The following is a 72089-nucleotide window of genomic DNA, read 5'->3' as shown; positions in this document are numbered from 1 at the left end:
CCGAAAGACATCTGGAATCTTCTCCAGATCCTGGGGGTCCACCGGGATATGTACCTCGAGGGGCGCAGTTTCCGAGGCCCCGAGCTCCGCCCCTGTGTCCCGGACAAAGGCCGGAGCTCGCGGAGGGGGTGGGGGCATGTTCTCCACTACAGCTCGAGGTGTAGTTTCCTCGGCCTGGGCAGCTGGGATCTGCTCTTTCCCTTTTGCAGGGGACTTGGTGGGGGTCCCAGCGGCTTTCTTCGCCACCCAGAGCTTCTTCATTTTGGGCCCAGAAGCCCCAGCTGAGGAGTTCCCTCCGGTGAACATAGCTCGCAGATTCTTTCCCCCGGGCTGAGACATCTCCTCTGGCAAAACAAAGACAACATTAATATATCAGTAAGCAGTCATGCAAAAACAAAAACAAGGGGGAAAAAGGCGAAGCTCAAGTATATATATATATATACTAATAGGAATCCTACCCCCCGAGCTAGAAGAGGAATCTATGGTCACGACCATCGGCCCCGGAGCTTCTGCGGGCGAATCTAAGACAATTACTTCTTGAGCTGGCGCGGGTTCTAGATCCGAGGCTGTCTCAGGACTAGACTCTTCTACGTATTGCCTAAGACCCGGAGCTACGACACCCTTTCGGAGTGATGGCCATGACCGAAGGTTAGTCCCATACTCCTCGAATAGGACCGACCTAAAGGCTAGGGTGTTGTCTACAGCTATGGTACCCCTAGGGCGACTACTTTCGTAATCCAACACAAGCTGGTCGACACAATGGAGCAGGGTTTCGTCAAAGTCTGGGTTACTTCGATGGCGTCGGACGAGCTGTTTGGTATTGAACCTAGCTAGCCGAGGGTCTATAATGGCCCTATCTAAGTTCCTAAACATATATGGGTTACCTTGGCTGGAGGGACCTGCAGCTGCTCCGGACCGGATCCTCTCCTCGTCCGTTCTTTGGGCGACCTCCAATGCCCGCTTCCTCGTCCTCACGAGGGGCACCTCGTCCTCCTCATCCTCATCCCCCGCGGCCTCCTCCACGGGGATAGGCCTCATCTCGCGAGCTAGGGGAGGCACCCGGGGCCTCCTCAAGTTCAGAGTCTGGCCTGGGGAGATCAGCTTGCAGGCCTGCATCGTCTCGTCTGTCACGAGCTGGCGATAGTCCTTTTCACTGGGGGGCAAGCCCGCCAGTGTCTCGTACTGGCTCCCGAGGATCACAGACTTTTCTGTCCTCGCGAAGATAGCTGCAAAATTATTCTAAGTCAGAAATGGATACAGGGGGGAGCTAACCGATACTTAACTTACGAGCTAAGGATGAAAGGTACTTACGAGGACGGTTGAAGTAGTGCAGGTCGCAGTTGCGAAACCCCTTTGACATAAAGAACTAGTCTTTGAAGTCATTGGGGTGGCTGGGCAGCTCGAAGAAAGCATCGGGCACCACCTCGAGCTCCTGCTACACGGCCGGCCCGAAGGCAGGGATTGGAGAGTCCGTCATCATCTCTTTTCCCTTGGATTGTTGGGAGGATGAGCTGCCAGCGATCCTCTTTGGAGCGTTCTTCTTGGGTGCCATCTGGTCGCCTAGCGAACAAAAGAAAAGATTTCAGAAAAGGTGACCTAAGCATAAGGAAGAATCAAAAGGAATGTTTCTTTGCACGAGCTGAGGTAATCTCAGCCCGTGGAGAGTGGGACCACGCGGTTCTATGAACACGCGCCTATGCTCCCAACAGAACCCCGATTACTCGGAATTCGTGTGTTAGGAGGGTCAGGATAGAATTTTTCCTTGGAAGGAAAGTTTCAGTAGGCAAGAGAGGCAAAACCGCCTGTGAAGCGTGTCCCCTAAGCTACCCGGTTTTGCACCCAAAATACTGGATATTTTAAACAGGCATACCAAAAATCCTACCCAGAAAATTTCCCCAGAAAATGCACCCTATAAACCGTGTTCCTAAATGGTTTTCTACTACAAGAGATACCCTAACCTAAAGGCTTTCTCCCTTCATACCCACAAAACCAACAAAACCTTGCATGCGGCTACAGTAAATATTTACCTAGGCTACAATGAGAAATAATCTCAAAACATGCACAGTCAGAAGACTTACAGAGTGTTCTGGTTGAGAAGAGGATGAAGGGGTCGTCTTGGTTGGGGCCTCGTCGGAGTAGTCGATTCCAAAGCTTCAAGGGAGCCCTTACACCTGAACTTCTTGAGTGCTGGGAATGGCGACCGGAAAGAAGAAGGTTTTTCTTTTGGAGACGAAGAAGAGAGAAGAAGAAAGAAAATTCTGAAAAATTTCAAATGAACGGGTGGCCCATGCGTAAGGTGGCCGCCCCTTTTATATACGTGAAAGGCCACATGAGGAGGGCCATTGGATTGCCCTGATGTGGGATCCAAGGCTCTCCACTCGAAAGATGAAACGACGGCTGAATATAGGCTAGGCCATTTAATGCGGTTCTCGGAAGACGTACCGTCACCAACCATGATGTTCCACATATTCAGGGCCTGCGTAAAGTGTGTGGAATATGAAGAGTTCATGGGGAAGCCTAAAAGCCCCTACTATGGCCCTACACGACGTCGTGTACCACGAGCAGGGGCTTGGGGGGCAAATGTACGTCCTGCTTTTCCAACGGGCTATTAGCGAGCTGAGATACGGCCTAAACTATAATCAGCCACGTGGATCCCCCATGTCCGGAGCTGTTGTCGTCAGGTCCTACCTCGTTAGCTCGGGGTATCCAAAGGTTCGCCAAGATTACTTAAGGACTGAGTCTGGACTCTGAAGGCCACAGGTCGAGGGAAGCATCAAGCTCGTGGTACGAGCTAGAGTTGGAGGCTATGACCTTTTATAAAGTCAACCATGCAAGGTAAACGTGCATATATCAGACATCACGTGTCTGATACATCCCTGACTTCTCGAACACACAGCATGAACGTGCGTATTCAGACACCCACGACTAGGTTGGGCCGTGCGGCCCATTATCCCCCTTACTTATTGATTAGACCACACTTCATGTGTCAGGTTTTAGGAATTAATCATGAATGTCACAGAGTTGACATGATAGGTAAGAAGGTCACGGGATGACCTTCTTACCAACTCCCAAGTGCCCTCTCCTATAAATATGGAGACCTTGGGAGTTGCAAAGGGTTGGATTCTATTATGTAAGGAAATACCCTGTAAAAGAATACCAAGCATATAACAATAATATTGACTGGTGGAGTAGAGGATTTTAACCTTTGAACCACCTAAAAAAACGTGATTGTGTCACCAGTCCATTTAAAAATATCATTCATCTATTTCGGTTCATAGTTAAGCACTAATCCCTTTCTCTTATTTTCTTAATTACCTGTTGGCGAAGAACCGCGTCAACAATCCTACTCTGACATAACAAGATCATTCGACCTTATCTACTTAGTCAATGTCTTGGACAAGACGCCACACCATTGTGTAAGTAGATCATATCGTAGATTACCAAATCAGTGAAAATCCTATGCATTGCTTTAATCTTAAGACTAATTCTTTTGAACATATGATTACAATTATAATCCACTGTGACCTAGTCACTATAGGTGTAACTATACATATGTTCAAAATTTTATAGATGTTTGTATAAATAAATAATCGTGTAATAAAACACATCAGCAATAAAACTAATAAACAAAAATGAAAATGTTAAATAAGAAATATGGTTTTACAAGTGCATTAAAATCCCAACATAAACATCCTCCTATAAATAGATTAGACCTTATAGTTTACACACAACACAATTTTTGACATATTGATATTGTGTTAAATTGTAAACTCAATTTTTTTGGAAAACTCAATGACCAAACTAACTGGTTTCGCAAAAGTAAATCAATAAAAATGATTTGTAGAAGTAGATTTCATTAACATCTGAACCACATTAAACTTTGTGTGCAGCTTCATTGATCATTTTTCTCTAATTTTGTCATAACCCTAGCTCTTTAGCACCCATAAATAATACTTACTTGTGTAGGCTATCTTTTTGCTAAATCATGTAAAAACCCTAGCTCTTTTACTTTTTTAGTATTGTTTTGCAAACAAAATATCACTATATTTCCATTACACTGTCGTAGGCATTAAAAACTTGTTAAAACTACAAGTCATATCGATGGTGATCCAAACAATCTACCATTGTGACTTGTCAGTTATATGTAAACTCAAGGACAATACTATTGGTCCCATCACACTTATTACTTTATGGTTCATGGAATTTCATTTAAAATAAATTTCTATGGTGCATTTGTTTTCAAATTCACTTTCAATTTTATAAAGAAGAAAACATGGTCAAAATTGTAGGCAAATAAAGGGAAAGTGGCCATTGCATATGCCACTGCAAAAATTGTATGGGGGTGTTTGGTATGATGTTTGAGTTTGTGGAAGTAAAGTTAGAGGAGATTTAGATTAAGAGAATGTGAAACTCAAGTATTTAAATGAGTTAAAATTACTCTCAAATTAAGTTAAAAAATGAGACTTACTTGGAAACACAAATCCCTGACCATTAAAACTAAATTTACCAAACATAAGTTATATTTGACATTCTCAATTCCACCAAACCAAAACCCCATACCAAACACCCCCTATATCTTATGAAAATATTTGTCACCGATAGAATCCTAGACTATTTTTTTTTAAAATTGGGTATGATAAGTTAAATTCAACAGGACAATATTTTAAAATTGGGTATAAAATTGGGAATTTTTCATAAATATGACTTTTTAGCCATTACTTTGCAAAAATATGAGAACTAAACTTTCCCTAATTTGTATGGAAAAATTTAATTAACAAAAACTCAATTTATGAGAAAACTAATAACATATAGGAACTCAAAATTAAACAAAAACACATCAGCAAAAGGAGGGATACTATGGTAATTAACATAACAAAAACCCCTCTGTTGAAACTTGAGTCCAAACCCCAACCACACAAAACCGTTCTTTGTGTGTATATATATGGGGGTAACTAGTTACCTTCCGTTCTTTGTGTGTATATTTCTGGGGGTAACTGGTTACCTTCATGTTTTGATGTGTGTGTATATTTCTGGCTCTTTATGGTAACTGGTTACCTATGTTACTAAAATCATAGTTACTTATTCTTCCCTTTTTAATGAAATGTTCTCCCTCTTTTTCATTCAATTTTTTTTTTCATATTTTATATGAGTAACTCGCCACACCTCTTGTGATAACTGATTACCCCTCTTATGAAAGAAAGTTACTCCTCTTAGGGTAACAGTCACTCCTCTTGGTACATGTTATTTAACTTAGATCTATGATTTTTTTTTTTTACATAATTGTCAAAGATCAATAAAGTAATTGATTACATTACCCAAGATTTGAAAAAAGAAACGTACAATCTGAAAAAAATGTTTATAATAAATAAAAATAATAATAAACACAATTCATATTACAAAAAAAAAATTGCAAAACAACCAAAGAAAAAATTAATATAAAAATAATATAAAAAACAAATAAGCTAAAAAAATCATAATCAAATTAAAAACATACCCTTACAAATTAATAAAATTTAATTAAGAGTAAAACTATGACATAAACCAACTTTTATACAAAAATATGAGAAAATAAATCCACAACAATGAAAATTCTTAAAAAAAGGCCATAGATGAACTTTTTTTGAAAAATAGTCATATTTTTGCACACTCTATTAAAAATTTCATATAAAATGTAATTTTTTCTATAAAATTTAATTATTTTTGTAATTAAAATGGGAATTAAGATGGCAAGTGTAATTTTTTTGGAAAAATTACACACATCACCGTATATCTCAAAATAATTTGAGATATATGGTGCATATCAAATATACGGGTTAACTTTTGATATAGGATGTTTTAAGATATGTATGTATCCATATAAATATGCATACGACATACTATAGTACATGAATATATACTTACCCATTTGTGAGTGAATATATAGCTAGTTATAGTCTACAAGGATTAAAATTAGACTCTTTAAATAATACTAAAAGACAAATAATCATTAAAATAATAATAAGTTGTTACAAATTAGTAATATTGTTCCAGGAATACTATTGGAATGATAAATAACTATTAAAATTATAAAACTAGTTTGGTACATTTTTATTATAATTATGTTAAGTAAATTTATAAATTATTTATGCAAATACTAGTTACACAAATATATTTTTATTTGTAAATTAGTTAGGTAAACTTTTGTTACAAAATCAATTTTTTTATACGAATTAATTTGTAAATGTTGTTTACAAATTTGTAAAAGTTGTTTACTCATTGTAATAGTTTTGTTACTACTTATCACAATTTTGCAACTCATTTTTTTACTTTTTAATGATTTTTAGTTACTGTCGGTAACAATTTTGTTATTGATTGTAATAGTTTTGTTACTATCTGTTACAATCTTGTAACTTATATTTTTACTTTGTAACTATAGCATTTGTTAAAAATTTAGTTGTTCTAACATCTAGCATTTTTTGTAAATTTTAGTTACAAAAATTGAATATTTTAGCTATAAAATTAACTATGTAAATCATTATTACAAACATGTTAACAAAATAAAAGACTGTGTTACCATATGGGCTTGGGTGCCGTATTTAACAATAGATATTCATTGGTTGGCATTATAATTGGGTGCTGTATATTTGTAATTAGTTTCACTTGCCGTATATTTAGACTTTTTTTTTGTTAACTTACCGTAGTATATGCAAATTTCTCTAATTTTTTTAAGAAAAAAATATCGTGGGCCTGAAAGGAGTAATTGGGTATGGGCCTAGCCCAAAACAAAATATTTTCAGTTAGAAGTCGAAACGAGGAATGGGTTTGATTACGACAGCATGGTATAAGTATGACCCAAATGAGAGAAGTGGCCCTTTTAGATTACGATGCGACTACGAAATCAAATGCCCATGAGTTGGTGGGTCACGTGCTATTGCATAGTTCAGGCCCCCCACTAACAAGCGCACGTTTAGTTAACTCCTTACGTAAAAATATTAAGCATACGCCGCTTCAGCGCACGTTAGTTTACTCTCAAGAGTAATTTAGCGTATGCCGCTCCGGCGCATTTTATCCTCACTCCCATCCAACCAAACCAACTCATATCCCTGTTTGAATGCCGTTCTTCCACGTAAAAACGCTCTATTAGACTGTTTTCCACTTTCTCTCTCTAACCCCTCGCTTGTGCAATTAGGGTTTCTCTGCTTCCTCCATTCTTAGACGGGTTTCACTCACTTTTCCTCTCGTCCTCTCTCTCTCTCTCTGATCTTTGAGCTTCAATGCCTGCTTTTCTCTTTCACACACAGTGCGAAATTGTTCAATTTCTTGGGCGATTTCGGCAAATCGCGGAACTGGTCTATTTAATTTGTACTCAATAGCACTGCTCTAGTTTCAATCGGGTGGTTCTTCGATGGCGCCGAGTCGACGAAAAGGCGTCAGTAAAGCAGCCGCTGCCGCCGCTGCTCGCCGGCAGTGGAAGGTCGGCGATCTTGTGCTTGCTAAAGTCAAGGGTTTCCCTGCTTGGCCGGCCACGGTATGTGCTTAGAGTGAAATATACATAATTTTGATTGTTTCTTTAAATTACGATGGTGAGCGGTTGAGTGATGAATTGGGGTTTTTAGTATTTCCCTTTTGGGTTGCTTATGTTTTTGTGTTGTTAGTTTCTTGTGTCTGGGGGTTTGATGTGGGTTTTGTTAGGAGTTAGTTTTGTAGATCTGGTTTGAAGCCTTTTTTTCTTTTGGGGACTATATTAGGGGTTCCTATGAATTTTGAGTATTTATGCTATTCCTTTTGTTTCGTCGGACTACCTTTTGTTCGCGATGAACACTCAATTTGACAACTGTTGTGCTTATCAACTTAGATTCTGGTGGCAGGTAAGTGAACCGGAGAAGTGGGGCTACCCTGCTGATTGGAAGAAAGTACTCGTTTACTTTTTCGGTACCCAACAGATGTAAGTATTCGCTGGCAGTAGTATCAGTTATTCGTATATTAATTATAAAATGGTATTGCTTTCTGGATTTTATGAAGTTGCATGATTGATATGTTTCTCCTTTACTTCTAAGTCAGGTTCAGGAATGGATGTTAGATACATAAATAATTTATTTTGATTTTATGTTATTTCTGTATGTAGTGTAGTTTGAGAAAGTGCATAAAAAGTAGGTGTTGTAAGTTTAATGATAAAAGACGGATCATGTTGTGTTTTTCTTTTTTGCAAGTATATGGTGGTGTATTTTATTTCCGTTAGATTACTATCCTTTTGTTGTAGTATGTACTTGATTATCAGTTATTGTTATTATTCTTTGTTTCCATCTTTCTTTTTTCTATAGAATTGGAACCTAGTTATTCAATTAATTTACATTTTACTTGACCTAGATATTTTTCTTGAGCAAGGCTGTCCCTGAAAGAAAGTGAATGGATTTCGAACGATGAATTAAAGTTTAGTAAATAAAATTTAAATGATATCTTTCCAAGTTTATTGCCTTTAACTTATAATTTCAGCGAGGACAATAAACTCACTTGCACAGAGGTGTGATTGATTTTACTGTGTGCACCAGTGATGTAAGTTTTATCTTATTTGAGTTATCATTCATTTTCTTGTTTTAAGATGTACAATCGTTTGTGTAGAGGAGATGAAAGTTTTACATTTTGGTTTCATTGTCAGATAATGTGTTGATGCATTGTTTAGATTTGATCTGTCAATTGTTGTTTTGTCGTGGTTGTGATTGTTGTTGTTTAGGAGCTGGCATATGGCAATTAATCCTACGTGATTTTTGTTTTGTTATTATTATTAGTGCTGGGAATAACAGAGAGAACAAAACATGACACTTATTTGTTAAATTTTTTTTTTTTCTTTTTTTCTTATTTTTGTAGTCATTCCTCGTGCTATTAGTGTGTTTTAAAGCTGGTAGTGTTGCTAGAAAATATGTATAATAGAAGTTTTGAATATGGAAAATAATTACACTCAGAGGCTCAGAACTGAATTACTAACTTGAAGAGGATTCTTTTTGAAGAGTGGGGAGAGGACAATTTAGATAGTTATTTTTTCTTGTTTTGTTTTTTATTATTTTATGTAGTTCTTTATTTAGTATGAAGAAAAAACAAAAAAAATTCTATTTCTTCTTCTCTTATTTTTGGTTTGGGTCAAGAAACAACTCATTTAATAGCCAATTCACAACTATTGAACACAAAATGAAAAGCTACGAGCTAATTTTTTTTCAGAGTAATCAGCCTTGCAGTGCCAACATTAAAGCAGCAAAAATTACAAATCTCTTTTTCTTAGCCATGAGTGAAGGCTCTCAATTTAATTGGAAGGGGGTCACTCATGGACACGTTGCCTCTGTCTCTTTTCAAAAAAAAAAAAAGAAAAATTACATATCATATTCTCTCAATAAATTATACCAATCCTCATATACACACTCAAACTCAATTTTCTTTTCGCTATCTTGAAAGATCATCATTTCTTTCCAACCACACAGCCCACAAAATTGCTAAAACTCTACTATTTCAAATTATCATTTATATTTTGTGAGAATTTATAATTCCTATCAAAGTCTTGAACAGTGAAATTGTAACAACTTCTTGGAGTACTCCATACCAAACCAAGCTCTGCCAAAATCTTGTGCCATAAAGATATGGTAAAATCACTATGAATAGAATGTGATCTGCCGACTCAGAATTTTTCTTACATAGAACACACCAAGTCAGAAAGAAAACTTGACTAGGATTCATTCTCTGCAAATTGTTTATAGTATTTATTTTGTTCAAGGCTGCCATCCAACTAAAGACTTTGACCTTAACAGGAGCGCACACTTTCCATCTAAACTTGTGTGGATCAAAATTCCTACATGGTTAATCAAACATCATTTTAGATAACATAATTTATACAAAACCGGACTGGAGTGTTTAACAACTACTCTCTTCTATCTTCTATCTTCTATGCGTGAACATTGGATATTCGTTCTTCTTGATTGCTTCTTGCTAATCCATATTGATTCAAATAACCCTATCTTTTAAAGAATATATTCCAACTAATTAGGAAAACTGATTTCCAACGGCCCATTTCCACACACCACACCCCTACAACTTGGGCTGCTTCTATTTCCAACTTTATGGAACTCACTATAACATGAAGATATGAACTTCCATGAACTTGCTAGTTTTATGTATAGTTCCGTGAACTTCCACGAAATTTCCGTAGGCCCTAGCAACAATGACTGGCTGGAAACACATTAGTATGCTTGTATTGGACTTTTATTCTTGACTAAAATGGTAAGTAAAATTGCTACAACTCTATATCATATTTTTTTAACTCTTGCTTGGAGATGATGTCTTCTTTTGTGGAGGAGTTTTTTTGCATATTGAGGGATTTTGAATTCGAAAATTTAGGTGTGGATTACGAGTAACTTTATTTATTTATTTTTGTTATAAATTGTGTCTTGATTCATATTTTAGACACTGCCTTTTGATGTTGGTGATTTTCAATATTTAAGTATTATGGTGAGAAGCCTTTGTTTACCTGGTGTATACCAAATTTTATCCATTGGTTGGTTGTAGGAGCAAGCTAAGACTAGTTATTTATTTATTTATTTATAATCATCTGAGTTCATGGTATTTATTTGTTTCTTTCATCCTACATCTGGTGTTTAAAGAGATGTTGATACATCATCTCAGAACTGTTGTATTGTCTTCTTTATTTTCTATAAAACCTTATCATCTTAGTTCGATTCTAGAGAAGAACATTTCTTTAGGTTAATATCAAAACATGTTTCTTTGTTGGTACTGTGTTGGAATTTATTAATGTGTACTGTAAAACTTCTCAGTGAAGTTTTACAATCAAGGTTATATTGAGTAGTTAGACATGGTTGCTCCTAATTTAGCTGCAGTTAGTTTTGTTTTGGGGAACCTAGGCAGTAATACGGGGAAGACCTACTATCAAACTTTTTAAAAATACGAAATAAAAACTTAAATTAATTATCAAGAAAGGAAATTACAATCAAGAGGACAATTCATCTTCAACTCAAGCATAAGTACAAACTAAAGCAAAGAGGAGGAACAAATAGAAATACACTGCCAGACAGTATTTTCCAGCATAGAGTACTTACAGAAAGGGGAAATACCTAAATACCTTTTCCACCATTGAAGCCCAAATAGAAGCTAGCAACTTAATTTTTCCCACAGCAAAGACACGTCCAACACCTCTTTTTCAAAATTACAGATACAGTTATTTCTTTTCAAGCAAATGATGTATACACTTCTCAGTCACTAGTTCACAAAATGAGTTTGGTAAATTTGTGGGATTTAAGAAAAGATTGAAGAAATCTTTGTTCATTTTCGATTTTTTGAAACAAAATTCTACATTGTTATGCAATAATCTTTATATCTCCTCTTGGTTGGGCATTCACTGTTATGCTTTGATTTTGCCTAGTTGGTTTTGATTTTAACTGACCTACTTGTTAAAAGTTATTTTTAAGTCCGGCAAGGAGTTATTTTTGAGTTATTTTAAAATGTATCTGTTATGTAGAGCATTCTGCAACCCTGCTGATGTGGAGGCATTTACCGAGGAGAAGAAACAAACTCTTTTGGTCAAACGTCATGGTAAGGGTGCTGATTTTGTTCGTGCAGTGCAGGAGATTATTGATAGTTATGAAAAGTTGAAGAATCAGGACCAATCTGATGATTTCAACTCTGAAGGAGTTACTCATATGAATGGTGGGAACTCGGTTGACTCATCAGCAATTCTTGGGTCAAAAGATCATCATGAAGCTCCTGAAGCAACTCTTGATTCGAGGTTTAATTCTTCATCTTGTATTGCTGATGGAAATGATCCAAGCCTTCCAGTTGAGGATACTTCTGCTACTGCACCTGTAGATGCTGTGTGTGAGAAAGAAGAACCTACCGATACTGCTACAGTTACAGAAACACCTTTGCGCACCATAAATTCTTCGAGGAAAAGATCTAAAGATTTATCTTTACAAAGTGGTGTTTTGCAGAGAGAACCTATAGTTAGAAGGTCCAGAACGTCATCAAGGCTGGAGTCCCGTAAGTTGCGTGGTTCTATTGTGCAATGTAATGATAATAGCAAAATTGCTGGGAACATATCAGCTTCTGTTGTTCGCGAAGGGTTGCTAAGAAGAAATAAACAAAGGAGAAAATCAGCTGATGCCTCTGAATGTGATGATGTTGATTTATCTACTTTTGTGTCAAGTGGTAGCATTGAAGATAATGGTTCTGAAATTGTCACAGTTGAGTCTGACACCTTTAGTTTCAATGAAGGCAGTACTATTGATTCTGGTTGTAAAATTGAACACTCAGGGACACTTGTTGGGTGCTTGGAGGGTGATGTTGAGTTAACCAAAGGGTTTGATCTCCAAATAAAGGCCGTTGTAGTAAAAAAGAAAAGGAAACCAAGCAGAAAACGGGTGAGTAATGATGCATTAGAACCTACCATTACAGTAGATAAGGAGGCTGGTGTACAAAGTACTAGTGAAAGCTCACACAGTGTTTGTGAGAAGATGAATGGAAGCTGTCCCAAGGAAGATGGAGACGAGCACTTGCCGCTGGTAAAACGAGCAAGGGTTCGGATGGGTGAACCATCTTCCTTGAAAGAGCCTAATAGCCTTTCAACCTCGGAGGAGAACACCCAGAAAGATGCTGTTGTCCAAATAGTAGGAGCAATTGGAAAATCTATGAATTGTGATGATCCCATTGAGAGGGACTCACTAATGACAAGTGCAGCATCTGTTGCATCACCTTCACATAATTGTTCTCAGTTTTGTGGAAGTAAGCCTCATACATGGAAAGCTAACAAAGACCAATCATTTGGCTGCTCGGTTGATGGTGAATCAGCTTTGCCGCCATCTAAACGCCTACACCGTGCTCTGGAAGCCATGTCTGCTAATGCTGCCGAGGAAGTTCAATCATGTAAGGATGCTTCAATGGACATGAATATCCTTCCTAATGGAAATTTTAATTCTTTGACGAGTACGTCTCCTGATATGACTATAGAAAGCAAAACAGTAAATGACATGGTACTGCCGAATGTGGACTCCATTGGTTGTAATGCTCAAGAGGTTGACGATTCCGGACTAGACACTACCTTTAACCCTAGCTCAGGCAAAAATACTGAATTATCTCTGGAAATGGACTTAAATAATCGAAGAGTTGAGAGTTCTGTTATTCAAAATAGTAAATCTGGCGAAGAAAGTTTTCTGAATTCTGGGAACCATGCTGATGGAAACAATACTTGTGATGGATCTGATGGTGGTGAGGCTGCTGCGACTCCAGTTCAAACTCAAAGTTCAAGGCTTTTGTTGTCTAGTCCTGACAGAAAGGAATCTGATGTCAGATCTGTTCAAGGATCAGAAGAGGAGCTGTTGCTTCCTGAGAAAAAATGTGATACCAAAAGTATTGAATCAATTGATTATAAATCAGAGAAGTCACAAAATGAATATGATGTTTGCGAACCTACTGCAATGAACATGGATCCCAATTCAGGTACTCATGACGGTATTGGTGAAATTTCACCTCAAAGTTGTGTTGGTGTACTACAATTAAATACAGAGAGCATCAGTGATGAGAATAACAGATCGACGGAGCCTCCACCTGATGACAACAGAGAAGAAAATGACATGTAAGCTTATGAATGTATAAATCCTGTTTCACAAGGCTTTGCTTTTCTGTTATTTTTCCAGTATTTATATATTTGAGGTTTAGTATATATTTTATGCATTTATGTTCCTTTTCACAAGTATTTAGCTTTTTCTCATTTCCTTTCTTTAAGTATTTAGCTTTTTTCGGTTAATTAATATTTTTTGTTTCCAGAATTATTAGCATTTCTATTTACCCTTCCTAGAAAGTATTTATTACTACTCTCTATTTTCCGTCTAGCTTTATGTGGTATATTTTATTTATCACAGATGTTTAATGTAATATCTAGTTTTTTTACTATCATGTGATAAAAATTCTTAACGTTTCTCTTTTCCTGTTTTATTTATCTCCATTCTAATCCAGCATTATGTCACAACAATTATTATTGAAACTCTTTCCTGCTTTTTTTAAATTAGGTCTGAGGTTGTAATGGATGCTTTACACGAACATAAGCCAAAAGACTCGAGCTCTTTGCCATTTCCAAACAATGATTTAGATGATGGCTTAGTCAACAATTTAAGTCCATCTCTAACAGATGGGGGTGATTCTCTTCCCCAGGCATCTCCACCCAATGCTCCATTTGGCCATGTATCCATATCAGATCATAGTAGTTTTCTTCAAAATAATAGCAGTTGTGGTCCTGATGTACATTTACACCATAAAATAACTTTGCATCCTCCAGTAGTTGACGGAGAAGAAAAATATGACTCGATGGTGACTCAGAGACCAAAATCTGTTGGAAAGCATGCTGAGTCAAATGCTGCTCTGTCATCCTTTGAGGCAATGCTTGGAACACTGACACGAACAAAGGAGAGCATCGGTCGAGCAACACGGGTAGCTATTGACTGTGCTAAACTTGGTGTCTCTTCCAAGGTACAAAAATGTTCTAGTCCTGCTGTTTTCTTTATGTTTAATTCAAGATATACCCAACAACAATGACCTTGTAGACATTGAGGGCTGATGTTTATAAATAGTAGAGGCTTATAACACATTTACCGTGACATTTCATGATGTCTGAATTTTATGAATCAGGTTGTTGACATTCTTGCACGTTGTTTGGAAACTGAGTCAAGCTTACATCGAAGGGTAGACTTGTTCTTCCTTGTGGATTCTATTGCACAGTGTTCCCGAGGCATGAAAGGTATTTTATTTGCTCTCTTGAATATTAGATTATGATTATCTTTACAAGATATAAAACTTATTTAGGTTAATTTGTATTGTGCATGGGATGTGAGAATAGGTGATGTTGGTGGCTTGTACCCTTCTGCATTTCAAGCAATGCTTCCACGTTTATTAGTAGCTGCTGCTCCCCCTGGAAATTCTGCGTATGAAAACCGAAGGCAGTGTCTTAAGGCAAGAGAAGGGTTCTTTTTTTTTTTGCCCCCTTTGACTACTGATTTAAGATATCAAATCGTCTTTTGCTTCATCCTTGGCTTTGGTCACATGTAGTGTACTTCAAAGTTATATGGTTTTAATTCTGGTCTAATTTCTGTCTTTGCTATAGGTTCTGAGGCTTTGGTTGGAAAGAAAGATTCTTCCTGAATCAGTAATTCGTCGCCATATGCGAGAACTGGATTATCATGGTCCTGGTTCTACATCAGGTCCATTCTCTAGGCGCTCAATGAGAACAGAGAGGTCTTTGGACGATCCTCTTAGAGAAATGGAGGGGATGCTTGTTGATGAATATGGAAGGTTTGTATTACTTGGATGTTATTGTGTCTGCATTGTTTTGTGTGATTGTAGATTGTGGTACACGTTTACGGATATTAATTTTTTTCTCTCTCTTTCTTGCATTGCTGCTGCAGCAATTCAAGCTTTCAGCTTCCAGGATTTTGTATGCCTAGCATGCTGAAAGATGAAGGCGAAGGAAGTGATTCTGATGGGGGAAGTTTTGAGGCTGTCACTCCTGAGCATAGCCCTGAAGCATGTGGTGACCATGAGACGACACCTGCCATGGAAAAGCATCGGCATATTCTGGAAGATGTTGATGGGGAACTTGAAATGGAGGATGTAGCTCCTTGTGAATCAGAATTAAATTCATCTTCCTGTGCTACTGGAGTAGTAGTTGCCCCACAGATTTCGCAAAACCAGTTTGAACAGCATTTTTCACTGACATTTGCACCTCCGCTACCTCAGGACGTGCCACCTTCATCTCCTCCACTTCCATCATCACCTCCTCCTCCTCCACCCCCACCCCCACCCCCTCCATCCATTGCCCCGCCATGTGTGGTGCCTGATCATTATGCAAATGGCATGGACTCAAAGCTCTACCATGATGTACATTTTTGTTCATTCATTTATTTTATTAATTTTCTATGCTTTATTATGAGTCAGGTTTTGATGTAATCAGAATGATGCTTAGTTACAAATTGCTGGTTTTAATTGCAGAATATCCAGGATACCATGGTCCAGTCAGTTACCCAGCAGTCAAGTGCACCAAGAATTAATCAACCAATATCTGATTCAGTGCACTATCATGCTTCCGACTGTAGAGATCCTCAGAGGCAAATAGCTGATTCTTTTCCTGGCCATAATTATCATAGCAAGGGCTACCCTTTACGACCACCTCATCCCCCACCATCAAATCAGTTTTCTTATGTTAGTGGTGAACAACACTTCAAGCCCCGGCGGGAGGCTACCCCACCACATTCTTACTCCAATAGATACCACTTTTCACAGAGTTGGGATCGTGAGAACTTTTACAATAATCATGAGAGAATAAAGCAAGCTCCGCATGAGCTTCATGACAACTGGAGGTTGCCTCCACATTCTTTTTCTGGTAAGCTTTCTATTACACTAACTGTAATACATGAGTTTTTTTGGACTTGGGCTTGTCTGTTACTGTATTTTATGTAGATATTTATATTTTGTTTTCTTTCTGGCCTTAGGTCCGCAATATCCTGGAAAAGGGAAATCTTATGGACCTGCTCCTTTTGTTGGTCCCCCATCTGAACCTAACCAAGGATGGAGATTTCCTCCACGGTCAATGAGCCATAGGCATTCCATGCCTTATAGACCACCTCGAGAAGGGCCGATTCCTGTTGCAGGTACATGTCCGTCTTTTATTTTTATAAAATGGAACTGATTAATTTCTATTTTCGTGGTTGGTTATTCTAGATTTAAATATTTATATTGTTGGTTTTAGGGGATTCCTTTTGTTGATTGAGATTGGATTGGGAATCTGATGTTGCTTTTTTATATTTTGTTATTGCATTTAACTAATTTCTACAAGATCTTACGGGCTCAAGCACATCTTCTGTGTTTCAGGTCCAAACTTTTGGCGGCCTAGATGAACGTGTACCAAATTACTATTGAGTTTCTGGTATGTTATGATCTTAAATTTCTACCAGGTTAAATATGGTGGTTTCTTTTGTTTGAATTTTCTCAATAATTGTATATTTTCCTGCAATTACTAGGTGTCACAAACGCATTTTTGATCTGGCTTCTGCTGCTTGTTAAGAGTAGTTGGTTATTTTATTTTTTATAATCCGAGCCATTGTCTTTTTATGCTACGGGGCACGGATGTTCAGTAAGATTAAGAGACTAAAGAGGGCTTGGCGAAGAAGACCGACTCTTTGACATGTCGGAGTTGTACATATGGATTTCTATCCTGCTTTTCAGCAAAAGCAAAGCGGGAAGCCGGTCGCTGTAGAGATGGTGGAGAGCTCTGATTAACTCTAGACTTCAGTGTATAATTTTTCTTTTTCTTTTCAATTTCCAATTGGAAAATTTTAATATAATTTATTTTGTTAGCCCTTCATAGGAATTTAATCAGCAAATTTATGTATATGGTGGAATTTGTTGGAACTTGTAGAGAATTTGACAATATTTAAGTGCATAATAGTGTTATCATATGTCAAAATTTACACAATTGCTCTTTGCTCTTGAGCTAATTTCAGATTGGATTAAGAATGGTTTTGACTGAGGAATGGTCCTAAAAAGAAGTGGAAATTACATTTTATATGGTTTTTTAAGAAAGTTTTAAAAAATATGGCTATTTTTTACGAGTATTATTTGATGGTTTTTGATCAATTTTATTCACTAGGTTTTTTCCTATATTTTTGTATTAACTTATTATTATTGTCATATTTTGATTACTAATGATATTTTATAAAAGTAGAAGGGTATTATTTTTAAGTATTTTAAATTGGGGTATTTAGTTAAAAAAAATCAGTGTCCAGTACACATTTTTTAAAACTTTTTAATTGATTTTATATGTTAAAACATTTACTTTTTGTTTTTATTTACTTTTTACAAAATCGATTGTTTCATTTCTTCGTTTCATTTATTTTTTGTCAAAAGCTTCATACCCATATGTGGTGATTTGGGGTTTTCTGCAACATTGGGGAAATTCGGCCACGGGCTGGAAGGTGGGCGACCATCGGAGTTGAGTGCAGGTGAATGGAGGTCGGTGAACGGAGGCAAGCTGTGGTCTTCATAGTCGTCGATCGGAGCTGACTTACTTCGGCATACAGAGTGCTATAGCTGCAGAGAACGGAGGTTTCGAGTGACGAATGACGGACTGCAATCAGATGTTTGTTTATTTGAATAGTGGGTTTGAATTTTTACAGTCAAGGGGGGAGAGAAGAACATTTCATGGATTTTGACAAATTCTAGTACTAGATTGTTATGGTTGTTGTGGTTGAGGTATAAGGCAACTACATTTTTTTTTTGGTAAATTTATTTAGTTTGTCAAGCAGAAATAATGTTGATCATACTTTAGTGATATATATAGTTGTGTTTCTTAAACTATCTACATTATTCGGGTAGTATAGTTTTATTGAATTTATACACATATTTTTTATTGAGTTAAAAACTCAGTGCTTCAAAATCTATAAAGCTAGAAGTTATATCATGTATGTTGTTTCAACGTTGTTTTTTTGTGTTTTGTATTTTTGTAGAAATGGTTCAAAAGGCAGGGGACGCTTGCCCTTCTAAGTCCACTGATGAGGGTGGACCGTCAGTAAAATTGCAACGTTCTCCTCGAATTCCTGGGGGAGGGTTGAAGCGCTGTGGACGTGTGATTATCGATGAGACTAACAATCAGGTATTTTAGTTTCTTATTTTCATGTTTTAATGTTTTTTTTTTCTTAGTAGGTTGTTTAGTTAACAAATTATTATATGCTTAGTAACTGGTTTCTATATTTTTGTTTATTGTGGATTATTTATATTTCTTTTGGTTCTAGGTAACTGGTTACTTTGACATTATTCATATTTTAAATGTGTTGTTTATTTGTTAAGGTAATCGATTCTAGGTAACTGGTTACTTTGATCTTAGTGTAGGATCTTGAAATTTAAATATAGATGCATGATTCCTATTATTTTTTCAAACACATAATAGAAACATAGAATAACATGATATACATATGAACATCAGATTCGTAAATTAACATAAACACAAAGATGTAGAAACTTACGAATACGCAGCGGAACTGGAACAACTCATTCCTTCAATCTCTCTAACCCTTGATTCATTTCTGTAGTAGAGTATTATCAAAAGATTGAACTAGATCAGCAACATAGTCTTCCTCAACAAGCCTTTAATCAACCTAGAACTAGTGTGAGCTGGTTCTCAACACATGAGATAGTGATCTAGAATAGAAGAAGAGAGAGTGGCTAAGAAATGTTAGACTGTTTAGGTTTTCACTTACAAATAAACTGAAACTCATTTCCTTATGAAAATCCTAATTATCATATTTCTTATATAGGCAACTTAATGGGTTTTATTTAAATTTAAATTAATTAAAAATAATAAACAAAAAATAAAAGTCTTGGGCTGCCATAAATGGATTTTGGTCCAATCTCTTTTTTGTTTTGAATTTAAATCTCAATTGGGCTTAAATTCAAAATATATATATTTTTAATTAATTAATTAAATCATTATTCAAATTAACTAATTATAATTTGAAACTTGATTTGATATTATTTATTTATATTGACACTAATTTATGAATATTAATAAATTTACCCAAAGATTCTATTTTATTCTCTAAATCTCATATCTCTGTAAATTTTCCAAATTGACCTAATCAACTTTAAAAAATCCTAATTGATAATTAAATCAATTAATTGAGACATTTTAGATGATTTACTCAAAGGTGATGCGGGGACCATGAATCCATGAAATCAAGCTCTAATAAGTTACCGTGAATTTATTTACGAATAATTTTACTATATTATTAATTCATCGTGACTCTACTATAGACTTAGAATTGAACTCTTGAATTCATAGAACGTATTTTTCAAACCACAAATATGTTATTCATTGTTATAACAATTACAGTCAGTCAATCCTCTATCGATGACTTAATAACGAGCTGGGTGAAAATTATCGTTTTACCCCTCATCAATATTTTGTCCTTAACTCCCACTAAGTTCCTTATAAATGATATTTCCGTAAACTTAATCACAGAAATGAGATCTCAATCATTTAACCTTTTGAATAAAGCAATTAAAGAAATCATATTTTTACTTCTCATACAAAAGTTATAGATTTCATATCTATGAATAATACTCACACTCAATTACAGTACTAAATCTCCAGTATGTAAGTATGGGCTAGACCGTAGGGTAAGATGGTAACGAACAAGTCAAAAGATTTAAATAATATAATTAGCAGAATATTATCAATCAGAATTAAGATCGACTTAACATATAGTCAACGTTGTGACATTGATTAGATTTGATAACAACGATACTTATTTATCAATCAATATCGGTCCTAGTCCAATGTAACTAAATACATCCGATCATATATACTTGGTCAATGCCTTGGACAAGACATCACACCCTGAATGTGTAAGCAGACCATATCGTAGATTGCCTAATCAGTGAAAATCCAATGCACTGACCTAATCTTAGGACTTGTTCTTTTGAACATATAATTACAACTATAATCCACTGTGACCGAGTTACTATAATTGTATCTATCCATATGTTTGCAATTTTATAAATATTTGTATTATTTCAATAATCATGTAATAAAACAAGCTAGCAACACTGTTGCCAAACTAAATGATTTCAAATACTTTTATCAACAATATAAAATCGTTGATAACTCTAGAAATAGAGTTATTTTACCACATTTTTTATATTAATTGTTGCTTAATCTTTGAGTTTTTAAGTAACTTATTAAGTATTTAAGTAATTTTAAATTTATTGGGTTTATTTTGATTTTATATATTTTTGTATGTTTTTATAGTTATTTTGTTGTAGTTTAATTATTTAATTTATTGTGTTTAATTAGAAGTAAAAAAATGTGTGTTTTATTGAAACTAAATGTTAAATTAAATTAAGTTGTAATTTATATTTTCAAAGAATTAATATGATTTATTTTATAATTGAAAATAGTTTGTCTTGAATTATTTTATATTTATTTTGTAGGAATTATGCTGTATTTTTTTTAGCTCTTGAAAGCCAAGAAAAAGAAAGAAAAAATGTGGCAAATCTGAAAACAAAAGACCAAAAAGCTGGATTTGTGCCTTATTCGTCCCAGCAGGAACAGCCTTCCCAGCCAGCCCCATTCGGCCCACACGCCAGGCCCAATCCGAGCAGCCCTTCCCTAGCCACCTAGGCCTGCCTCCAGCCCACAACCCAGCTACCAAATTGCCACCAAAACCCATGCATGCCTCCAATTTTCTTGAGCCCAACAATGTCCCCTTGTCCCTTTGTTCAAAAATGCCATTTTTTGCCCCACTTTCTTACATTTTTCACCACAAAATCATCATTACACCTAAAATTTACCCCTATATGTCATATTATTCTTCATTTCAAATTTAATTTAATCAATTTAATTCATTTAAATTGATTATTTTAAACACTCTTTTTTTGCTATAAATAAGGGATTTGTGTGCTTAATTTTTGGTGACCATCTTCTTTTCTACCATTCTCTCCTTCATTTTAGTGTTTTTCAAGAACCATTTTCAATATGTATTTTATTTATTTTGTAATTTCTATTCTAGTTATGTGCTTCTAATCTTTTTCATAAGATTATTAAGATCATGATGAAGCAACTTGTAACTAGATAATATTTATGTTGTATGTTGATTTCCCTTGTAATGCAACAAAGTTTATGGATTTTTCTTCTTCATATTGCAAAACATAATATTCTTTGTGTAAGATGTGTCATTAAATTGTACACATCCAATGCTTAGAACAAAAATATTATGTTTTGTCTTATAAATAATGTTATTTGATTTTTTGTTGTTTCATTAGGTTGATTCACATTAAATTCTTTGAAATTATACTTTTTTTTTAAAGTGAAGAAAAATCCTATCTTTTTAGAAATAATATGTGCTTTAAATTATAAATCTATTTGGAAAATGATAGTTTGACTTATTTTAATTATCACTAAAACTTGGGAATCAATATACTAATAAGTATTATTAAACTTTCATTTTGTAAATTCCAGTATCTTAATAATCTTTCTTTTACAACTTATTTTCAAATCATAATTGATTTATTTTTATTCTTTTAAATAGTTTTACTTTAAATATTTTATTTTATGTTCATGACATTAAAATCTCATCAATCTTTGGAGCTAGGTTATAATTTATTAATTTTTGTTTAAAATAGTTTTATTTTTTATTTTAGACAACTCCTGTAACGCCCTGGATAGCCAAGACTGCTACACTGTGTACTTTTAAAGGTGCAAAACTTGCTAATCAAGTCATTATTTTAAAAACGTGTCATTAAACATGTAAGAGCTAGGGTTAAAAAGGTTTTGGTCTCAAAAGACTCATTTTATATAATTAAACTGTTACATGCATGGGATCCCAAAAGAAACAGGGTAAAAAGTAAGTTTACAGACTCCCAAGGGTACATGAGTAATCACTAGCCATACTAAGGCAAAATAGACAGTCTTTGGGTCTCGCGTCCCTGCCTAAATCTCAGCCGTGTTGGCTGAGCAACTGGCCATGTACATTCCACTCGCTGAGCTCTCCAATCAAGGCTGATCCAACTTGCCCTTGCCCTTACCTGCACCACGTAGCACCCATGAGCCAAGGCCCAGCAAGAAAACATCATATACAACACAATCAACGATATCAGACAGTTAAATTATCAAGCATGATCTTTCATCAAATAATTCACAATAGACATTCAGCACATAAGCTCAGATTCTAGATGCAATCAATCATTTATATCATTCACATCACATAATATTCAGGGCCGACAACTTAGGCTGCACCCTCTGTTTATCCCACTGACTCCGGCCCGCTTAAACCGAGCTCAGTGCATAATAAGCTGTCCTCGGCTACCAGTGGCCGAGCCGCGCCCTGTGCGCTAGTGAAACCCTTGGCACCCTTAGGCCGTTGGTTCACTAAATGTCTTGCATGGCATAATACCATCTTTTCAAGCATTTATAATAGGGAACCCTTAGTCCCGTCACATATATTCAACCAGGTGCAGTTTTCTTACCTTTAATCTTTACAATTATTGAGTTACGAGCAACGCCCCTCAAGCACGGTCCGTTCCCGAGCCTAAGCCTTTATTACCTAGTCACAACCAAAGTATAGGGTTCCATTAATATTCAAATATAGGTTTCTGGTTACAAAACTAACTCCCGGGAATCCGAATTCCACCAAGCACGGTGGTGAAACCAATCCCGAGCAAACTAGACCACATTCCCATGCCTAAAATCCTCAAAAGTTCATGTGCACAACTAAGGGCTGCGGTCCTTGAAGCTTAGCTGCGGCCCTAGCCTCAAAACAGAACCAAGGCCAACCTGAACAAAGACACGCGCCGCGGCGCCCACCCTTGGCTGAGCCTCCTTGGCTTTTCTTCAACCCAGGGCCACAGCACTCTAGAACAGAGCCGCGGCCCTTCCCTTCGAACCCAGATTTCCCACTATTTCTAAGCTTGAAACCTCACCTTAAACCATCCCAAAGCTCCCCAACTCAACACCCAACATTACCACAACTTATTAAACAACTTATGCTACACAATTCAACAGAAATTCAGCTAAAAAAACCCATAGATATCTCACTTTCAATTCTTAAAACTCTAAGAACATAAACACCTAATTTTAACTAGTCAAAACTCAAATTCAAATCATTAACTCATGGAGTAAAACTTACCTTCTTGATAGAACCCTTCCTCTAGCCAAAACCCAGCTGATTCCAAGGATTTTCTAAGCTCAAATCCACCCTAACCATCAATTGAGCACACCTCAATAACCCAGCTGAAACTCAAGTTCTAACCACAGAAAGAAAGAAATTCATGCTTACCTTAGCCCTGGTTTAATCCTTGATTGTCTACTGAGCTAATCCTCTAAGTTGCTCCTGAATTCCTCTAAATTTCCAGCAATTCTTCAGCTCTAATTTCCCAATTTTCCTCTGAGTGTTTCTTCCCTTGTTTCCCTTGAGAGTGAGAGAGAGAGTAACCAGCTGAGTAGAATAAAGTCGGTTTAATACTTTTCTAAAAGCTTCCTAACTTTTGTCATTCTCCTTAAGTTAATCCCAGGGCTCGGGGTGCCGGAACCGTCCCCGAGGCCAAAACGGTAAAATCCCCCAATACTCCCGCCTAGACATTCTAACCTCAAATATATCTCCATATATTTATTTTCATGACCCGATAGTCTAAAGTACCCCTGACTTGTCCAAAGTCATATTTTAAGTCTCGTTGTGACTTTCTTTTCCGCTATCTAGCTCTAGGATCGCCTCGAGTCGTGCCCTGCAAACCTACCCACACAATAATGTGGTTCTCACATTTATCACATATATATATCATATTATCGCAAAAATACTACTAAACATATAATTACACATTTAAATCACATTTAATCCAGTAATGCCCTCCGGGCACACTAATCAAGGCCCTTAAGCCTCATTAGCGAATTTGGGGTCGTTACAACTCCTTTGGGTTCGACATCCTTGCTTACACAATCACTATTCTATATGAACGATTCGTGCGCTTGCGGTTTACATATTTAAAACATACCCACTTTTGGGTCCATCAATTGTGTTACATGTCCGACATGGTTTTATAAGGGCATAAAACCCAACACTTAGTCCTTATGATGTCGTTGAGAATGATGCTTTGTAAATGACTATTGCTAGAGGCGTTCCTCAACAAGTTGAGTGGTGAGTTTTTTTTTTTAAGTTTGTTTATGTTGTTTGTTTCTGGTTTTGTTTTTATGTTCTTAGTTTTTGTTTGTGTTTGTAATATTGCAACAACTATGGAGTTTTTACAACTTATTTTACTAAGCAATTAATTCTTGGAAAGGAAAATGAGATGCCAAAAGAACTTGATGCTCAATTGCTTCGCCAAGACATTGTTGTTAGCTTGTATTTTCATGGGAAGAAGAAACAAGAAGATGAATATTTGACTAATGATGAGTTTAGTGAAAATATTTTGGATAGGAGAAAGAAGGGGAGGAAGACTGTTGCATAGGTTTACTTAAGACTGCTGCATAGGTTATTTAGGAAGCTTTAGGAAAGGATATTAGACTTTTTACTTTGTCTATACTCTAGACCAGATCAACTTTTGGAAAGGATATTTGACTTTTGGAAATGATGACCAATAGTTAGTTGGATACTTGTATATGTTAAATTGCTACTATTGTAAGACCTTGGTTACTTAAGACTATTTTATATATCTTTTGATCTTTTTTGTGTTCTTTATCTGTATATATTTACTTAGTTTTTCAGGGATATTTTAATTGTAACCAAGTACTTTGTTTGATCTTCATCTTATATACAAGGGGTAGCTGGTTATCTTTGATGATTGATGTTTTTGCTATTCTTTTTTTTTTTTGTCTGTGGCAATTGTTAGAGCAAAGTACCTAGTTTCTTGCTTATATTTTATGTATTTCACGTTTAATAATTACATATAATATATATTCCATTTTTTAAAGCAACTGAGATATATTAAATGTAAAAAATTATCCAGGTGGGTCCTCATGTTATATACAAAGTGGTAACTGGTTATCTTTGGTAACCAATTACCTAGAATGTTGTGTTTAATTTTTAAAAAACATGTTTTTCGGGTGTTGGTGGCATAAATATATATCAGGCAACAAAAGAACCAACAATTTATTCTAAAATGAATTTTATATGTTTGTGTAATTATTCAATGTATTTGAATTTGCAACATACTTAATATAATACTCAATAACAATTTATGAATATGAAAGTCACTCCTTTAATGAATAAAGCTATGATAGGGTTGTTTTGTTGTACAATATCAAGCTATGTCTTTTGCTTTTTTTGCTTGTTTGCCTTTTCAATTGGAGGATTCCTGCAAGTCTTCCTGTTATGTCCTGGTTGGCCACATTTCCCACAGGTGATTATTACTTTTGGTTCTCCTCTTGATCTTATTCTTTTATTTCTTAGTCTTCCTGCATGGATTGTTGCCTTTGGTGGGAGCACCACTATGTCCAAGTGTTGTGGGATATTCCATTCATCTTTATGGGGCAAAGGATGAACATTTTCTTGATACAATGCTTTCAATGTATCTGTTTTGTAAAACTTTGCACAGTAATCATACACTCCCAAGTTCCTCTCTGCAATTACAACTACTGCATGCCCACAAGGCATTTCATCTTCTTGAAACCTATTACAAGTACATGTTCTATTGTGTATGTTTACTATGAAATTGGTCCCATTTTCATCACGAACTTGATATTCTATTGGGTTGAAAGGCAAGACTTGAAAATATTTTTGTCATGAATTAGAATAAAATAATAAACATTTTATGTACAATTAACATTGAAGGTAATGTTAGAGAATATATGTTATTGCTCAATGGAAATGGTAAAACCAAATACAACTCTATGCAATAATACAATGGACAATATGATTGATTAAATAGAATTACAACTCAATGACCAATAATACAAGTAAATGTAGAAATAAGAGAAATAAGAGAATTATAAGAACTAAATTCTAAAACAAAAGATACCAATAAATATGTAAATAGAAATAGAAGAAGAGGATTACAAACTCAATACAATAATAATACAAGAAGAACAACAGAATGAAAAGATCAATGAAAAAACAAACTCTCACACAACCAAAGTGTAGAGTAGTGGGGATCACCAACTTGAACAAGGTTCAAAACCTTTGTCCAAAAACTTATTTCCCCTATTCTCTAAGCACTAAGGGATCTCTGTAGGAAATAGCTCTCTGGAATTATCAAGCCTCTATGGTGTATTTTCCAGCCCAGTGCTTTGTGAATGGAAAAAATGGTGTGTCTTACAAGTGAGCATTAGTCTCTTATTTATAGAGTTTGAGATACCCTTTGAATTTCAAATTCTACCAACCCCCATGGCTGTTACCAATGTTTGATTGGATGTTTATTGAATTAAAATGGAAATTTGGGAGTTATTTGGGATGTTAGAACCGTTCAGTTTAGAAAAAATTAAAAAAACCAAGTTGGCTGTCAGCCTCACTGGCCGCGCCTAGGATTATCAGTGGCCGCGGCCACAGGCCTCTATCCCCCAGGCCGCAGCCAAGGAAAGTCAGTGGCCGCGGCCACAGGCCATTTTCAGCACAAAAAAATCATTTTTCCAAAACGTCCCAAATCATTTCCCACAAGATTTTGTAACCTCTAAACACCTATTGGGAGTTAAAAACATGTCTCCAACAGCCATATTTCATCATGTCTTTGTGAAATCCAATCTCAAATGTGTAACATATAATATACACATTATTGGGTAAGATTTGGGAGTTACAAATTTGTAACTGATTTTGTAACTCCAAAATATGTGTGTTGAGCACACACATGTGTCTAATTTTGTGACTCAATATTTTGTATTAAGGTGTGACAAATCACATTTTGTCACATTATTTAATCTAACATTATATTATATGAAATAATATAACATTCCCCCACTAGATTAAATAATCACTTTTGTAACACTTATTTAATCAATCAAACATTATATTAAAATATAAAAGGTAACCTGTTCCCCCTCTATGTAGGTTATTGTTTTTTTTTTGGCTGTTACGCAAGGTAACTTGTTACCATCCACTGACAAATTAAAGAATAGTAAGAATAAGTTTAGTTGCATACCGCATACTTCATTTTCGAAACAATGTCATGTCTCAACTCATTTTCTGTTGTTGTAGAGACTTTTGTGAATGTTCCGTTTGTATTATTTGAGTTGTTACAAACCCACTTTTGAACCAAACTTCTAAGGCATTCAACCAAGATATCAATAGGGAGATTTCTTGCAGCTTTTAGTGCAGCGTTGAGAAATTCTGCGATGTTGGATGTCATCTTGGTGTATCTTTTTGTTGGTGATTATGATCTTGCCCAAGTTTCATTCTTGGCTTTCTCTAAATAGGGTCTAATGCGTCTGTCAAGTCTATCAATGCCTCTCATGTAGTGTTCACATTCTGTTTTTGTGTATACTTTTGTTGCTACAATGAAATTCATTTGTAGCTTTTCTCCATGGCTTTCGTACTTGCTTTTCAAATTATTGAGCAAGTGAAACATGCAAGCTCCATGGAAATCATTTGGGTACACCATATGTATTGCATTGTCTATGCTCTTGTGTTTGTCAGAAACAATAGCCAATCCCGTGAAGGTAACCAGTTACTTTAACAAGATTTTAAAATAAATAACATGTATGTGTATATTGGGTTTGGGTAACCAGTTCCTTTTTTTATGTAAATCAGAATATATAATTGAAGCTATCATACCTTCGGGTTCTCCATATGTGTCTCTCAGTTTGGAGAAGAACCAAAGCCAAGAGTTATCATTTTTAGAGTTTTCTATTCCAAAAGGTAAGACAAAAATATTGTTGTTTGAATCTAACGTTGATGCTGAAAATAGGGTACCACCATGTGCATTTTTCAAGAAAGTTCCATCAACAACAATTATAGGCCTCAAGTATCTCCAGCCCTTGATTGAGTTAGAGAAAACTATGTATAGGTATTTGAATCTATCTTCCTTGTTTGTGAGTAGGTGTGTTATTGTTCCTGGATTTTCTTGCTTCAAAGATACATTGGCAACTTTTTATATGAATCATCGGGGTTCCTCTTACTAGACGCAAAGCTTTCTCTCTTGATCTTCATGCTTTTGTGTATCCCATGGTTACTCCAAAGTCATCATTCATAATGTCATTTGGAGTATAATTTCTTTTGATTGACTTGTATTTATTCTTTATTAATTCACCAATTACGATGATTTTTGCTTGCCTATGGTCCTCCATAATAATTTCAACAGAGCAAGTGTGATTTGGAATGCATTTTCGTACCTTGAATAAAGCTTGATTTCTGTACTTAGATGCTCTCACAAACCTTCTGCATGTGTCATCTACGCAGGTAACCAGGTGCTCTCTTGGTTCTGATCTTTTAGTTTTGAACTGGAAGTTATGTAGCATGTCATAGTACCTAAGAGCTGATTTGATTGTGTTCTTGTCCTTGTAAATTTTTCCTTGCTCTATTGTGTTGACTCTGTAATCAGATATTACTATTTGGACTTCCTCCAACTTCTTTTTTCTTTTTTGTATTGTCTTCAATTATAAAATCAGCTACTTCTTCAGCAAGGTGAGGTATGTATGCCACATTGATTCTCTCATTTGTTGTGCTTGATATTCCTTCTTCAAGTAACATTTGTTCATTGATGGAAGCTTTGTTTGCTTGCATTAATAATGTCCCCACCTCCATTTCTTCTGTTGTAGCTTTCTCATTTGCTAGTTGAAGAAGGTTATTTTCATTGCTTGATTCTTGAACTATAGTGACACATAATGGTAAGTATGTTATTTTTGTAGCAACTTTTTTCTTTATTTCCATGTAGAACAACATTGAATTGTATGTTTCAACCTTCATTGGTAGTGGTGGTGTTCCTTTGGCTACTTGATAATAAACTTCAATAGTTGCTCTTGTGTAACGCCCTACTTCCTTAGAGCCGTTACAGGTGAGTTTAAAAACGTGCTTATAACTCGTGTTTAACGCCCAAAATGTGACAACCACTAAGCGGTGGTTGTAGTATAATCGGGTGGTCGATCCACAAGGAGGTAACCTAAAATCAAAAGGTTAGTAGAAAATAACACAAAAGTTAGTAACAAGAAGTAAATAAAATTGTAAATGGAAAGAGGTTTGCGATTTTGGTATTGTATTTTTGATAAAGTGATGAAATGAGATAAGTGAAATAAAGGTAAGATGTAATCAATCAAGAGTTTGAGAAAATGAAAGGTTTCAAGAATCATCCATATGCTAGTTTAGTTACTTGGTTACTTGATTTACAAAAAATACACAAGTAAATAGTTCACATCCCAACATTTACTTGGAAAATCTAACATTAAAGTCCATAGTCTTTTCTAACAAAAGTTCATTTGAGTTATAAAGTTCTTTACTTTAAAAGCACAATGTTAATCTTATGAAAAATCTAAAAATGACAAAATACCCAAGGGCAATAATGCAATAGAATATTAGACATAAAATTATGTATCAATATTACTTTTACTAATTAGAAGCACATAGAAAGAGCATGACTAATCCTATATACTATTAGCATAAGTAAATAAAGATAACAAAATAAAGATAGAGATGAAAGAACATAAATAACTCAAATATATTACATTAAGAACATAGTAAATCAAAGTAGCAAAATAACATCACTTGCATATGGAATCATCCCTAACCTTCCTAGGAAGATTAGGCCATTATGGTCATGATTCTCACAAAATTCTAAGAAGAAAATATGAGAAGAAAGTGAGTGGAAATTTTGCTATAGTTTCTCTACTCTAAAAATTACATACCAAATGTGAAGAAAGTGTCCCTATTTATAGATGGGGAAAAGGACTAAAAAGAAATTAAACAACAAAATGAGGTTTACAAAATAAATCTGAAATATTAATAATAAAATATGATTTTGAAAAATCAAATCTTATTATTAATATTACCCTAGCTATTTTTGTGTATAGTCAAAATGCTCTTTTTCTAAAATACCACAAAAACATAATCTATAAAGCTCAAAATAGCAATTTACAAAGCCCAATACCCACAAAACATGGCTGGTGACACAAGAGGGTTTTGACCCATTTTCAACCAATGAGAGAGTGCCACGTAGGCAGCCTTGGCTGAAGAATTAGGCTGCTTCAATTGGGCCTGAGAGCTTGCTGAAGGAGCTTCATGTGTTGGGCTTTTATATGTATTTGGGCATTTGGGCTTTCATTACGTTGAAATGCGGAAGGAAATCAAATATGCATATATGCATATATGTGGGTCAATGTAGGAAATGGCTGAAGGTCACATGCTTGCATTGCCAATTGATGGAGGCTGCTAAAGGGGGCGTTGGAGTGAAGCTGTGTGGAGCTTCGGATGGCTGCTGGAACCATGGGCCTGCATTGGGCCTGAAATGACAAAAAAAAGTTAACTACAATAATATCATTTTTCAGCTCTCATTTTTCAAGTTTACTTCTTTTCTTTTCTTTTCTATATTTTTTTCTTTTAATTAGACTCAAATGCATTATAATTCATATAAAATATTTTTAAATTAAATTAAAACTAATATTTTCCATTTAAAGAATATATCATAATAAATTCAAGAAAATATTATTCAAAACTTAATTTAATTTGGACTTAAACTTGATAAAATGACATCGTTTGAGCACTAATCAACTCGCTAATCGAGGTTTTAAGTCAAACAGTGTAATTAAGCCATAAACAGAGGAAAAAAAAATTAAAAATTACTCCATAACATTGAAAATCATAAAAGTTGACACCTGGGATCCCAAAATACAGTTTAGAAATATTTACAACATAAAAATAGAACCAAGTTGGCTAAACGACAAAATCTAAGTTCATTTACAAGCATCTCCCAAAATCATCTGGCTGTGGCAGCCAGGCTAGCCAAACATGTACACGTCGCCTCACGCCTGCTGTACTCATGGTTGGTTGATCTTCTCTTTACCCTTACCTGCACCACAGAGCATCTGTGAACCGAAGCCCAGCAAGAAAACCCATGAACAGATAACATATGCAACACATACAACAAGCATATAAACAGGCCACCAATGGGCTAAACACATACGGCCTAGCCGTCCCCGGCGTTTACCAAGCCCTGAGTTCACGGACCACGCCGTGAGGATATCCCGGGTATCCTTTTAGGGACTCGCCCTGGCAACTTGCACTCCACGTGCTCAATGCTGCTCCCGGCCCCTTGCTGTTCTCGGCCTTGCACTCAACATGCCCAATGCCGTTCCCGGCCCTTCGCCGTTCTCGGCCTACACCGTTCTCGGCTCTTGCCGATCATTCACATAATAACATACATAGTATAGCAAGCAAGTACATAATTCTAGCATAATCAGTTTAAGGGCTACGCGCCGTAGTTCTAACATATTGGGATCGGCCCTACATATCAATTCTAATCAAACACAATAGGCTCAGCCCTGCACACAAGCTCTATGGGAACAAGGGTTTTCTTACCTGAGTTCTGAGCTTTCTGACCACCGATGCCCCGAGCACAGTCCTCTAACTTGAGCCTTGCCGAAACCCTAGTCACAACACATTAACAATATCCATCCATCAAGTTCTAATCCAATAAATAACTTCGAGCCATAACCCTAACCTCCGGGACCTTGGATTCTATCCATCCAGGTGATAAAACCCATCCCGAGCCCTAACCATTGAATTCCCAAACCTAAACACCCTTAAAAATGCAAATTAGCTCTAAGGGTCGCGACCCTTCCCACAAGCGTCGCGGCTAGCCTCAAAACAGAGGCTAGCTTCCCACTGACACCCACATGGGCCGCGGCGCGCCCACCAAGCGCCGCGGCGCACATGAATCTTCTCGGCCTCCCATGGCCGCGCGCGCACGGGCCGCGACCCTCACCTCCAAACCCAGATTTTTCACCCTTTTTCCTGCGTTTTCTTCAAGCCAATCCTCACCAAAACCAAGCTAACAATCCTAGATAATCAACACCATCATTCCAGCTCAGTATCAACATCAAAACCCATTAAAATCTACCCCAAAACTTAACTAGATCACTCAAGAACAATTCAAACTTGCTAACATGCATACTCTAACAACCAGCTGCAATTTCTAAACATAACCACTATAATTAAAGTTTACCTCTTGGTGAATTAAACCTTAGAACCAGCCCCCTTATGTTCCAAGCTCCAAGCTCCCTAAATCCCAGCCGAACTCCTTAAACCTTCAAGTTGATTCCCAAAGTTTCCCTTTGAATTTGCCTTAGAGAGTGAAAGAGAGAAGAAAATAAAAGCTATCCTTGGCTGAGAAGAGAAGTGCAAGTCGGTTTCTCTAAGTTTCTAAACAATTCTCCCTTTTTGTTTTATTTTACTTAAATCTATGTGGTTACCTCAAGGCTCGGGGTACCCAAAACGTCCCCGAGGGAAAAATGATAAATCTTTCCAATATTCCCGCCTAGACATTCTATCCTTAAGTATATCTCCAAATATTTATTTTCATGTCCCGATAATCCCATAACACACCTAGTACCCAAATTACCCCTCGACTCGCCTCGAGTCGGAATCTCTACCCTGTTGCGACTCTCAGGCTAACCGCTCCCCAGGACTGTCTCGGATCGTGCTGCACAGACATATCACATATATATAACATTTATCACATTTATCACACTTATGCCCCTAATATCCAGACGGGGCCCACATGCACATTTAACTCAATTAAACATGCATCATTATCATATATTCACATAAATCCACGTATTAGCTTATCAAATCATTTATTGCCCACCATGCGCGCTAATCAAGGCTCTAAGCCCGATTAACAAATTCGGGTCGTTATAACTATCCCCTCCATACGGAAATTTCGTCCTCGAAATTACCTGAACAACTCGGGGTACCGCTCCCTCATCTCTGTCTCAAGTTCCCACGTCGCCTCCTCAACCTTGTTGTTTCTCCACAGCACCTTCACCAAGGCGATGGTCTTGCTCCGCAAAACTTTATCTTTTCAATCAAGAATCTGCATTGGCTTCTCCTCATAGGACAAATCCTGATCAAGCTCCAGATTCTCAAAACTTAGAACATGCGTCGAATCTGACATATACTTCCGGAGCATGGATACATGAAAAACATCATGAACCCCTGATAAAGCTGGAGGCATAGCTAATCTGTAAGCTACCTCACCAACCCGTTCCTGTAACGACCCAAATTCGCTAATAAGGCTTAAGGGCCTTGATTAGCGTGCCAGGAGGGCATGATGAGATTTATGTGTGATTTTAATGATTTAAATGTATGGTTATGATTTAAAGCATGTTATATGACTATTTGTTTATCTGAGATGCATGACTATGTATGGTAGTATGCATGTAGGCTCGGATCGTGTTAGAAGGGCATAATTGTAAGTTTGGCCATGATTGGGCGTAACTGTATTGATATGTGTTGATTGTTGAGGCCACAGTGGTATGTGGATGTATCTGTGCTTTGTGACTCGAGGCGATCCCAGTGAGCAGGCTAGCGGAAAGTGATGACAGGAATTTATACCCGGCTCGGGGCGAGCCCGGGGGTATAAGCAGGAATTTAGAGAATAGATTGAGATTTATTTTGATGATGGGGGATATTTATTTGGTGGTTTATCGGGTGTTGGAAAGCAACGGGAAAATATTAGAGACACTTGAGGATTAGCGGGAATTGGGTAAAATGACTAAAATGGCCCTATTTGGACAAAAGGATTGAGAATTAATAGGAAGGGCATTTTGGTCATTTGGCTTTTAGAAATTGAATTATGAGGCTTTACACTTAGTGGGATTTATAGAGAGTGTTGGCTGTGGAGAGAAAGAAAGAAAAGAAGGAAAAGGAAAGAAAGAAAAGAGAGAAAAACAGGTGGGTTTTCCAAAGGGTCGGTTTGTGCATTTTTGCACCATTCCACTCCATTTTTCTTGGGGCAAAGCTTAGTGGAGAGCAAGGATAGGCTGAGCATCAAGGATTTTGGGTTAGACTTGAAGATTTGGCAAGAACACATCAATGTTTGAGGTAAGTTTTAGAGATTTTCGGTTTTAAGGGTTTTGATGGTTTAAGCTGTGTTTTGAGCTGAGTTGATGGGAACTTTAGGGATTTCTGGGCAAGCTTTGAGGGAGAGCAAGCTAAGGAGGCTTAGGGTTGAATCAAGGTCGAAATTTGCAGCAATGGTATGATTTCTAAGACTCTATCTTTGTGGTTTGCATGAATTTCTGGTTTAGGGTTGTTCATGGTAGATTTTGAGATTTGGGATAAATGATCTTGGGATTTGAGGATTTGGGATGCTTGGGATGAATGGAGAGTGTTCATAAGCTTGATTTTGAGTTTGGTAAAGATTTGGGGAAGTTTGGTTTGAGATTGGGTGAAAGAAATCGCAGAAATGCGATTTTGGTTTTTCTGGGCTGCAACTAGCGCTACAGCGCTAGTCAGTGGGCGCTGTAGCGCTACTCCCTGTTTCTGGGGGGTACATTCTGCTTGTAGCGCTACAGCGCCCTCTTTAGAGCGCCGTAGCGCTGCACTGTTCACAGAGGGGAATTTTTGAGTTTTGATGAGGGATTTTGACCTAGGGTTCGGGGCTTGTTTCCGCCACTTTGTTTTGGGGATTTGGGACTTCCCGGGGGCTCGGGATTGGTCCCGAGGCTAGGTATTCGGACTTGGGGTTCGGTGTTGACTTTGACCTATGTTTGTGCCTAGGTGTGCGCTAAGGCTCGAGTGGGATCGTGCTCAAGGAGTCAGGTGATTTTAACTATCGCATTGTCAGGTAAGAAAACTATAACACCCGAGGTTAGGGCATGGCCCCAGATTGTATTATGTGCAAATGTTTAACCTTAAATGAATCATGATGTGCGTGAATGATTATTTCGAATGTACTATATGTGTGATTATGATGAAATGAACGGCAAGGGCCGAGTACGGCGTAGGCCGGGGCGGCCGTGGGCCGAGTACGGCGTAGGCCGGGGCGGCCGTGGGCCGAAAGTAACACCTAGCACATGGGATGCTATATTCAGGGTGGGACCCAAGGGATACATGAGTTATCCTCGCGGTGAGAACCGATACCCCAGGCTTCGGTAAGGCTCTGGGGCGGCTTGGCCGTGTTTGCTTAGTCTAATGGTTGACTTGTTTATTTGTGGATTATCTGATATGATTAACCATATATATTTGCATATGTTATGTTCTGCATGAGTTTTCTTGCTGGGCTTCGGCTCACGGGTGCTCCGTGTTGCAGGTAGGGCAAAGTCTGAGTCAACCAACCATGAGTACGGAGAGCGTGAAGCGACGCGTACATGTTTGGCCTGCCCGACTGCTTTGGTTGGGGGTTTATTTGAAAATGGCTGTAATAATCTATGATTTTGTAACTGATCAACTGTAAACTTATTTCAAGATGTAAATAGTTTTCAAACCTTATTTTGGGATCCCAATTGTCTAATACTAGAAGTTTTTATTGAGTCAACGCATTTTCAAAGATTACAGCCTTAACTTTTAATCAGTCACACTTTTGTTCAAAACCTCGGTTAGCGAGTTCATTGCACACTGTTTCGTCTTAAAAACTCACTTAGTAACGGCTCTAAGGATGTAGGGCGTTACAGTTCTCGGCTCTTGCCGATCATTCACATAATAACATACATAGTATAGCAAGCAAGTACATAATTCTAGCATAATCAGTTTAAGGGCTACGCCCCGCAGTTCTAACATATTGGGCTCGACCCTACATATCAATTCTAATCAAACACAATGGGCTCAGCCCTGCACACAAGCTCTATGGGAACAAGGGTTTTCTTACCTGAGTTCTGAGCTTTCTGAGCACTGATGCCCCGAGCACAGTCCTCTAACTTGAGCCTTGCCGAAACCCTAGTCACAACACATTAACAATATCCATCCATCAAGTTCTAATCCAATAAATAACTTCGAGCCATAACCCTAACCTCCGGGACCTTGGATTCTCTCCATCCTGGTGATAAAACCCATCCCGAGCCCTAACCATTGAATTCCCAAACCTAAACACCCTTAAAAATGCAAATTAGCTCTAAGGGTCGCGACCCTTCCCAAAAGCACTGCAGCTAGCCTCAAAACAGAGGCTAGCTTCCCACTGACACCCACACGGGCCGCGGCGCACCCACCAAGCGCTGCGGCGCGCATGAATCTTCTCGGCCTCCCATGGCCGCGCGCGCACGGGCCGCGGCGCGCCCCTCCTAGGGTCGCGGCCCTCACCTCCAAACCCAGATTTTTCACCCTTTTTCCTGCGTTTTCTTCAAGCCAATCCTCACCAAAACCAAGCTAACAATCCTAGATAATCAACACCATCATTTCAGCTCAGTATCAACATCAAAACCCATTAAAATCTACCCCAAAACTTAACTAGATCACTCAAGAACAATTCAAACTTGCTAACATGCATACTCTAACAACCAGCTGCAATTTCTAAACATAACCACTATAATTAAAGTTTACCTCTTGGTGAATTAAACCTTAGAACCAGCCCCCTTATGTTCCAAGCTCCAAGCTCCCTAAATCCCAGCCGAACTCCTTAAACCTTCAAGTTGATTCCCAAAGTTTCCCTTTGAATTTGCCTTAGAGAGTGAAAGAGAGAAGAAAATAAAAGCTATCATTGGCTGAGAAGAGAAGTGCAAGTTGGTTTCTCTAAGTTTCTAAACAATTCTCCCTTTTTGTTTTATTCACTTAAATCTATGTGGTTACCTCAAGGCTTAGGGTGCCCAAAACGTCCCCGAGGGCAAAATGATAAATCTCCCCAATATTCCCGCCTAGACATTCTATCCTCAAGTATATCTCAAAATATTTATTTTCATGTCCCGATAATCCCATAACACACCTAGTACCCAAATTACCCCTCGACTCGCCCCGAGTCAGAATCTCTACCCCATTGTGACTCTCAGGCTAACCGCTCCCTCAGGACTGTCTCGGATCGTGCTGCACAGACATATCACATATATATAACATTTATCACACTTATGCCCCTAATATCCAGACGGGGCCCACATGCACATTTAACTCAATTAAACATGCACCATTATCATATATTCACATAAATCCACGTATTAGCTTATCAAATCATTTATTGCCCACCAGGCGCGCTAATCAAGGTCCTAAGCCCGATTAGCAAATTCGGGTCGTTACATCTTGTTTCCTTTATCTCATCTTTTATCAAATTGACCAAGTTGTCAAGAGAACAATTTGGTGGAATCAATATCTCAATCATTATGTACCCTTCGTACTCAATTTTTTTCATTCCACTTGCCTCCAAATTGAACCAAAGAAGTAGTACTGTCGATACCTGCAAAATTTGGAAATTTTTTAAGAAGTTAGTTGGTTGTCACTGGGGAAGGAAACTGCTTACCTTAGTCTGTAATTACATACCTTACTGAAACACTTAATTGAAAATATTGACTGTTTTTCAAGGTAACTAGTTACCTTGTTGTTACTGAATGTTTTGACAGTTAGAATTCACAGCAATATGAAATGATTTTTTATTGAAAAGACAAAAATTGGAATCTAAATTTTTCATAGTCCTTGTTTTTTGTCTATTTTTGATCAACCAATGTTCATATATCAGAAGATTTAAATAGTTTTTTTTTTTTTTAATTTTTTAGTTTATAAATTGTTTGTATTTTTAGAAAGCACATCATGATTATCATTATTATTATTATATTCAAGATAATAGTTAAAAAAATAATATCAAATTTTTATGCATACAAAATAGATTTATGTAGAACATTTAGGAAATTAGTAATTTTGAAATAGAAGAAGATGACAATAGAATAGATTTGAATATATTAAGGTAGATGGTTACCTTAATCTGTAATCACGTACCCTACTGAAACACTTAAATTGAACATATTGACTGACTTTCAAGGTAATTTGTTACCTTATTGCTACTGAATGTTTTATCAATTAAAATTCACACAAATATCAAATGATTTTTTTTATTGAAAAGACAAATTAGAATCTAAAATTTTCAGAGTTTTTGTTTTTTTTGTTTGTATTTTTGGTCAATCAATGTACATTTATCGGTAAGTTTAGGAAATTAATATTTTGAAATAGAAGAAAATGACAATAGAATAGAACTAAGAGAGGAGATGATTTATGCATACCTTGTTTCTTGATTGTATACCAGAGATGCAGGTCGCCGGAAATGCCAAAGATTGCAGCACAACTGATAAGAATATTTCTTGAATTTGAGTTGATTTATGGAAAAGATGATCACCATTTTTCTTAAAGTGTTTTTGCTTGAGATGAGTTCGAAAATAACTATTATTGATCAAATGCTGAGGTGATCATCGGAGATAGAAGTTTTCACCGGAGAAGGAACGTATAACTGGAGAAGGAAATCGGAGATGGAAGAAGAAATTGGAGAGAGTCACGGTAGAGCAAAGGCAATGTCATCGTGATGGGTTTGATTGATTTTGAGGAGTGTTGTGTTGTTTATTACAATTCTACCACTGCTTAGGCTGATCTGTCTTTGTTTAAATTTTAATTACCCTATGTAGTTAGTTTTCCCATAAATTAATTTTTAGTTGATTAATTTTTTCCATGCACATTATGGAAAGTATAATTCCTATATTTTTGCACAATAATAGCTAAAAAACCATATTTATGAAAAATCCCTAAAAAGAAAAAGTGTAGTGGACAAAATTCGTATACTTGAAAAATAATAGTCCAACAAGCAGTCAGTCAGCCCAATAAGCTATCTAACTAGCCAAGAAGGCCCAAAGCCCATGTAAAATAGGCTCGCATATACAAAGTACCATCCAATTACCCAAAACCATACCCGGACCCGAATTCGGATACACTCAGTCAGCCAGGGACCTTGAAACAGTCAAGGCTCCCATCACGTTCGCCAAGAATCTCGGAATAAAACCACTTGGAGCGAGTCAAGCGAAGGAGAAAGACGGAGGAGGACGGAACGAGAAGGAGGACAATAAATAAGACCATCAGAGGTTGAGAAAAGGCATCAAATAATCACTGAACTTTCTTTACTCTCTAATTGAAACGAAGGCTACTCTATTTCTGAGCAATCCAGTCAAGCAAGACTAATTAGTCAGTCTGATTGGACCTGACCTAGTCGCTTGACTCCTCCGTCATCGCCACTGTCACTCTGACCATTTTACGACTCCTTCATCCATCATCATTTCGACTATCTATATCTTAATTTTATTACTTTCTATTAGCTCTCGTTACAACCCGACTGACTTGAGCGTCGGAGTCCCTTTGGCTGACACCCCACCGGTGCTCCCAATTGAACTCTCGTCTCTCTTCTTTTTGTTATTGACAGGTTGCTGGTGCCCATCTAATCAGTTGTAGGAAATCACCTCTACAAAAAGCTCATTAAATAACATGGGTATGGGTATCGATTTATGGGCTGGCCCACAAGGATAATGGACCCAAATGCCGAGAGTTATTTTCTTTTAACGGATGCAAAGCTGGGATAGGGGAAGGTAATTAATGGGAATTTTTCAATAATACGGTTTTTATACAAATATAAAAATTATACTTTTATTAATTTATAGGGAAAATTACATAAAATTTTTGCTAAAAAATTAAGTTTTTACGGTCAAACATTTGTTTCTTTTCAATTTTACGGGTTTAAGAATTTTTTTACATTTTTACGGTTTTTTTTGTGTTGTTTTCAAGTTGATTTTAGGTTTTTTTTTGTTGATGTTTAGTTGGTCTAGTGAGTTGCTTTCATATTGCTTTTTAGTTATTTTTCCTAAAAATCGTATTTTTGTAATTATGAAACTTTGAAAATCGTATTTTTGAAAAATTGAGTACGTATTTTGGAAAAAAAACATAGCAACCGTAAAAAAAACAAAAAAAGTGTGTATTTAAGAAAAAGTTTCTAATTTGTATGGAAAAATTTATTAAAGTATGGGAAACACAATTAGCTAACCAAAATATGGAAATACCACATTTTATTTATTTATCATAGTTATGTTTTTTTTTTATTTTGAAGGTAATTTTATTTTATTTTCTTTAATTTTTTATTATTTTTTCATACTTATTTTATTCTTCAATTTTTTCCTTTTTATATTTTTTACCAAATTTTTCCATCATCTTTTTTTTTCTTTCCATTTTTCCATTCTTCTTCTTTTTCTTTTCATTTTTATTCATTTATCTATTTTTTTCTTTCATTTGTATTGTTTTGTTTTTTTGTTCATATTTTCTCAATTTTCTTTCCTCTTTCTTTTTTTTTTCTTTTATTTTTTCTTCATTTTTATATTTATTATTTTCTCCTTCAATTTTTTTTTTTAGTTTTTTCACACATATGAGCTTTTTTTTCTTCTTCCATTTTTCATTTTTTCTACCAATTTTTTCATTCATACTTTTTTTTTATTTCCATTTTCCATTATTTTTCTTATTCTTCTTTTCATTTTTGTTCATTCATCTGTTTTTTATCCTTAATCATTTCTTTTGCTTTATTTTTTTTCATATTTTTTTAGTGTTCTTTCCTAAGTTTTTTTTCCTTCTTTTTTTTTTCTTTCATTTTTTGTACTTATTCTTTTCTCATTCCATTTTTTTTCTTCATTTTTCACACATATTTTAACATTACATAATTATTTTACTTTTTTTATTTATTATTGTATTTTTTTTTATAGATTTTTGCACTATATGTAAAAAAATTCAAATCAATTTTTTCAACATTTTCTTTTTTACTGTAACCTTTATAGGAACACCAAAATTTTGAAAAAAAACTAATAAAAATATGAAAACATGAATGGGTAACCAGTTACCTTGATGGGAACATTCAAATCTAGAAAAAAAAAATTATATGAAGAAGATGGGAGAGAAGGGAAATGAGGTGCATCTGATTTTTTTTTCTTTCTTCAGATCTGTAGTAACTGGTTACCTTCTCGTTTTTTGTGTGTATATTTTCAGGGGTAGCTGGTTACTTTCACGTTCTTTGTGTGTGTATTTATGGGGGTAACTGATTACCTTTATGTTCTGATGTGTGTGTATAATTTTGAATTCTTTATGGTAACTGGTTACTTATGTTACTAAAATCATAGCTACTTTTTCTTCATTTTTTAATGACGTGTTCTTCATTTTTTTCCTTCAAATTTGATATTTCTTTTCATATTTAATATGAATAACTTGTCACCCCTCTTATGGTAACTGGTTACCTCTCTTATGGTAGAAAACTACTCATTTAGGATAACTGGTTACCTCTCCTGGTATATGTTATTTAACCTAGCTCTAGAGTTTTTTTTATATAACCGTCAAAGATCAATCAAGTAACTGGTTACCTTACTTATAGTTTGAAAAAAGAAACGTACAATCTAAAAAACAAGAAAAAAATGTTTACAATAAATAAAAAATAATTTTAAATACAATTCATATTATAAAAAAAAAATTGCAAAACAACCAGAGAAAAATTTAATATAAAATTAGTAATATAAAAAAACAAATAAACTAAAAAAATAATAATCAAATTACAAACATACCTTTCCAAATTAATAAAACTTGATTAAGAGTAAAACTATAATATAAATCAACTTTTATACAAAAATATGAGAAAATAAACTCATAAAAGTAAAAATTTATTGATGATTTTTTTTAAAATAAAAAGATATATTTTTGCACACTATTAAAAATCTCGTATAAAATTTTCTTATAAATATAATTTTCTGTAAATGGATTTATAAATGACGGTGTTTGGACCATGTTCTTCACGGTTGTACTCTTAGTTATATATTTATTCGTTTGTCCTTGACTTGGTGGTCCAAATTTTCAACTTTTATCTTGCACAACCTTCAATTCAACCAAATGGATAAAAATTGTTAATTGAAGAATTAAAGCTTAGAAATGTGAAAGCAACATATGATGAAACAGCAGGTTTAAGCTTCTTTTCACACATGGGTTCGTTGACCACATAATATACAATACAGAATAATAAAGGAACTTTAATTAATTTTTTTTAATCAGTCTTGAAAGTGAAGTTGCCTCATTATTTACTGAGTAATGCTAAACTCACAATAATGAGTTATCAATTTTAAAGATTCATATTTTTTTTTGTTGGTGGTGTCGTATTATATTGAATTATATCGTTAAAATTTTGTGTATAACTTATGTGTCCCAATCATATTATAATTAGTGAGTTTTATTAGTTTCCATTTCCAACTAAGTAGATATTTTGAATGAGGGGGTTATTCAATGAATATTTTGAAGATTGTTATACGTAAATGCAAATGGCTTTATAGTGAATTAAATTTGTATTAAAGAGATGGGGTAGAAGAGGGCACAAGCAATCAAAAGCACATTAATAAGACAGTTGGCAGTGGATGATAAATGATCCTGTGATCTTTATGTGGACTCTAATCTCCTGGTACATTGTTGATTGTTCCTCATCTCATATACCGAACTAACTTTGTCAATAAATCAAAGGTAGTAGCGTTAACAAAAGTCGATTCTAAACAAAATTGAATATCTCAGCAAAAAAGAAACAATATTTTTTTTTTGAATATATGTAAAAATAGAGTGTGTACTGTGTAGTATAGTGCAGCAGCAGCATTGGCTTGGCGGACCCCACAATAGTCATAAGGCGGTGCCCTCGAATTAAGGTCATGTCGTGGGACGATATTCAATTCAACAGCCCATGTCCCCAAAACTACCGTGTATTTCTCTGTAATTATCTGTTTATTTTAGTTACAATAATAATAACAATAGTAAAAATTATTATCTGTTTTATTGGACGCATTAGAGACTAGAGAGATAGAGTGGGAGACGGAGAAGAAATGGGTGCTGCTCAATCGGTATCTGAGAAATCCATTCACGAATTCACAGTCAAGGTCAATTCAATTCTGTTCTTTTTTTCCTATTGTTTTTTTCCGGGAAAATCAAGTATTTTTTTTCCCTCAGCAAATGTGATAACATCGATCTTTGATGTTTTTCCTTTTCGGGGGGATTGTGCAGGATGCCAGAGGTAAGGACGTCGAACTTAGCAATTACGAAGGGAAGGTCCTTCTCGTGGTTAATGTTGCTTCTAAATGGTTGAATTCTAAGCCCTTTTGATTCATTTATTCCTTTTTGGGTATATTTCTCGAATCTGATTTTGATTGGTTTCATGATTTTCTTTTTAATGATGTTTGTGCAGTGGCTTTACGGATTCGAATTATACCCAATTGACCGAGCTTCACAACAAATACAAGGACAGAGGTTTGTCTTTATTTTTCTGTTTAAGCATATCTACTATACTTAAATGTCTATGTATATATATATATATATATGTACGTTTCGGAGTCTTGTATGGAAAGTGTATACGAATTCGTATTAATACACCTACATAGAATAATACGTATAAATAATTGAAATTTTCATTACTTTTGTTGGAATTTTTCCTTTTATATATGAGTAGCAAGATTTTTTGTTTTGGTTATTTATGGGTTCATTAAAGGTTCCGAGTCTTTTTTTCCCCGGTTTCAATTTTACTATAATTATAATTAAACTGAAAACCATATTTGATTTGCTTGTATTGTTGTGGTTACAGAGATCACATGTCCTTTCCATTCGTGTAAATATAACTTATTGAATTGCCTTATACTTGATTGAGTTGCAGGGTTTGAGATATTGGCATTTCCGTGCAATCAATTCTTAAAGCAAGAGCCTGGGTCGAGTGAGGACGCTGAAAAATTTGCTTGTACAAGATACAAGGCCGAATATCCAATATTCCAGAAGGTAATTGAAATTCTAATTCTATATTGAATAACAAAGAAAGTGAGGAAAGATTTTTATGAATTTTTGTGTTTTGTCAAGGCATGTGGGGTTTTAACAATTTTGGATCTTACATGATCATAGACCTATTAATGTGGTTATACATAGATGGGTTCAGAGTTCATGCAAATCACTATACAACAAAGAAAGTGATGAAAGGATTTTATGAATTTTTGTGTTTTGTCAAGGCATGTGGGGTTTTAACCGTTTTGGATCTTACATGATCATAGAGACCTATTAATGTGGTTATACGTAGATAGGTTCAGAGTTCATGCAAATCACTATACAACAAAGAAAGTGATGCAAGATTTTTATGAATTTTTGTGTTTTGTCAAGGCATGTGGGGTTTTCACCGTTTTGGAGCTTACATGATCATAGAGACAGAGACCTATTACACTTGGGAGGTTGAGGTTCATCTTGAGGGTTGGTGATACTCACCCACTTGTCTTGCTTTAGAGGAACCAGTAGATTAACTTTTCTAGGTACAGGGTTGTTCTGTAGTTTCTTTCTTAGACTAAGGAGATTTGCTACCAATGGCATTTGATCCCAAGGGATCCTGACCACTGGCGTGTCCCAGTAGGACAAGCTCTTCTGTAGCTTGAAGAACGAAAGAATCATACCCTGGTTTATACACATAACTTTTAAACTTGTAAATTTTAAGACATATACCAAATCTAAATATTTATGTCCTCACCCAAATGTATATGATACTTACAAACTTAAGAAAATTTCAACTAATAATGGATCTAAAAAAAATAAAGTCTTAAGATAAAAATAAATCATAATACACAAAAGAACATGTAATTTTGAGAAATATTCCATAAGATCATTGTTTACTGATTGTCTATGCTGCAAGCTGGTTTTTATTTTGTGGCATCCTTTGTTTCTCTTTTCTTATTATCATGAAAACTGACGAGACACAATGGTAAAATTATGATGGTTTGCTTAGATTCACTCTTGTTGTCTAATTTTTTCTTTTTTCTATATAAAAAATTGGGGTTTTATTTTTATTATTTTTTTTCTAAGGTTTGCTTGGCAAACTTTTTATTTATTTATTTTTAAAAAATAACTTGTTACTAGAATTTTTTTAAAAAAAAAGGTATTAAAAAATTTATTGTACTTTTGTTTTCTCAAACAAATTTGAAAAATAAAGGATGTACATCTTACAATACACGTGTATGTCCATACAAATACAAATTTACAAAAACACATAAAAATCTTAAAAAAAAAAACAAAGAAATAAAAATTTTCATGCATGTTTTTCTATTTTTAAATTTTGAAAATAAAAATAAATTTTTACTTTCATTTTCAATTTATTTACAAAATACTTGGAACTAAATCCTATCAATCTCTGAATTGTTTGAAGTGCATCATTTTTTATTTAGGATTTTACCTTATGCCTCCTTTAGCTCCACCTCACATTGTTGAGTTTTGAGCCCTCTTGTAGGATTTAAAGGAAATGAAAAGAAAAAAAAGAAAGAGAAAATATCATTATTCTAAAAGCTATTGTTTTGCTTCCCGGACTATGAAGGTGTATTTAAGGAGGAGTAATGATTAGCTCTTGAATATTTGCATGATTGAGTTGAAAAAATATTAAAGGTAATTTTTTTTCCTTCTCCAAAAAGGATTTCAAGTCTAGTTGGATAGTATGGTCTAATTATCTTAGACTTCAGTATGATTAAAGCCTGTCTAACACCCTGCTATGAATTAAGGAGAGATTCGCATCTTTACTGTATGAATTGAGTGGTTTGCAAAGTTGTGCAAATCTTAGCTTTCAACTGCTGTTACTATTCTATAAATTTCATTATCTGTTTATCCTTGTACTTTCTTTTGTTGAAAACTAAGGAATGATATTTTTAGACAGCCCTCTTTTCCTTGATATGATGTGATCCTGCGTGAAATTTAGGTAGATCGGATTTCCAAGACTCTTTGAGGCTCAGTCGCAATCTTGCGTAGCATTATAAGTGTCGGAACTTCTAGATATTCTACATATTTTCTGATTTTATTAATTATTTTTAGACTTTTTTGGAAACTCTGATAATGTATGTGATAATATTTCTCAGAAGTAGACAAATAGATCCAGGCAATAAAGAAAAGACAATAGTGATTCATTTGGAGACCAGAAATGAAAGAGATATTTTGGAAATGTGTTAGATATTTCTTCATTTTGCTGTCGTTCTGTCTCTCTATTACACATTCTAAAAAAACACTCTTGTTTAATCGTTTAAAGCATTATTTGATCTGTTATCTATCAAGTTAAAATATAGAAAATACACTTACAATATTGCCGACTATATTGGACGTGTAATTAATAGAATATCTCCTATGCGTAAATGGTACATTGAAAAAGGAGGGTTATGGGGCCTTAGTCTATATTGGAGTACTGCCTGATAACTAACCCATCTTTTGATATATTCAATGACCTAGCAATATGCAGACTGTCATGAGCTTGACATCTATTCTGTACATTCTTTTCATCTTAGGTACGAGTCAATGGGCCAGACACTGCACCTGTATATAAATTTCTTAAGGCAAAGAAATCTGGATTTTTAGGATCCAGAATAAAGTGGAATTTTACCAAGTTCTTAGTGGGCAAAGATGGCGAAGTCATAGAGCGCTATGGCACAAGCACCACTCCTCATGCCATTGAGGTTCTCTCTCTCACTCTCACGCACACGAACTTATAAACACTTTCATCAGACAGAGTTACTAATAAGTTACTAAAATTCTTATGTTTCTCTCTCTCTCCCTTGATGTTTTTTTGACACAGGATGACATCAAGAAAGCATTGGGAGAAGTGTGAGGACTTTCATTCTGTGTTCGGATTCCATCATAAAATTGTTACTCCTGGAATGAAAGGGAAAAAGGAAAAGGAATAGAAGAGTCTTTTGAAGTGCATAATGTCTCTGTTTGCTGCTGCTGTTTAACATTACTTTTGTCCCACTGTCTGTGCCTAGCTGTATTTTTCTTCTCTTATTTATGCTCCCTTACCTCTATGTCAACCAATATTTGTTTTGTTCATAATAATAAGTTCATCGTGACTATGTAATATCTTTTATTGTGATGTATCGATATGTATAAAGTGTAATTAGTATGGTTTCATTACGTTAGCATAAAAAATGCATCTCTTTCCTTCCTTCCAATATTTGTATACTAATGTATATGCATACATTACAAAACGGACAACGAGAGTTACAGTCCCGACAGCTTTGAATTTTCATTTATTAGCTAAATCAGGTTTCAGGAACAAACATTCTCATCCTCAAAATATATTTCATTAGTATTTCATACACCACGTGAAAAATATTCTCACCACTCCTTAAGCGTACCGTAAGAGTCCTGTCTAGTCCGTCCAAACTCAAGCTTCATCATATGCATATATATATATGTGTGTGTGTGTGCATACATATTTTTTATATACAACATCTGCGACAGTAATCTTTAATTATCTGAACCTGTACAAAAGACTTTCTTTTAACCTTATCTTTTTCTGTAGTTTCCTTTTCCACATTGGAAGACTTCCAGTTCCAGATAAGCTTTTTATGGGCCCCCTGTCTCTACTGCCACAACAGAGCATAGCTTCGCACGTGGGCCGGCCCCATTCAAAACATAATCCTTTAGTACACCACGAGAGAAGAGGAAGAGGGCCCATGGACAATGACCCAGGACTACACGTGTGGTGTTCCAAGCCCACTCAAATTGAAAAGGGTGGGCCCAGAATGTTGAGCTTTGTGGGCCTGAAATTGGAAGCCTGGTGAATTGTAAAGTTGGCATGGCTATGAAGGCGCGCGAGATGTCTCGTGTTAACTTAGCTTTTTTGCCCCAAAAGAGTAGCCAGCAATTGACTAATTGACTTTGAATAAAGATTATAAATAGTCACGGCCGGCAATGATAAGTGGCCGGCATATGTCGGACTATTTTGATTATTAAATTTTGTTTATCTTATTTAGATTTAGACTTTGCTTAGGTGGTGGTGGCCATGGCGCACGTGACTATGGGAGACTTCTTCTGATGTTTCCATTTCCTTTTCCATGCATGTGGGGCTCGACACCACTCTATTTATTCAACTTTTCCATGTGTTACTCTTTTTCTGCTTGGCTTGGTATAATAATTATAATTATGTATAAAATCAAAACTAGAGCTGATCATAATCATCAACTTTTTGAATAGCTATGACATAGATTTGAGAGCTTAAATATGTGGTTATTTAACTATAAACGTGTTTAGTATTGTATGGTGTCGAGTTCAATAAATTTAAAGGTTGTGTGATAGTGACAGCCATACTAATTAGATTAGATTTGGGACTCAATCAGTCTAGTTTCTGACGAGATAATTTTTCTTTTCTTTTAATGAGTTATGAGTCCTCACGTAAGATATTTCTATCGAAAAATATCAAAATATCTTGTCTTGACAATTCTCAAATCGAAAGATGAGAATTTATATACAAATTGCACAACATCGCATGTTATAATAATTTGTAAAAAAAGAAAAATAAAATTTATGCTCGTGTTACTTTTAAAATATAGATAATAGGGATGAAATTAGACCTTCAGTGGCCAATCAAAGTGGCGTAAAAGTTTAATAATTGGGTTGATTATATAAAATAATTGTATTTATAAAAACAAAATAATATATAAGTTAGATTATAAAAATTACACAAATATTAAATAAAAATGAGAAAGAATGTAAGTGGGTAAACTATAAAAATAATGTATACAATTTAAAAAAAAGAATTCAAAGAGCACTAATATTATGTTGATCTCAAAATTAAGTAGTAATAAATAGAATGACCCATGATTTTTATATTAATACTAGATACAAATAATTAATTATTAAATTTGTATCATTCTCGTATAAATTTTAAATAAATAAACAATATTATATATAAAAAAAATGATATAAATATATTAAATGAAAAATTAAACTAAACACTATTTATTACTTTTTAAAATATATATATATAATATGATAACTATTTTAAACATAAATGATATTTTTTTAATAAAAATTAAGATTATGTATTATATATTATTATTATTACAATTATATTTTAAAATATTTAATTTATATTGATATAATTATTAAATATCTAGTTGTCTTGTATTAAATATTATTATAATATTTGAATTCATATTAATATAATTAGTAAAAATTAAGAATATCATAATAATATTTTATAACATTTAAATTTATATTAACATAATTATTAAATATCTAGTCTTGCATTATATATTATTATAATAATGATATTTTATAATATTTGAATTTAGATTTAAATTTATATTAATATAATTATTATATATAAGTGTATTTATATTAAATATTATTATAATAATGATATGGTATAATATTTGAATTTATATTAATATAATTGGTAAATATCTATTTTTAAAGCTATATTTAGATAAATATTTAAAATATTCTGTTAAAATTAACAAAACAAACCGTTAAAAACAAAAAATTTCGTTATCTACGTACTTTTTATTAGGGATGACAAAAAAACTCGGCGGATCGGGGCAGGTCGGAGCCCCGACGTGACTGGGGGACCCTGATCCGAATATAAGCGGGGCAAAAACGGGGCGGGTCGAGATCCGACCCGACCCGCTAGCAATTAAAGCGGATCGGATCACGACCCGACCCAGTTGTTGTTGTTGTTGTTTTTTTTTTTTTTGTAATAAAGAAATTTTTTTAAAAACTAATTACTACTACTATGTAGAGTGATCAACGAGTCAAATATATATATATAAATAATACAAAGAATATTTAAGAGAGATAGATGAGAAAATTAATGTTTTGCTTTGAAGTATATTAAATTTTATTTTATTTTAGTATGCAAGACCATTTATAAAAAAAACTAGGTAGCTCATTTATGTCTAGTATGAGAGATTTTTTAGCCATTTTGTTGACGCAGTTCTTCGCCAACAGGTAATTAAGAGAATGAGAGAAAGGGATTAGTGCTAATAATGAACCGAAACAGATATATGATCTTAGGAAATGAAAAGGTGACTCAAGACACGGTTTTTAAGTGGTTCAAAGGTTAAAATCCTTCTACTCCACTAGTCAATATTATTGCTCTATTCTGGGTGTATGATTACAGGATATTTCTTACAAGAGATCATCCAACCCCTATCAAATCCCAGGGTCTCCATATTTATAGGAGAAGGCACCTGGGAGTTGGTAAGAAGGTCTTCCTGTGACCTTCTTACCTATCATATCAACTCTGTGACATTCATGATTAATTCCTAAACCTGACACATAAGTGTGGTCAAATCAATAGGTAAGGAGATAATGGGCCGCACGGCCCAACCCAGTCGTGGGTGTCTGAATACACATGTTCCTGCGACGTATCCGAGAAGTCAGGGGCATATCAGACACGTGATGCCTGATATATGCACGTTTACCTTGCGTGTGTTGACTTTACAAAGGGTCATTGCCTCCATATCCAGCTTGTACCACGAGTTGGATACTTAACTCGACCTTCGGCCTTCAGAGTCCGGACTCAGGTCTTAGGCAATCTTGGCGAACCCTTGGGTTACCTCGAGCTAAGGAGGTACGACCTTATGACGGAAGCTCCGGTCTTGGAGATGTCCACGAGATAATCATGATTAGGTCGCAGCTCAGCCCACTAATCAGCCCGTGGGAAAATCAGGGCGTACATCTGCCCCCCAAGCCCTTGCTCGTGGTATACCATGTCGTATAAGACCACAGTAAGGGCTTTTAGGCTTCCCCATGAACTCTTCACATTCCACCTTTTACGCAGGTGCCTGATACGTGGAACATCGTGGTTGGTGACAGTACGTCTTACGAGAATCGCATTTAATGGCCTAGCCTATGCCCAGCCATCGTTCCGTATTTCGAGTGGAGGGCCTCGGATCCCTCATCAGGGCCATCCAACGACCCTCTACACGTGACCCTTCACGTATATAAAAAGGGGTGGGCACCCTACACATGGGCCACCCTTTCATTTGAAATTTCTCAGAACTTCTCTCCTTCTTCTCTCTTCATCTCAGAAGAAAAAAAAAACCCTCTTCTCTGTGACTGCTACACTCAGCGTTCAAGAAACTCAAACGTAAGGATTTATTCAAAGCTTTGGAAGCCAACACTCCGACGAAGCTTTCACCTAGGCGATACCTTCATCCACCTCCCAGTCAAACACTATAAGCTTCCTGACCATGTGTGTTTTGAAAATATATTTCACTGTAGCTTAGGTAAATATTTTACTGTAGCCGCATGCAAGGGTTTACTGGGTTTTGTGGATACGGAGGGTGAAAGCCTTTTTTGGTTAGGGTATTTTTGCTATAGGAAATCACTTAAGAGTATGGTTTATAGGATGCTTTTTCTGGGGATGATTTATGGGTAGGATTTTTGACATATTTTGGGTGCAAAACCGGGTAGCTTAGGGGACACGCCTCACAGGCAGTTTTGCCAACCTTGCCTATCGAAAATTTCCCCCCAAGGAAAATTTTATCCTGACCCTCCTGACACACGAATTCCGAGTAATCGGGGATTTGTTGGGAGCACAGGCGCGTGTTCATTGAATCGCGTGGTCCCACTCTCCACGGGCTGGGCTTACCTCAGCACGTGCAAATAACATTTGATTTTTCCTCACGCTTGGGTCGCCTTTTCTGAAATATTTTCTTTTGTTCGTTAGGCGACCAGATGGCACCGAAAAGGAACGCCCCTAAGAAGACCGTCGGCAGCTCGGCCTCACAGCAGGACAAAGGAAAGGCGGTGATGCCGGACTCCCCAATCCCCAACTTTGGGCCGGTGGTGGAGCAGGAGGTTGAGGTCGCCTCCGATGCCTTCTTTGAGGCGGAGAGGATCGTCTCAAAGGTCACCGACCAGACGAAGATCAACAAAATCTTTCTCTCCCACAACATCACCCTGGGGAGAGCATCCGTGGTGGCCCGGCCTCCCGCGGAAGGCGAGCGGAGCTGCGCGCCGCTCGATGAGGTATTCGCGGCCTGGAGCGGCGAGCATTTCAAGGCGGGGGCATTCCTCCCGCTGGACCAGTATTTTGCGGACTTCCTCAATTATGTGAGGTTGGCGCCATTTCAGCTCCCCCCCAACTCTTATCGGTTGTTGGCGGGGTTGAGATATTTATTTTTGAAGCACGAGTGGAAGGTCCCCACTCCAGCGGACATTTTATACTTTTTCTGCCTCAAGGCTAGCCCGGATCAGCGGGAGCGAGGCGACGGGTTTTACTACTTAACCCGATTCCCCAATACGGCTGCGGTCATCGAGCTGCCCAGCCACCCCAACGACTTCAAGGATCAATTCTTCATGTCGACGGGGTTCAGGAATTGCGAGCTCCACTACTTCAATCGTCCTTGTAAGTGTTTTTCATCCTTAGCTCGTAAATTAAGTGTCGTTTTAGCTCCTCCCGTACCCCTTTCTGACTTAGACTAATTTTGCAGCCATCTTCGCGAGGACAGAGAAATCTGTGACCCTCGGGGCTCAATACGAGACGCTGGCGGGCTTGCCCCCCAGCGAGAAAGATTACCGCGTGCTCGTAACAGACGAGACGATGATAGCCCGCAAGCTGATTTTCCCAAATCAGACTTTAAACCTCAGGAGGCCCCGGGGGCTGTAACGCCCTACTTCCTTAGAGCCGCTACTAAGTGAGTTTTTAAGACAAAACAGTGTGCAATGAACTCGCTAACCGAGGTTTTGAAACAAAAGTGTGACTAATTAAAAGTTAAGGCTGTAATCTTTGAAAATGCGTTGTTTCATTAAAACTTCTATTATTAAACATTTGGGATCCCAAAATGAGGTTTGAAAACTAATTACATCTTGAAATAAGGTTACAGTTGAGAAATCATAAAATCATAGATTATTACAGCCATTTTCGAATAAACCCCCAACCAAAGCAGTCGGGCAGGCCAAACATGTACGCGTCGCTTCACGCTCTCCGTACTCATGGTTGGTTGACTCAGTCCTTGCTTCTACCTGCCACACGGAGCACCCGTGAGCCGAAGCCCAGCAAGAAAACCCAAATAATACATAACATATGCAATTCATATAGCTGGCATAATTCACTGATAAATAGGAAAACCATCATAATAAACAAGCACGGTCGCCCCAGAGGCCTTACCAAAGCCTGGGGTTTCGGTTCTCACCGCGAGGATAACTCATGTATCCCTTGGGTCCCACCCTGAATATAAGCATCCCATGTGCTGTGTGTTACTTTCGGCCCCACGGCCGTACCCGGCCTACGCCGCACTCGGCCCTTGCCGTTCATTTCATTATAATCACACATATAGTACATTCGAATAATCATTCACACACATCATGATTCATTTAAGGTTAAACATATGCACATAATACAATCTGGGGCCATGCCCTATTCTCGGGTGTTACGGTTTTCTTACCTGTGTCCCGAGCTTCCTGATGCACTCACGCCGCGAGCACGGTCCTCTAGCACGAGCCTCTCCAATAACCTAGTCACAACACACAAGAAACATCCCTCAACACTAATCAAATCAAGGACCGCTTCCCGGGACCAATCCCGCACTCCCGGGACCTCTAAAACCTTAAAACAACACCCCGGAGACATCCCCCGAACCCCCGGAGCAAAGGCCTAAAATTGCCTAAAAAATGCCATCCTAAAATTAGCCTTGTGCCGCGGCACAACTTTCTTGTGCCGCGGCACCCAGATAACCAGAGGCTCCCCGCCGCGGCATGCAAAACCCGTGCCGCGGCACGCCCTCGCAGACCCAGAATTCTGGGTTTTTCCTTCGCGTTTTCCCGAGCTTCAACTTCCCCAAATCACCCTAAACCAATACCTAAACCCCAAAATCAATTGCAAACATCAAATGAACCATCCAACAACTCATAAACTCTAGATTCAAGCTCAAAACACAAACATACCCAACAATCCACCCTTAGATTGCAAAAATCAGCAACTTCAAACTCAAACATTAAAACTTAACTCAAGCTATAGATTTCACAATTCAAAACAGAAATCAAACTTAATTGCTCATAAAATCCATACCTCAAGTGGAGAATCCACCCTACAAGCTCCCTTGATTCACCTCCTAAGCTCCCACTTCAGCCCATTTTCCTCTTCTTCTTCTTCTTCTCATTGCCCTAACTCTCATTCTCTTTATTTTAGCAAAGCCATCATATAACTGAAATGCCCAAACCGTGACCCACTAAAACCCAGCTGAGAATTGCCTATTACCCTTGCCAAATGACCATTTTACCCTTTCCTACTAATCCTCCTTAGCTAAACCTCAAAGGGCACTTAAGTCTTTACACTTCATTTCAATTCTATCACTTTTTACCTTAAAACTTGTTACCCACAGCAGTAACTAATGGTTACCCAGGTTACTAAATCTCCAATAACCATTACCCGCTAAATCTCAACTTAACCATAAAATTCCCGAAGTACCCCTAGGCTCCTCCCGAGCCGGGTACAACATCCCGTTGTGACTTTTAGACTAATTGGCTCACTAGGACCGTCTCGATGCGTGCATCCTGATAATAACACCACACTCACATGGCACCATTCACATAGTACAATTATCATAGATATGCCCTAACATGGCCAGATTACAATTATGCTCATTATAAGATAATCAGGTCTACATGCATACTAATTCACATAGTCATGCATCTCAATTAATCAAATAGTCATACAACGTGCAATCAATCATAATCATGCATTAAACTTATTAAAGTCACACATAAATCCCATCATGCCCTCCAGGCATACTGCTCCAGGCCCTTAGCCTTAACACTGAATTTGGGTCGTTACAACTATCCCCTCCTCATGAGAATTTCGTGGGGCATTTCTATTTTTATCTATATACTACTATAATGACAATATTACAATAATTATACAGAATATTAAATATACATTTTATATATAAAATATATACAACTTATGAAAGTTATACATCCGTAATAAATGTGTGTGATATGGAAACTTTCCATTTCAACTTTAATACTAATTGATGATTCTAATCAATATAAATCAAATTAATAAATAGAAAACATTCAATTAATAAAAAATATCTCAGTCAACCACCCATTTCATTTTTTAAAATTATGACTGAAAATAAATGGGAACATCAAGAGATCCTTCTCCACCATATGGTTGGCTTCATCAAAAATATATTGGATTATGGAGTTTTTTTGGTAAACCAAAAGGTATACTACGTACAGCCAGCAACAAAGGCTTCACAACAATACTATATATACAAGAATTTATCTAACTTTGATCATCAACATTTTATGGGTTAAGAGTTTCCTCTACCAATTGGGCACCATTTTTGTCGACCAAGAGTTACAAGATTGATAAACATCAACTAATTTGTTTTGTTCATTGTTAATGGATAAGCTCTAAGTTAAATTGTTATTAAATAATATTACCAAGATATTGAGAAATTTTATGGTTTTCTTTTAGTTTTTCACATGGTGACATTGCATATGCGAACATGTTTATTATGAAACAAATTTGGTTATTTATTCAAAAGCAAAAGATAAATAGATAAGTTTATAACTTATTTTTTAAAGACCAAGCGTCAATAAGTGTAATTTTATGACAAAAAAAAGTTTATAATAGGACATTACTAGAATTAAAAAAAAAGTTTATATTTGTAATATAAAATAAACAAGTGTTAAACAAAATTATTGATATTAATTAGAGAAAATAAACAATTTTGATTATTATTTAACAACACATTGGACAGAATGATATGTCCTGATTTTGGTTTTCGACATTATGGCATTGCATATACAAAAATGTTTAATATGAAATAGATTTTATTATTTAGCCAAATACTACAAATTATGAGATTAGTTTATATATTATTTAAAAAAAAAGACCAATCATCAATAATAGGGATAAATTTTTTCATTAGAAAAAAAGGACTAATTTTATGTAAACAAAAAAGTTTATAATAGTACATTACCAGTAAGAAAAATGTTTATATATGTAATTAAAATAAACAATGTTAAACAAAACTGTTGATTATATTATATTAGATTATTAGTCTGAGAAAATAAATAAATATGTTTATTATTTACCAACAGTTTGTACACAAAGATAGATGTTGGTTTTAGCTTTTGTCATGATGGCACAGCGTATACAAAATTGTTTATTAAAAGAATGATTATGCTAAATATTAAAAAAAACAAAAATTGAAAAAAAATAAACAGACTAGTTTATAAATCATATTTGATCAAGCATCAATATTTAGGGTAACTTTATGTAAACAAAAAAAATATATAGTGCATGTAAAAAAAAAAGTTTACATATATGTAATATACTAGTGTATATTTACTTAGTTTTATTTAGAAAATTTATTAATTATTTTTATAATTGTCATATAAATTTTAAATAAATAAATAATATTATATATAAAAAAATGACATAAATTTATTAAAATAAAAATTAAACCAAAATATTGTTTACTAAATATTTATTCTAACTAGCAAAATTTTATAAAAATTAGGATTATATATTATATGTTATATATTACTATAATACTAATATTTTATAATATTTGAATTTATATTAATATAATTAATAAATATTTATTTTTAATTAGTTTTAAAAGTATATTTCATTAAATATTTAAAATATCCCGTTACAATTAGCAAAATAAACTGTTAAAACTAAGAATTTTTATTATCTACACATTTTTTTTATATAAAAAGGATATAAAATAAAAAACCAATAAATAATGTTAAATAAAACTATTGATATTAGATTAGATTATTAGTGAGATAAGCTAGCCATTTGTTTAATTTTAACGGTAATTTGTTTAAGTCTAACTTAGGAGTTATCCAATATTATTTTTAGGTGATAGACGTATGAATTACGGAAGATTATATCTTTTAGTCTATATTAGAAAAAAACCAATAATATACAAATAATCTAAAAAGAAAATATATAAAAATGGAGGCAACAAATTACCAATAACAAAATAAAAAATATATATTTTAAATAAGGAAATTAATAACAAATAAGTTGAAATTGTCATATAAAATGTATATTATACAGAAAATATGTTTTCAGTATATATATGGTAATAAAAAAATTAATGTAATAGATGATGTAATTTCCCCTCTTTAATAATAATAATAATAATAATAAACTTAGTTAATAGGAGATACCCTTATTTTGGTTAGAGTCCTCTCGTATCTCCTTTGAGAATTATTAATACAAGAAAGTCTTTTTAGAATTTTGTTTTTATTTAAAAACTACTAAAGTGTGTCTGTTAAAGGGATTACTAGTTTCTAAATTTTGTGTCAAGAGGTGTGAGCTTGATTTGACCATCAAATTGCTTTAAAACTTTTTATGTACAAGCAGTACCCTACTATTATCTACTAGGAATAGTTGCACCTTCTTGTCTCTGTTTCTATATTATCCCTTCTAATCCCTAATTACTACTTAGCTTCAACGGTTTCTTTCGGACTTGGTTTAGACCACATGTTTTCTTGTGGGGTTTTCCTTTTGAACCTCTCTATCTATCTATCTATCTATCTATATGCATATAATAATGTATAAACGATATATATATATATGTATGTATTTATATATTACCATGGTCCATCAATAATGCTAATTAAGCTAAATAACGGTTCATTTGACTTACACATCCATATCAAATAATAATGCTAATAATGAATATAGACAATTATAGAGATTATCCTAAAGAACAGGTAGAACAAGTGTAGTATAACCATTCACGCATCACTTTAATTGTCATATTCAATTCAACTACTAACCTAAAAGCTTTCTTAGCCAATATATATGTTCTTTATTTCGATCAGTCATCCACAAATAATCAAATCAATGTAATATCAATATGTTTACTTGGTAATGACCCAATTCACATACTCTAATAAACAATATACGAATATGTATATACATTTATGCATTAACCTACCTATGTGGCTGACTGGCCAAGAATTTTAATGGTGAGGAGTCACAATCAAACACTTCATAGTTGGGGTATTGCCAATTGCTTAGCTGCACAGATTCCTCTTGTATCAACTTGTGCCTACAAAGCAAGATGTGGATACAACAAAAGGGTATACATTTTTTTATTGAATTAAATTCTCGATACAAAAATTAGCTAGCTGAACGAATATATTAATAATATACCGTCCCGATCTTATTATATACACCTTATCTGCATGCATGAACGTAATCATCTTTAAATCAAGAAAAATACATATGTTTTCATGTCTACCAATTAGTCACTATTTTAATCTTTAATATTGAATTAAGAAAAAGGACAACGTATAAAGCTTCACATATATGCATGCATATTGTAGCAATGGAAGACAAGGTGACCCTCCAAAGGGCAGAGTTGCTGTAGGGTCTTTATCGATGGGGTGTGTCAAAGGGGACAAGGCTTAATAGGTCTGCTTTGTCACGTAACCAAAACAGTGGGGTCAGGTCCCATTGGCCCTAGTCCCCAGGGGGTCAAGCTTTGTCAACCACCACAAATTTGCATTCTAGGCATATCTGCTCTCTCAATAACAACTCTTCTAGCTACTCATATCTATAAATAAATACATGTGTTTGATCTCAATGATTCAAAACCATATCACTACTAATCTGATCAACCTCTTTAAATTCTAGTCTCTACCCACTAAACTACTCGAAACACTGATCCGAACCCATAAATTCCAAGTGAACATTGCTTGGGTTTTCTACTGGGAAAATGGCAGCTGCAAATGCATTCTCCAACACAAGAAGTACTAGCTCGAAGGTCCGGACATGGCCAAGGTGTTCTAAGCAGATTAGAGAGCAGAGAGCAAGGCTTTACATCATATGGAGGTGTACCGTGTTGCTCCTTTGCTGGCATGACTGAGGTCACCGATGGTGAATTGAGTTGAGTTGAGCTAACTTGAATAGTCCAAGTTGTAATTAAGCTCAGATCAAGCTTCTTGATTAAAGGGTATTTGTAGTTTCTGATGATCATGAAGGTTTGAGGTCTCAATTCTTGGTGATCAATCCTAGGGTATTCCTTCGGAATTGTGTTATAGGGGCATATAGTGTAAGAGCAATATTGACTTTAGTTTTTTAGCTAATTAGAGTAGAAAGATAGACAAAGCTTGAAGCATATGTACATTTACCATATCAACAAATCTTATAATATCACACCTTTTTTCCGTTCTTTCTAATTGTGTTTGCTTATTCGTATTGTATTTTTTTTTTATCAAGAATATTATGGGTAAAATGGACCATTGTGCAAACCTTATCAAGAATGTGTGAACATGGTGGCTAAGGCCTGTTTGTTTGTGATTTGAAACTGAATTAGTTCTGGCAGCTAAACAAGGGTCTTGAATAATACAAGTGTCATCGTTTGATTACCTGGATCAAAAGCGATTCTGTTTTTGTCGTTGACCGTCGTGATTAAACAAGGATGTAATTAGTTATGAACTAAATCATTTGACTCGATCATTCTGTTATTTTTCCTTGATTTTCGGCCTCGGGTTGGGTCCCTTCAAATGGTTTAGTGAATCAGTATCAATTGCTTTTAATGTACAGCATCTGATGTGCGGATATTTGTATAGCATCTTATCAATGACACTAAGGTTCTCATTTTATTTCTCCCAAAAATTATAAATATATAAAAAAACAATCTCAGAATTTGAGATCTGAATCAGGTTTGGCAGCACCACCAAGAGGTTTATGGGACTTAAAAATCCATGTAACGATTAACCAGGGTGCTGAAACCCCCTTCTCCACCCATTGATCACGTGTGAGATTGCATTGTCTCTAATGTCCAATTAGGCAACTTAGCATATATACGCTTCCAAAACCTTCACTCGCAGTTGGTCTATAACCTTTAAAAATTATTTAAGGCCTAATTTTGCTTTCCTTGGCCAATATATAAATAAGGAGAGTCATGTATCTTTTTATATGGTGCTTCACAAATAGTATGGTAAGTTTATGCATGTGCTAACTCTAAAGAAACAAAAACAGGACTATTTATCATTACGCATAATCAAATAAATATTAACATAAACTGATTTAGTACTCTCGGACTTTAAAATCTTTAACACTCACCTGCCCCCTTATTGTTTCAACTTTCAAATATGTACAACTAATAATATCTAGATATAGTAATTACATACGAGTGCAGACTCCATTCAAAGCGTCTGCTTATGAGTGTAGGATACTAGGCAAGTGAAATAAAAATAGAAAATCGTGGATCTCTATGCCATTTTCACCATCCATGTCTCGGTGTCTGCGTCTTTTATGATATCCCACCCGTCTTCTGAAAGTTCATTCTGATCTTGCTTCTTCATGTTGTTCTCTTCGGCTCTGCTTATCGGTGGCACATCAATGATTGAGGAACCTGGACTTGAGTCATCTGGCTTCTTAGAAGACTTGTCTTCCTCGTGAATCAATGCAGATGCCAAGCTTTTCATGGACGACCCCGATGAAGCTAATTTGCAACTCGTCTGGCTAGACGAAACGGACATGCTTAGAGGAAGGCGTTTGTCAAACTTTTCCTTCAGCAAACTAACATCCTGACATATAACAGAGATTTCCCCTCTGCAAAAGAGAAGCATGCTATGTTATCTCTTCACTGAGATTGACGAGGGGAAGAAATAACAATATTTAAGTATAGGGACACTAAAATTAGATAATAAAATGCAAAACAACCAGACATTCAAGATTTCATAATTTAATCAGATACAAAGGAAAACTTACTGTAAAGTATCCAAAATGCGACCACGGTTCATCAAAAACTCTCTTAACTGCCAGATCAAAGCAGAAGAATGAGTCACTAACTGTTAATTTTTCTTGAACAAATCAATGGTTAGTCAAAAGAGTTACCTTGGAATTCTCGTCAGCCGCCTGTGCTATTAGCTTTGCCTCCTGAACCACATTCTCCATAATCTCTTCTTGTTCAGCAAGTGAAATCCTAGCAGATTCTTCCTTTTCTAGCTTTTCCTGCTCAGCTGCTTTCTTTAGATCTTCCGCCACAGCTAGCCGTACTTCCAGGGTTTTCCGCATCTGCATGTAGAAATAGATTACTAAATGAACAGAGATATAAACACACACACACATATATATATTGATATGAACCTCATCAAGAGTTGCTAGTGATTTGTCCTTTTCATCTGACAAACAGAGAAGTCTAGATTGAAGCTCTCTCACTTCTGTTGCTAAAATTGCCTTCTCTCCATACACTTCTCCAGCTTGCTGCACGCACATACATATTTGTAAATATACAAAGTTTAACGCTCACTTATTAGACCAGCTTAATTCAAAATTGGAAAAAATAAAACATAGTCTCACTGAACGACAACTAACCATGCTATTTGCTTCCTTTGCATGTTCCAGCATTTGTTTCAGTTCCTCAACCTTGATCAGAATATCCAACCCTCCAAGAGCAGCTTCCTCTTTTGCACGCTCTGCATTGCTCTCCTGAATTTCCACTTCTTTCATCATGTTAATGACTGACTCCATCGCAGAAAACAAGGTTTTCTGCACCATTTTTGTCTAGTAATTAGAAACTTGGAAAAAAGAATGAAAAGAAAGGAATGTAAAACAAAATATACATATTAAGAAAATGTGATCATGTCTGTTGGCAGATGGGTGCAGTGCAGATGTCCACGTCCTTGTATTATATTCCAAAACTACCTTACTATACTAGTAGTAAAAAAAAAACGAAGATATTTTCGCACGTATGGCTGCTTCTATCCTAAAATAATTAATCTTATCCTCTCTTCCATCTCCCTATATACTCTATATTGATCTAAAAACTTCAAAATATTTGTTCTGGCCCTCATCAGTAAAATAATTTGTTAGCCAGAAAAGGTAAAAGCAGAATGATAAAATTTAGCTGCTTAAAATTTGAAACCTTAGAAAGGAGAGCAAAAATTGGTATGTACAACAACTATCCCTTATTGAGCTAGGTATGATTAAGTTGATTTACTAACATGATTTACTTCTCCAATTGAATGAAAAAAAGAACAAACAAGAAATGAGAATTTGTATTCAGTCAAAGACTTTTGACTTCGCTCACAATTTAGGATATATATTTGCCGTTCTCAAGCTAAATAATTTACAAATCATCAGTACCTTATTGTTCTTGGCATCTTCAATAATCTCATCAAGAATATCAATTCTGGAAATTTCATTAGATTGTAAAACTGAGCTGTTTTCAGAGATGTCATCCTGAATGCTGCCTGTTTTACTAGCAACAGAACAGTCTTTCTGGGAAGTAAGACTTGAAAAACTCCTTGCTTGATCTTCATCATGAACATTAGCCATAAAATATTCTCGCTTTTCCACCTCAAAGGATGGGTTTTTCAAACTATCATTAAGCCCCTCAGTTGACACACCAAATTGGCTTTGGTCAGAACTTACTATGGACATTAATAAGTTGGGTGAAAAAAAAGTTTCAAATCCAGTATCCGTGCACTCTTGCTCATCATCAGCTCTTATTAGCTTTGCAGCCTTTGACAGGACACGATCAGCCTGATCTAACTCCAACGCAATTTCCTTATGGATTTCATTAGTGTACAAATCTATTTTGTTATCACCATCATTTTTAATATCTGAACTTGAAGAGTTAGATCCATTCATTGACTCATTCAGATGTATGCCATCAGCATGCAGAGCACCATTTGTAAAATCAATATATTCCCCATCTTCATGACTAGGAGATATTAGTTTTGAAGATATCCCTGAATCTTCTATCTCAACCCCAAGAGTGATATCAGCATGTGTACCATTTGCACCAGCATTATCTTCAACATGTTCAAATGAACTGGATCCTGATTCCGTAGAAGACTCAGCACCTGATCGGCAACAGATTTGGCATAAGCATATCAATCAAAGGAGTGAATTCCACCCAACAAACCATTTAAGAAAATGAGAAAAGGAAATATATGATTACATTTAAAGCTTGGTTTAGAATTTGGAATTTGTTGTGAAAGAAAAGACTAGGAATAAGAAAGAGGAAACATGTTAACCTAAAGTTGTATAATATTTGCTTTTGCAATTTCTCTCTTTTCTAATATAGTTGTAAAAAAATACCCATTTTTGCTCGAATAAAATAAGTTCTACGGATGTCCGTACAAAATACCTCTAAAACTCCCAGCATTGGGAGAAATGATCACGGGAAAAGTTGAATTTCCACTACCCAAGTGAGGAAGAACATCAGTCAGAATGTCATTAACAGCTGCATCAGCATCTTTTGAATGTTCAATAGCAACAGCCTTCAGAATGCGCACATCAATCTACCAAGGAAAAAAACAATAACAATGAGAAAAACAAATCTCAACTTCTTATATCTCTTCTAGATTTAATATAACCCTTGCGCTCGAATTAAAATAGCACTAAGCATGTAGAAAAAAATATTTCTAATAACCTTTAATAAAATAAATTAACATAAAAAATCAACTCCCATTCTATTAACCAAAAAAACCTTACAGATTCTAAGAATTTAAAGAAGCTCAATCAAATTCGCATGCCACTTCCTTACTTAAAAACTCTATAATCCTAATGAATTATACCTTCTTTAAAATTTCTCATTATACTACATTATTAATATCATCGTTAAAAAAAAATAAACAACAATAAAACACTGTGCAAATTGATGCAATATAAACGATAAAAATATTTAAACCGACTTGAAACCCATAGTCAAAGCGAAGCATACACCTGAGGAAAAACCTCTTGCAAGCAGCGGAAAACCGACTTGAAACCCATACTCAGAGTCAGAGCTATCAATCTGTATCAAACATAAACACGAATAAGATTGCTTATCGAACAAGAATAACCAAAAAATTATAAAAACTTTTTCTGGATGGGGACGAACCACCAAAATTCATCACAAATATGAAAGAAAGAAGAAAAAAAATAGTTATCAAACGATGATCACGAGTAATGAAATTGTACAAAAATCATTTTAGATACTGGAAAACAGAAATGACAGAATCATTATACAATTGAGTCGGAAAAATATACAAAAATAATTTTACTGAAAATGTGTGTTTTCATTTTGAAGATTGACGGCATCCAAACAGAACTTTAGGAAACGATGGAAGGAAGTAGTACTGACCTTTCAGAATTGAGAGGAGAGGAGAGGAGAGGAGAGGAGAGAGAACTGAGAGAGGAGAGGAGAGGAGAGAGAACTGAGAGAGGAGAGGACAGAAAGGGTTTTGTACGGTATTTGTAGTGTGCGATTATTATCGGGAGAAGCAATAACTGATGGACCGGGCAGACCTAGGCAAGGCAGCTAAGTAAGGAATTGGATTTATCTGTCTTTTCGCACTTGCAAGGTTATTTTAGTCATTTCAGTCTTTTTCGCATTGCGTTCTTTTGTAAAACATGGAAATTTCCACTTACTCCCGAGTCCCAACCCAAACAAACCAATGCCATGTGTGTAATTTAATTTGTAGCCATAGGACAGTATGCCCCTCATGTGTATCCATATTTTAATATATATTAATAATAATAATTCCAATCTAATATTTTTTTTTCTCGCAAGTTCTGTTATAAAATTAATTGATATTTTTGCGACAAAATTATTTAATATTTTGAACATAGTATTTAAATGACTAAAGGGTTTTTACGAGAAAAAAAATACCTACTTTCTAAAATATTGAACCTAAAAGATTAATATAAAATTATTAAATTTATACTTCAAATTATAAAAAATAACCTAAATCAAATCTAAAGTTGAAAATAATTTTATTTAATAAAAAATATTTTCAATTAAAAAAATAAATTGATAAAAAACTTTAAAAATAGAAAAAATGTTAATATTTAAAATATATTTTTTTAACTATTTTTATAAATACAATATCGTGTGAAGTAGACATAAGAATAATTCAATTTTATATAAGATAAAAATTATATTAATATATATGCCATTTCTCTTTATTTTTTCTTAAGTACAATTTCTTAATTTTTTTTCTTCTATTAGTATAGTCAGTTTCATTTTTCGTTTTTTTTCATTACATTTTTTTTAAGTCAATTTAAGTCTTTTAAAAAATTAAAAATATTTTTAATCATTTTTTTATTATATAAGTTTTTTAGCTATTGACTTTTATTTTAATTTTTAAATTAAAAATATTTTTTAATTAAATAAAACTTTTTTAATTTCATAATTAATTTAGGCTATTTTTTATAATTCAAATTCAATTTATATTAATTTTTTAAATATTTGGGGTAATAAAGAGGCAATATTTTAGTAACTTTGCATATTTTTCCCATAAAAAATTGGATATTAAAATGTGACATTTTAGTAACTTTAGATATTTTTCCATAAAAAATAATATTTAAATGTTACATTTTGTAAACATTAATTATTTTTACCATAAATACCCCTAAAATTAATTTGTGTTCAATCATTTTATTTTTATTTATTTAGTTCTATAACTAATCCCCATAAATTTGGGTTATGAGTTAGTAGTTTATGATACAAAGTTGATCTTACAAATTCAAAAAGAGATATTTCATTATTTAATTATATTTTGAGAAAATTAAAAGTATAAATTTTACACATGCTAAATTTCTTATAAAACTTGAAAAGCGATATTTCATTATTTTTTGTTATATTCTCTATACTAACTAACAACTAACTCAAATTCTAAAAATATACAATTTAGTTTTTAAACAGTATTTTCAAATCATAATGAAAACATATATTAAAATTAAATAGATACAAATTCAAATTTTGAATAGTACTTGGACTATATTTGGTATAGAAATTTTCTGGTGAATTTTTTTATTGCCTTAATTAAAAGAAGGAACAAATTTTGAAAGTAATAATTTTTGGGTAATCCAACAATTAATTTATAATAAAAACATGATTATATGACCAATTAGAGTGTAAAAAAAGCAATGTACTTGCACCTACCCATTTAGTTAACTTGCTATTTTTATTCCCCGCCATAATATAATTGGCACATGTTTTATTTTTTCTTTGTACCACTTAAATTTCAAAGTAAATTTTTATTTTAGCGAAAATACCTACTGTTAGTGATTTGATGCGTCGCCCGTCCATAATTATTATTGTGTTACAGGGTCACTTGTGCTACAAATATTACTACATTATTATTAATTTTTTAAAAAAGCATACATATATCCAATAGTTTTTTCTATCTATTAAATGTAATAATATTTGTATTATGTATAATTCTATTCTATATAAAAAGTGTGTAGATATTGATATTTTTTATTGTTTTAACTATTTATTTTGTTTATTTTAACGAAATATTCTAAATAGTTAACCGAATATACTCTTAAAATTAATTAAAAATATATATTTATTAATTATATTAATATAAAGTTAAATTTAAATTCAAATGTTATAAAATATTGTTGTAACAAACACAAGAAAGATTAAAGCAAAAATCAATAATAAAAAACACACAAAATTATGTAGTTTACTAACAATGTGTTAGCTATGTCCACAGGTAAAGGAGATGATGTTTTATTTCTTTCACGATATTCAGAATTACAAATATTACAATAAGTAGTTTTTATACTACTCTCAAAACCTAAACCAAAAATGTCAAATTAGGCCCAAAACAGAAAACCCAAAATTTGAAAGGGGTAAACAGATTCAAGACATATTCTAACGAATATCATTATTATAATATTATTTAATATAAGACTACAAATATAATAATTATATTAATATTAATATAAATTCAAATGTTATTAAATATCATTATTATAATAATATATAATAAAAAACTAGATATTTAATAATTATATTAATATGAATTCAAATATTATAAAATATTTTAATAATATATAATACAAGACCAAATATTTAATACTTATATTAATATACTAGGAGAATCAACGTGTAATGCACGTTTCTTTAGTTTTAAAGTTATAAATACGTTTATTCAAATATGTATTTATTTTTATTATATTTTTTTAATTATCATATAAATTTTAAATAAATAAACAATATCATAAAAATAAATATAAAGATGTTTAATATAATGTATGAGATAAATGCATTAAAAAAATTAAGGCAAAACATTGTCAATAATTTTAATAAAAATAAATATGATTTAATTATTAAAATTATCATAAAATATCCTAAAAATATTCTATTTTACTTAATTAATTAATTTTTGTTTAAGTTTATGTTTGTTCTAGTTTTTGAATTTGGCAATGTCAACAAGAGATTATATATTATATATTTAATATAATGTTAATATTATACGTAGATTTTAAATTTAAGTTTGTTGCTAGTTTTTTTAAAGAAGTTTGTTGTTAGTTGATAGTAGTTTAAGTTTAATTAAATTTTATTTAAGGTATAAAATGTATGCTTTTATTATTTTTAAATAATTGTCATTGTAAAATATCTCAAAAATATTATATTTTAATTTGTTTAATTATTTATTTAATTTTATTTAAGTTTAAGTTATGTTTACAATCTACCATTAAATATAAGAATATTCTGTTAAAGTTAATGGAAAAAGATAAAAAACCGTTAAAACCAAGAATTTCCGTTATGTACACACTTTTTATATAGAAGAGAAATTTAAATATTATAAAATATCATTACGATAATAATACATAATCTTAATTTTTATTAAAAAATTATCATTTATGTTTAAAAAGGTTATCATATTATATATATATATATTTAAAAATCACAATGTTTTGGTTTAATTTTTCATTTAATATGTTTATGTCATTCTTTTATATATAATATTGTTTATTTATTTAAAATTTATATAACAATGATACAAATTTACTAAAAATAATTAATAAATTCTATAAATAAAACTAAATAACGTGCATGTACCTAATATACTATAGAATGATGATTTTTTTTTTTTTGGATATAATTAGAAGTAAAATTATTCATAAAACACATATGTGACTAAAAATACGAGTATTGTTATTTTGAAATGAAATATAAGGGGTCAATATTAACTTATACTAATAACAATATGTCACATCAAGTGGTGTTGGACACATTAAGATACCCTTTGGCAATATTCTAAAAATAATAACATACATGTACGCCCTAATTCTCCACGTTCTATTAGCGAGCTGAGGTATGACATAATTATATATCAGCCACGTGGGTGACATGTATCCGGAGCTGCTGTTACCAGGTCCTACCTCTTTAGCTCGAGGTAACCAAAGGCTTACTAAGGTTACTAAGGAGTCGGGTCAGAAGTATGGATACCGCATGCTAAGAAGACATCCAGCTCGAGGTACGAGCTGGAGTTGACAGCTGTGACCCCTTATAAAGTCATCCACGCAATGTAAACATGCATATATCAGACATCACGTGTCTGATATATCCCTGAATTCTCGGACACGCAGCATAAACGTGCGTGTTCAGGCACCCACGACTGGGTTGGGCCGTGCGGCCCATTATCCCCCTTACCTATTGATTAGACCACACTTCATTTGTCAGGTTTTAGGAATTAATCATGAATGTCACAGAAGTGACATGATGGGTAAGAAGGTCACGGGATGACCCCCCTTGCCATCCCCCAGGTGCCCTCTCCTATAAATATGGAGACCCTGGGAGTTGCAAGGGGTTGGATTCTATTGTGTAAAGAAATACCCTGTAAAGAATACCAGAAAACTAGCAATAATATTGGCTGGTGGAGTAGAAGGATTTTAACCTTCGAACCACCTAAAAAAGTATTCGTATCACCATTTTATTATAAGATCATTCATCTGTTACGGTTCATTACTTAACACTAATCCCATTCTCTTATTCTATTAATTACTTGTTGGCGAAGAACCACGTCAACAGTTTGGTGCTTTCATTGAGAGTTTGTTAGATTGGTGCTATCGCAAATACCCAACCATGGTGGTCACTCGCTCAAGACACAGTAACAAGGCGGACCAACGTGATGGGCAGGGGCCCATCATGCCGCCATCTCCGATGATCAGAACCTTGAGGTTCAACAACGGCCGGGCAAGCAGCCAATAGGCCAAGATGACACTGGAAGTTCGGCTCCCCGGCCACCTAATCCGAACCCAGATTTCTACACGGAGGTGCAGATGGAGAATGCACAGCTGAGGAGTCAGCTGGCGAAAGCTAACCAACAGATTCAGGAGGTGTTGGCCCGACTACCCCCTCTTACAACCGACGCTAATGTCAGAAAGAGGCAAGGCGAGACTCATAAGTCCCGCTGGGGTAATCGGTCCAGGCCTAGCCGGTTGGCCAGACCCCCGACGTCAAACTCTACTCCCTCATTGCACCACCGAGAGACCACTTTTGAAGAACTACCCACGGTCGAGCAGCAGTACAGCTGATCGGTCCGAACTTCAACTCCCAACTCACTTCCACCCTCGAGTGCGCCCAGGAGGGCTCGAGGGAATTCGCGAAGGAGATCCGGGGAGGGCTCACAACGATAGCCCGCCCCGATCAGCCGTCCTGCACCTCGCTCAGACCGCCGAGCGCAGGACTCGGAGGTTGGCAGAGCCGAGCGGCTCCGACCTAACCTAATCCGCCCTGACGGGACCAGGATTGCATCCCCGGTCAGGCATCCTCCTTCACCGATAAGATATCCGTCTCCTCCTCAACCAGTCCGAGATATTCCAGCTCATGGGAGCAGTAGGAGAAATCCACCTTCCGTAGGGCCTTCCCATCGTAGCAGGGCGCCCAGAGAAGTCCCAGATCCTCACCCCCGGAGGCGGGCTCCAAGCTTCTCAAACGGGAGCTATTGGACCGGAAGCCGCCGAAGTGACCTTTCTGGCGGAGACTTGCGCCAACGATTGAGCTCAGCGCAAAGTCCTCAAGCCACCCCGAGGGACGACCTCCGAGATCGTCTAAACTCTCAAAGAGGAAACCCGGTGGGAAACGACAGTCGTGCTCGTCCAAGGGAAGACCTGTCCGAGGTACGCGACAGCGGGAACATCCCATATAACCTATCTCAAGATAGGAAGGACAATAACCCGCCAAACGCGTACAATGGATCCGGAGCTGTGGAACAGCCCCAAAACAACCAAGGAAATCAGGACAAAACCCTTGAGTGCCTGGCTCAGATGGAGGAGCTGATGAGGAAGCTCCTATCAAAAAAAGAAAAGGACGAATATGATTCCGGGGACGAACTCGAGCTCTTCGCCCCCAGCATAGCAGCAACGGCATATCCGCCCGGTTTCCATATGCCGCACTTGTCTAAATTCAACGGAGACGAAGACCCGTCAGATCACCTGGGTATGTTCAATACATTGATGATGGCCCACAACATTGGCCCCGAGCTAAGGTGTTTAATATTTCCCTCCACCTTGACTGGGCCGGCCAGACAGTGGTTCAAACAAAGTAAGAAACAGTCAATCAGCTCGTGGAAAACTTTCTCTACGGACTTCAAGAGAGCATTCCGAGCTTCCCAGGCTGCTTGCGTCAAGGCTGACACCCTGGACAACGTAAGGCAACAACCCGACGAGCCTCTGAAGGCTTACCTAAGCATATTCGCGAACGTCGCTGCTCGGGCCAGAGATGCAGATGACAGCTCTAAGCTCATGGCTTTGAGAACTTGAATCCTCGTCGGAGGGGGACTCTAGAACGAGATACAAAGGAAGGGAGTCAGCTCCGTAAACGAATTCCTAAATAGGGCCCAGGGGTGGATCAACCTGGAGGAGGCACAAGCCTCAGCTGCTGGAACCAGCTAGGTCCCTGAGCAGCTCGCTGGAGTGGGAACGGAGGTCGTGACAGCGACCCAGACCGTTACACAGAATAACCAGTTTGGTGGAGGCAAGAGAAAGGGGAGTAGCGAGGGCAACCAGCACGGCCCAAAGAAGAATAAGTCCGTAGAAAAATTTAAGCTGATCTACGCGACTTATACGGAGCTCACCCACTCTAGGGAGAACATCTTCCTAGCAAACTCTGCTCACCTCCCCTGGAAGAAGCCGGAGCCGTTAAAGCACTAGAAGGGAAAGTGAGACCCTTCCAAGTTTTGTCGGTTCCACAATGACATTGGCCATAATACTGATGACTCTAGACACCTGAAGGATGAGATTGAGACTCTCATCAGAGCCGGACCCTTGACTCAGTATGCGTGGAACAGGGTTCCCGCAAGCCGTCCAACTCCGGAAGTCCCGGTCAGTCAGCCTGGGTCTCGGATAGATCAGGACATCCCCCCTCCAGTGATAGGAGGAGAGATCTCCAAAATCTCTGGGGGTCCTCATTTGGTTGGCACGAGCAGAGGTGCCCAAAAGAGGTACGTCAACGAACTTAAGGCTCATAATGGAGTGGAGTTCGTCCTCGAGCGGCATCTGCCAAAGCAGCAACGATTGGAGAGGCAACCAATCATTTTTACTGAAGAAGATGCCAGCCACGTTCAGTTCCCTCATAATGACCCTCTGGTCGTAGCAGTGCAGCTCGCTAATCGGAGGGTTAGGAGAGTGCTGGTCGATAATGGGAGCTCGGCAAACCTTCTATTCCGGTCCACGCTGGAGAAGATGGGTTTGTCTGTCGCCGAGCTGAAAGCAACCTCCATGATGCTTTATGGTTTCTCTGGAGAAGGATCGGCAGCAATAGGGACGATCGAGCTGGTGATCACCTTAGGAGAGGGACCTCGAATAGTCTCAAAACTCCTCGAGTTCGTGGTCATCGACTGTCCCGCCGCGTACAATGCCATTTTAGGTCGACCTACACTTATAGCTTTTGAAGCCGTTACCTCCATCCGCCACCTCGCGCTGAAATTCCCCTCTTCCACGGGGATATGCACGATCCGTGGCGATCAACTTGCTGCCAGGGAATGCTACAACATTTCCATGAAGGGAAAATTAAAACCCAGGCAGTTAACGATGACCGTCTAGGATGGAAATGAGGAATCTCAGGAACCTTTGCCTAATCCTGAGATTGAAAACCTCAAAGTACTGAAGGGGAAAATATCGTCCTAAGTGATGATATTGATCCCATAATA

General features: G+C 35.5%; 5 protein-coding genes across 6 annotated transcripts; 3 read left to right on the top strand and 2 right to left on the bottom strand.

The window, feature by feature from the left end:
- Nucleotides 1-7095: 7095 nt before the first annotated feature.
- Nucleotides 7096-17545, top strand: LOC133792241 (protein HUA2-LIKE 2-like). The gene is made up of 12 exons (XM_062230150.1): nt 7096-7507; nt 7848-7924; nt 11495-13603; nt 14037-14493; nt 14653-14761; nt 14861-14973; nt 15125-15312; nt 15426-15897; nt 16009-16399; nt 16509-16667; nt 16888-16942; nt 17037-17545. Exons 1-11 carry the CDS (start codon nt 7385-7387, stop codon nt 16911-16913), a joined length of 4224 nt encoding a protein of 1407 aa, XP_062086134.1. The 5' UTR covers nt 7096-7384; the 3' UTR covers nt 16914-16942; nt 17037-17545.
- Nucleotides 17546-25808: 8263 nt separating this feature from the next.
- On the bottom strand, nt 25809-27840 carry LOC133814630 (uncharacterized). The gene is made up of 2 exons (XM_062247569.1): nt 27641-27840; nt 25809-26172 (listed from the first exon to the last, which is right to left on the bottom strand). The coding sequence occupies exons 1-2, from the start codon at nt 27838-27840 to the stop codon at nt 25809-25811; spliced, it is 564 nt and encodes a 187-aa protein (XP_062103553.1).
- A 15273-nt stretch (nt 27841-43113) lies between these two features.
- LOC133792248 (probable glutathione peroxidase 5) lies at nt 43114-47330 on the top strand. 2 transcript variants are annotated; one of them, XM_062230164.1, is made up of 7 exons: nt 43114-43132; nt 43219-43306; nt 43431-43507; nt 43612-43673; nt 44074-44192; nt 46712-46879; nt 46999-47330. In XM_062230164.1, exons 2-7 carry the CDS (start codon nt 43253-43255, stop codon nt 47029-47031), a joined length of 513 nt encoding a protein of 170 aa, XP_062086148.1. In that variant the 5' UTR covers nt 43114-43132; nt 43219-43252; the 3' UTR covers nt 47032-47330. The 2 variants fall into 2 exon arrangements, with proteins under 2 accessions (XP_062086148.1, XP_062086141.1); XM_062230157.1 differs by lacking the exon at nt 43114-43132 and having other exon boundaries at nt 43152-43306.
- An 11399-nt stretch (nt 47331-58729) lies between these two features.
- LOC133792234 (small polypeptide DEVIL 14) lies at nt 58730-59375 on the top strand. The gene has a single exon (XM_062230143.1). The coding sequence runs from the start codon at nt 58913-58915 to the stop codon at nt 59060-59062; it is 150 nt and encodes a 49-aa protein (XP_062086127.1). The 5' UTR covers nt 58730-58912; the 3' UTR covers nt 59063-59375.
- A 792-nt stretch (nt 59376-60167) lies between these two features.
- On the bottom strand, nt 60168-64365 carry LOC133792228 (uncharacterized). The gene is made up of 10 exons (XM_062230140.1): nt 64349-64365; nt 64280-64315; nt 63880-63949; nt 63302-63455; nt 62293-63014; nt 61522-61695; nt 61294-61410; nt 61042-61221; nt 60916-60962; nt 60168-60756 (listed from the first exon to the last, which is right to left on the bottom strand). The coding sequence occupies exons 3-10, from the start codon at nt 63925-63927 to the stop codon at nt 60414-60416; spliced, it is 1785 nt and encodes a 594-aa protein (XP_062086124.1). The 5' UTR covers nt 63928-63949; nt 64280-64315; nt 64349-64365; the 3' UTR covers nt 60168-60413.
- Between the last annotated feature and the right edge of the window lie 7724 nt (nt 64366-72089).

The sequence above is a fragment of the Humulus lupulus genome, chromosome 1 (genome assembly GCF_963169125.1).
Source record: "Humulus lupulus chromosome 1, drHumLupu1.1, whole genome shotgun sequence".
In the NCBI taxonomy this organism is placed as follows: Eukaryota; Viridiplantae; Streptophyta; class Magnoliopsida; order Rosales; family Cannabaceae; genus Humulus; species Humulus lupulus.
The sequence above is the reverse complement of the archived record's forward strand: the minus strand, read 5'-3'. Positions and strand labels throughout refer to the sequence as shown.

Coding starts and splice junctions, on each gene's coding strand:
- LOC133792241 (XM_062230150.1), top strand. CDS start 7,385: ATGGCGCCGAGTCGACGAAAAGGCGTCAGTAAAGCAGCCGCTGCCGCC. Junction 14,762..14,860: donor GTGTTCCCGAGGCATGAAAG/GTATTTTATTTG, acceptor ATGTGAGAATAG/GTGATGTTGGTGGCTTGTAC. Junction 14,974..15,124: donor ACCGAAGGCAGTGTCTTAAG/GCAAGAGAAGGG, acceptor TCTTTGCTATAG/GTTCTGAGGCTTTGGTTGGA.
- LOC133814630 (XM_062247569.1), bottom strand. CDS start 27,840: ATGACATCCAACATCGCAGAATTTCTCAACGCTGCACTAAAAGCTGCA. Junction 26,173..27,640: donor GACATTGTTTCGAAAATGAA/GTATGCGGTATG, acceptor TACTTGTAATAG/GTTTCAAGAAGATGAAATGC.
- LOC133792248 (XM_062230164.1), top strand. CDS start 43,253: ATGGGTGCTGCTCAATCGGTATCTGAGAAATCCATTCACGAATTCACA. Junction 43,674..44,073: donor CAACAAATACAAGGACAGAG/GTTTGTCTTTAT, acceptor ATTGAGTTGCAG/GGTTTGAGATATTGGCATTT. Junction 46,880..46,998: donor CCACTCCTCATGCCATTGAG/GTTCTCTCTCTC, acceptor TTTTTGACACAG/GATGACATCAAGAAAGCATT.
- LOC133792234 (XM_062230143.1), top strand. CDS start 58,913: ATGGCAGCTGCAAATGCATTCTCCAACACAAGAAGTACTAGCTCGAAG.
- LOC133792228 (XM_062230140.1), bottom strand. CDS start 63,927: ATGGGTTTCAAGTCGGTTTTCCGCTGCTTGCAAGAGGTTTTTCCTCAG. Junction 61,222..61,293: donor CACTAGCAACTCTTGATGAG/GTTCATATCAAT, acceptor TTCTACATGCAG/ATGCGGAAAACCCTGGAAGT. Junction 60,757..60,915: donor CGCATTTTGGATACTTTACA/GTAAGTTTTCCT, acceptor TCTCTTTTGCAG/AGGGGAAATCTCTGTTATAT.